The sequence below is a fragment of the Mustela nigripes genome, chromosome 1, assembly GCF_022355385.1.
Source record: "Mustela nigripes isolate SB6536 chromosome 1, MUSNIG.SB6536, whole genome shotgun sequence".
NCBI lineage: Eukaryota > Metazoa > Chordata > Mammalia > Carnivora > Mustelidae > Mustela > Mustela nigripes.
This window is the reverse complement of record NC_081557.1, coordinates 153473217-153535372: the sequence shown is the minus strand read 5'-3', so window position 1 is coordinate 153535372 and position 62156 is coordinate 153473217. Positions and strand designations below refer to the sequence as shown.

Genomic DNA, 62156 nt, shown 5'->3' with positions numbered 1-62156 from the left:
CTTGGTGAGTGCTGTGAAGTGTGTAAACCTGGTGATTCACAGACCTGTACCCCTGGGGATAAAAATATATGTTTATAAAAAATAAAAAATTAAAAAAAAAAAAAAGAAATATTTTATGCAATATAAAATTCCAGGACAGGGACAGAAGACCCTAGTTCATGAGAGAAATTAGAAATATTAAGCATCAAAATCTTCAAATTTCTTTTTGAAGCCAGAGCAAGCATAAAAGGAAAATGGGTGTTTCTAGGAAGAAGTTGCTGCAGCTGGGGTCGAAGAGGTTGCTGCCTATTCTCTTCTCAAGGATTTTGATGGATTCCTTTCTCACATTGAAGTCTTTCATCCATTTTGAGCCTATTTTTGTGTGTGGTGTGAGGAAATGGTCCAGTTTCATTTTTCTGCATGTGGCTGTCCAATTTTCCCAACACCATTTGTTGAAGAGACTGTCTCTTTTCCATGGGACATTCTTTCCTGCTTGGTGAAGATTAGTTGACCATAGAGTTAAAGGTCTATTTCTGGGCTCTCTATTCTGTTCCACTGATCTACGTGTCTGTTTTTGTGTCAGTACCAAACTGTCTTGATGATGACAGCTTTGTAATAGAGCTTGAAGTCTGGAATTGTGATGCCACCAACTTTGGCTTTCTTTGTCAATATTCCTCTGGCTATTCGAGGTCTTTTCTGGTTCCATAAACTTTAGGATTATTTGTTCCATTCTTTGAACAATGTTGGTGTATTTTGATAGGAATTGCATTAAATGTGTAGATTGCTTTAGGTAGCATAGACATTTTCACAATATTTGTTCTTCCAATCCTTGAGCATGGAAAATTTTTCTATTTCTTTCTGTCTTCCTCAATTTCTTTCATGATTACTTTATAGTTTTGTGAGTACAGATTCTTTGCCTCTTTGGTTAGGTTTATTCCTAGGTATCTTATGGTTTTGGGTGCAGTTGTAAATGGGACTGACTCCTTAAATTTTCTTTCTTCTACCTTGTAGTTGGTGTATAGAAATGCAACTGATTTCTGTCCATTGATTTTATTTCCTGACACTTTACTGAATTCCTGTATGAGTTCTAGCAGTTTTGGAGTGGAGTCTTTTGGGTTTTCCACATAAAGTATCATTATCATCTGCAAAGAGTGATAGTTTGACCTCTTCTTTGCCAGCTTAGGTACTTTAATTTCTTTTTGTTGTCTAATTGCTGAGGATGGGACTTCTAGTACTATGCTGAATAGCAGTGGTGATAATGGACATCCCTGCTGTGTTCCTGACAAGGACAAAAATGAACTATTGGGATTGCATCAAGATCAAAAGCTTTTACACAACAAAGGAAACAGTCAATAAAACAGAAAGACACCTGATAGAATGGGAGAAGATATTCACAAATGACATATCAGATAAAGGGCTAGAATCCAAAATCTATAAAGAACTTATCAAACTCAACACCCAAAGAACAAATAATCCAATCAAGAAATGGGCAGAAGACATGAACAGACATTTCTGCAAAGAAGACATCCAGATGGCCACATGAAAAAGTGCTCCACATCACTTGGCATTAGGGAAATACAAATCATAACTACAATGAGATACCACCTCACGCCAATCAGAATGGCTAAAATTAACAAGTCGGGAAATGACAGATGCTGGCGAGGATGCAAAGAAAGGGGAACCCTCCTACACTGTTGGTAGGAATGCAAGCTGGTGCAACCACTCTGGAAAACAGCATGGAGTTTCCTCAAAAAGTTGAAAATAGAGCTACCCTATGGCCCAGCGATGGCACTACTGGGTATTTACCCTAAAGATACAAATATGGTGATCCGAAGGGGCATATGCACCCAAATGTTTATAGCAGCAATGTCCACGATAGCCAAACTATGGAAAGAACCTAAATGTCCATCAACAGATGAATGGGTAAAGAAGATGTAGTATTACAATGGAATAGTATGCGGCCATCAAAAGAAATGAAATCTTGTCACTTGCGATGATGTAGATGGAACTAGAGGATATTATGCTGAGTAAAATAAGTCAATAAGAGAAAGACAATTGTTGTATGATCTCTCTGATATGATGAAGTTCAGAGGCAAAGTGGAGGGCTTGTGGGAGTAGGGAAGGAAAAAATGAAACAAGATGGGATTGGGAGGGAGACAAACGATAAGAAACTCTTAATCTCACAAAATAAAATGAGGGTTGCCAGGGGGAGGGGGTTGAGGAGAGAGTAGTTGGGTTATGGACATTGGGGAAGGTATGTGCTATGGTGAGTGCTGTGAGGTGTGTAAACTGGCTATTCACAGATCTGTACCCCTGGGACTAATAATACATTTTATGTTATTAAAAATTAAATTTTTTTTTAAAAAAAGAAGAAGAAGAAGAAGGGAAAGAAAATGGGTGGGGCACCTGGGTGGCTCAGTCATTAAGACTCTGCCTTTGGCCCATGTCATGATCCCAGGGTCCTGGGATCTGGCCCTACCTTGGTCTCCCTGCTCAGCGGGAAGCCCGCTTCTCCCTCTCCCACTCCCCTTGCTTCTGTTCCCTCTCTCATTGTGACTCTGTCAAAAAAATAAATGAAATCTTAAAAAAAAATGGGTTATAGTTTTCATTGTATCCTAAAACACAGTTTCTCCTTTATATGGAAAACCTCAAAGAAACACTTTGTATGCCATACTTTTATTTACAAAGACACCATTCTCAATGAATTCAACATCAGCACTATAGAAAATGCAATTACTTCTCACTATTGTCATATTTATGTGAAATCTCTATATAAGTTCAGAGAAACTATTAATAACCATCCATCTGACTTTTGGATTATCAGTCCAGAAATAAATTATGGTTTGGATTTTTTCAAATAACAGAATAAAAGAAATTATTTTACTACCAGTAATTGTTATATGAAGAAACAACTCATCAGATTTTCATTTCTCACATTTCTTTTCTTCTAAAAAAGTTTTTTGAGTTAACCTGACTTAAACAAAAGATCAAAGAACCATATCTACCTTTTTGGTTAGGATTGGCAATAGCTCCTAATGGTTTCAATTTTTCTGGACAATATGGCATTGGATGACAGATTGGTCATATTCTAGTTCCCTCATGCGCTATAAATAGCCATGGAGGACATAAGAGAGAGAAGCTATTTATACGTTGAGAAAGGAGGGCCTCCTGGTTGCCATGACTGTCCTCTCTCAGGATATGTTTACCCTTGGCTAAAAAAGCATTTGGTTTCAGCTCAGTCTGTAGAAAAATATGTCCTCTAACAAAAGATTCTGATTCGAGGTAGGTCTGAGAGGAAAGTAACTATACGGTACTGAATTGGAGTATTTAATAATGGAAGGGCTTTTGATATAAGCTCTTTTTATTTTTTGGCTTCATGACTACTCTAATCTTATAATCACTATGAATATGTAAGTATGAGGAAAAAACCCCAACTCAGGGTTTGTGAATCTTTTCAGTTGAACAGATTTTCTACTCCTATTCTAAACAGACAGAGAGAGAGATAGAGAGCCAAAAGAATATCTAAGAGTTGGGAGAAGGCCAGAGTTCAGGTGTAATTGAATAGCTAATGAGGAGTTTGGGTTATAGGCCAAAAATATAAAATGAAAAGAGCTTCCCATGCTTCTAAAAGGTCTGACGATCCAAAATGCATTGATACCCTAAATGATGTCTTCTTCTGGATCATGCAAAATTTTAGTCAACTACAGTTTAGCCTTCTCTACCCAGTTAACTTACCTCTGGAAGTCTTCTTTTCCAGTATTGATATGAAAGAGAACACACTTTATCTTTAGATGTTTTGTTCCAATATTATACAACAAAGAGATGAAAAAAATGCCTTGTCATGTCTGGTTTTTTTTCCAGTATTCCTATTTAACAACCCTCCTAGACTATTTTTGTACCTCGGCAAAGCCCCCAGTTAGTAGATTGTACTACTTTTTCACCATTACTCCTATCATGAGCTCAAGTCCCCCTCAGCTAGAGTTTGGATTTCATGGTCCATCATTAAAATAATTTATTGCTAAAATATTAATGATTTCTCCCATTTCTCTCAGCAACATAGTCTCCTGGCAAAATCCCAGTCTTAATTACATTCAACTAATATACTTAGTCTCAGTCTGCAACCAAGCAGTCTTTCTTGGGAAAAAACATACTCTTGCTGACTTTGAATGCATTGTGTGGTCATAAAACTCAAGGGGGTATACAACACTTCTCAGAAATGCTGTTTAAAGTATGACCCTTCAAAATGACTATTTCCTCCATCGCTATCTTCAATCCTCCTCTATCTCCTCTAGCTTTCCCTCAGTTGGCAACCTTGCCTCATAATTAGCTAGAAATTAGAACTATCAGGCAATATCTCATGCCACTTTACAATGTGAAATAACCAGTCTACCCATATCTGTACCCCCCCATGAATATGCATGAAGCGTCACTCAGGCTATCCAAGACCAACTCTTGCACTTGCACTCCAGAGCTTTCTCCTTGTGCTTTCAAGGACTCTGTTACTGCAATTACTTCCCCTTCATCCTGCATTGATTTCTGCTTCTCTAATGAATTATTGCCATTTATATAAAACACGTTGAGTATTTCCTCTCTTAAAAAAATATATCCTTGGGGCGCCTGGGTGGCTCAGTGGGTTAAGCCGCTGCCTTCGGCTCAGGTCATGATCTCAGGGTCCTGGGATCGAGTCCCACATTGGGCTCTCTGCTCAGCAGGGAGCCTGCTTCCTCCTCTCTCTCTCTGCCTACTTGTGATCTCTCTCTGTCAAATAAATAAATAAAATTTAAAAAAAAAAATATATATATATATATCCTTTCTTGAAGCCCTTCCTACTCCAGCTTCCATCCTCTTTCTCAGCTCCCACTCACAGCACAGCTTCTTCCTTAAAAGGGTGTTCCATAACTGCTCCCTTCCACCTCTGCGCTTCTTTGTTTCAGTTTTTCTGTCCCATCAGTTCACTATACCTGCTCTAACCAAGGTTTCTAATGACTTCCATATTGTCACATCCAGGGGTTACTTGTTGTTCTTATCAGATCTTCTCATCAGCATTTGGTACCTTGACCATTCTCTTACTTTCCTGGTTTTCTTCCCACCTCACAGCTCACTCCTTCTAAGTCTCCCCACCCCCTTTAAAAAAAAAAAAATTATGCCCTGATAAGCTTCAGATGTTGATAATACACAAAACTGTATCCAGATCCCCTTCTTTTCTCTATCTAAATATTCTCCCTTGGTGTGTTCCCTCAAACCCAGTACTTTAGATCCCATCTATTTGTCACAATTCCTAAAATTAGTTCTCTGGCCTTCGTCTTTTTCTGGAACAAAGATTTGTATATCCAACTCCTACTCAGTATCTCCATGAGATTTTCTAATAAATATCTCAAAACCGACATAGCCAAAATAGAGCAATCCTGTTGTTTTTCACAAACTTGCTTCACTCCCAATTTTCCCCAGTAAATGATATAACCATTGACCCAGTTGCTTAAGTCAAAAATCTAGGCATTGGGGAGGGTATGTGCTTTGGTGAGTGCTGTGAAGTGTGTAAACCTGGTGATTCACAGACCTGTACCCCTGGGAATAAAAATATATGTTTATAAAAAATAAAAAATTATATTAAAAAAAATCTAGGCATTATCCTATATAATCTACATTTAATCCATTAAATCTTATTAACTCCACCTCCATGGCCTATCTCAAGCCATCCAGTTCTTTCCATATTCGTTATTATCATCCTATATCCTCCTAACCAGTCCCGTGCTTTTTCTCTTTACTCCTCTACAACTCCTCTAAAATACTTTACACAATGGTCAGAAGGCATTTGAAATATTCAAATCATGCCACTCCCTTCCTTTAAAATCTCTAGTGGCTCCCCATCATTCTAAAGTAACACCAAACTCCTCAGTCACCTTTAAGTAACCGACCCCTGCATACTCCTGCAACCTCTCAGACTCCACTCTCCTTCACTAACTGCACCTACCAACACTAGCCTTTCTTAAACACTTAATGCACTTTCTTTCAGTGCATTTCTAGCCATAGGACATTTGTACTTATTTCCTTTAAGTGGAAAGCTTTTTCTCTGATCTTTTCATACTTATCTTTTTTCTTTTTCTTTCAGATGTTGTAACTCCTTTAGAGCCCTTCTGACTACTATTTACTCAAAAGTTGTCACCTAGTCAGCTTATTTTAATTTCTTGCATTATGCTTATTCTTATTTTAATCTTCCTTCCTTCCTTCTTTTCTTCCTTCCTTCCTTTCTTTCCTTAATACATTTATCTTCTTTTCTATTAGCTGCCTTCCCACTACCACCAATAGGATCTCAGTGTCACAAATGGAAGAAGCTTACCTTTCTTTCTCAGCTCTATCCTTAGCAATAATAACAGTCCCCATTTAGCACAAAGTATATGCTCCATAAATATTTTTAATGTATGAGGCACCTGGGTGGCTCAGTGGGTTAAAGCCTCTGCCTTCAGCTCAGGTCATGATCCCAGGGTCCTGGGATCGAGCCCCGCATCGGGCTCTCTGCTCGGCGGGGAGCCTGCTTCCCCCTCTCTCTCTGCCTGCCTTTCTGCCTACTTGTGATTTCTGTCTGCCAAATAAATAAATAAAATCTTTAAAAAATATTTTTTTAATGTATGAATGATTGAATATTTCAGGTTCATGCATGTTTGGATTAAAATTAGTCAACCAATTTAGATGTAGATTATTTCATTATAGTTTTAAAAAGAAAAATTTTCTTTTTTTGATCTCAAAAATTAACATCAGAAGTTAATAATTGGTCAGTTTTATTGTTGAGAAGGATGAGAAGAGCAGGCTTGAGTTTGTAAGTCAGCCTTATAACATTCTATGGAATAGTTTCTAGGATCAGCTTATAATACAAGATTTGGATATATCAGGGAAATGTAAATCCATTACAGCCGAAAGAAGTCAAATTTAGCATCTGTCTAGTAGCTATGGTGAAGAGAAACTAACTTGGATAATGTCCACCATTGGCCCACTTGGAGTAACATGGCCCAGATTTATCTTTCCATCAGAATCAACATTAAAGAACAGCCAAAGTATATAAAACAGTGTTTAAATAGACATAGGAGATCAAGAAGTTCAGGATAATGATTCCTGAGAGACAGAAAATACAGTAGCTGGGCACCTGGGTAGCTCAGTCAGTTGGGTGTCCCAGGATCGAGTACCACATCCTGCTTAGCAGGGAGACTGCTTCTCCCTCTGCCCTTCATCCCACTCTCTCTTGCTCTCTCTCAAATAAAGAAAATAAAATATTAAAAAAAAAGAAAGAAAGAAAGAAAAGAAAATTGCTTTAGCTGATAGCCTAGAGGTATTTTTAGCCTGTGGCATAGGGAAACAAAGTTTAAGTAAAGCTCAGTGGTCTCCCTTGAGTTGAGTAGATGGACTCAAGTATCAGAGGAGATCGTGGTGACTAGCATATACAGAGCAAAAGTACAAAGATATTGGTGCCCAGAGAGAGGAAGAGAAACAGAAAGACTGAAAGAAAGAGGTATATAGATAAATAATAAGTAGGTAGGTAGATAGATAGATAGATAATAGATGGATAAAGGGAGAAAGAAAAAGAGCTCTAGATATCTGTTAAGGGTTCTGCTCATCTTAGGCTAAGTACTGATCAATACCTGTGTGTGAGGAAAGCTGGGGAAATTATCATAAGAAAGGAGCAGAGGGACAATCCTGAGATTCACTCAGGGCTGTACACAATTTGTGTTTGCACTGAGTCACAGCTGAGGTCAGATAGTGCAGAGTCATCACCAAAAGAGAGACCATAGCAGCATCGGGTAATACAAAGAGCTGATTTACATCAAGGGCTTCCCATGTGTTGGTTGTATTATTACTTAAAATTTTTTATTTCTTGGTTGTTTTCTTTTTAATCTTCAAAATAGTCCTATGAACTGTTATTATAGCCTCATTTTATAGAGGAAGAAAATGAATCACGAAGATGTTAATAGATTGCCCAAGGTCACAGCGCTAACAACAAGTGGAACTAAGATTCAAAATCATGTACATCTGGGATCAGAGCCTAGGCCTCAAGACAACAGACTATATTATCTCTTGCTAGAAGAAACCATTGTCATAGGAATTTAAATGATGAACAGGCTAGAATGATGGACTAAGCTGAACAGAAGGGTTCTTGGGGCAAAGTCCTAGGAACATATCTTCCTCTCCTGCTGCATATGGTTTAAAGCAACTATATTTACATATCATTACCTGACAAAGCAACACAAATCAACCTACCTCCTGAACCTACTTTTCCTAGAGTATCATGTAGTAATTAAGACAATGTAGCTCTTACTTTTCAGTAAGGCTTAGTCAATAAATCAGTGACACTTCATGATAATAATAGTACCTCCTATTTTATTGAGAATTTATTACATGCCAAGAAATGTGATTCACTTATACAAAATCGGCTAAAATTCTATGCCATATCTCAGGAATGTGTGTGTGTGTGTGTGTGTGTGTGTGTGTGTTTATATGCATCTCCAATGACATGGTTGAATTTTCAGAGTTAATTAAAATAGTTCTTCCTTATGGCCAGTGGAAAATTACTGCCAGCACAAATTACACACTAAAATCAATGCATGCAAAATCATAATTTTCAACATTACATCATAGGTTTATAAATTTACCAAGGATAATGCAATTACACTCTTTACAAGAAGCATGGCTTCTGAACTAGAATTTGGGATATTTACCTCTATGATGCAGCATTCTACTGGATGGTAGAAATGTAGAAAGAAAAAAAAAAGGGAAGGAAGAATTTTTTAGTCTTTAGACTCAACATATTTTAATGATATATAATTTTATATATAAGATTTCCTTATACTCATAAATTGATAGAAATCAATTTTGTGATAGGTTAAGTCCACAAAATGTTTGAAATAAAATAATATGTTTAGAAGTCAAAGTGCCACCATTTTCACAGGAGTAGAAGATGCTATAGTTTCCAGCCTGCCTACCTCTTACTGTCATTTCTTTCCAAGTTCTCTGTTCTCCATCAAGTCATTGCCTGTCAAACCTACAGCCATTTTTTTCCTATCCTGTCCAGAGGCTGTCAGGGATTGATGTGAATGTCTTTGGTGTCTATGTGGTAGCCATTGTTTCCATATTTTTGCTCAAAAGGCCAAGAAAATTTCTCTTTTACATCACCCCTTTTACCTGGCCCCAAGAGTGTTGCCTTGTTTTCTCTTTGTCTCAGAGACATGAAGGAAATAGTTGTCATGTTTCGTTTTTCCCATTGAGCTTCAGTGTTAGGACTCACGTAGTATGAATCCCTGGGTTTGTGTTGGAGGATCAAGAGATGTGTGCAACACACAGGACAAGAACAGAGGACCATATTAAGCTGTACACACTCAGAATGATTCTACTTTTTCCATACCAGCCCATGAATTTGAAGATCTGTTAAGAATTCAACATCTTCTTCAGTTTAAGTTTCTTTCTAGGAGTCTTCTCACACTCACGGAACTAACTTCTGGCATGTCTGTCCCCACCCCCACCAGACACTGCCTACATCTGCCTAAATTCTAAATGAGTCTACATCATCTGGAAACAAAGATATGCCACTTATCTGCATTTAATCACAAAGCATTTACCTAGAGCTGTTATGTTTTTAACTAGTTCAAAGAATCATGGAACCTATAAACAGAAAATAAAAATATATATGCTAGATATTGTCTCCTCCAACTGAGGCCAAGGAAGATTAAATATCTATATTGTTTTATGACTTTTCTACAATACACTGGTATAGCTAAAAAGTGAAGACAAACATCATATTTTCCAAATCAAGACTAAACTGATGTTCATTACAGTCTTTCCTAGGGGCTGTCCATGTTTTTCTGTCAGCCTATGACTTAAGTCAAGTCTTGACAATCAAACTTCCGAACTTCCCTGACTGAGTCAGTAACCCTGTCAGTATCTCAGGTTACTATCCCGAGTCTGGGTGAATATTCCCATTCAGTTTATTTTTTCCCTTCTCCAATTAGTAGTTAAATTCTATAGATTCTCCCTTGTTTCTGTCTTTGTCCTTTATTCTCAGTTCACTTGTTCTCAACAGCAAGCTTTCTTTTACTGTCTCCAAAACAAATGTTCTAATGCCCTCCCTCACCCTCTCATCCACCTGATAGTCAACTGCCAAGTCTGTCTTCCTGAAATCTACTTTCCCTACACCATTCCTGAGAAGGGGAAGAGAGGAAACTAGTTTTATTGAGCAGCTAACTACGATGGGGGCACTTTATATATGTTACCTCCTCAATTCCTCTCACCCTATATCAAGTGGCAGGTATTAGAGTTTGTATTTTGGGACGATGGGAGTGAGGGTCAAAAGAGTTAACAACCTGCTCAAGAACACCCACAACTAACCATCAGTGGAACTGATCGATGAGCCTGTGTTATCTCAATTCCACCCTGTTGACTCTATAACTTTCAATTGTTCGTTACTATCTAGCACACTCCTCATTGAATCTTTATGCTCTGAGCATCTACAGTGTATGAGGAACTGCATGGAAAACAAAGATCAGCAAGAGAGATTCTTCCTTCGGGAGTTTATAGTCTAGGAGGAAAGAACATATAAAAGTAATTAATTGAAGGAATTTTCTCTTTTGTTCCCTGTTGTATCTCCAGCATCCAAAATAGTTTTCTATTGCTAGGGACGGCATAACACCTTGCCACTAATGAGGTGTTTAAAACAACCAAAACTTATTCTTTTTCTGTTCTGGAGGCCAGAAGTCCAACATCAAGATGTCAGCAGGGCAGGTTCCTTCTGGAGGTTCTAAGAAATAATCTGTTGAATGCATCTCTCCTAGCTTCTGGCATTGCTTAGTTTGTAGCTGCAATACTCCAATCTCTGTATCTCTCTCTATGTTCCTATATTCCACCCTCCTTATAAGGACACCTGTCATTGGATTTAGGGTTCTATCCTAACCCAGTATGACTCCATCTTTGCACTTGCAAAGACCCTATTTCCAAATAGGTCATATTCACAGGTTATAGGCAAAACAGGAATTTTGAGGAGACACTATTCAGCTAACCTATTACAATGTCTAACACAGGGTAGCTACTCAAATATTTTTTGAATAAAGAAATAGTACAGAATATGAAGTGTTATAAGAGAGGCAGGAATATTTAAAAATCACATTGGTATAAAATCTGACTAGTTTTTAAAGTTCTCTATAATTTTTTGACCCATAAATTCAATATTATCTCTTACCACACTCCATCAAAAAACTTATTTGTGAATTTTCCTAATTTCCTCCCTGACCTTCATGGTCTCATTCCCAATCCCCTGATTGCATAATATGCATGTCTTATTCTTGCTTATTCAAGTTCATTTGTTTACGCTCTTCTTTAGCCTAGATACTGACTTCTTCCTCTCTAGCTATTACCTTCCTATTCAGTTTTGAATACTAAGGTCTGAATGTGTCCCTCCAAAGTTTCTATGTTGAACCTAATCTTCAAAGCTGAAGTAGTAGGAGGTAGATCTTTGGGAATGAGTAGGTCCTGAAGGTGAGGTCCTCATGAATTTGTGTAGTGCCTTATAGAAGAGGTTCCAGAAAGATCCCTAGCCCTTTCCACCACATGAGGATACAGCAAAAGGTGCCAGTTATAACCCAGGAAGAAGACCTTCACTTGACCATGCTGGCACCTTGCTGTTGGACTTCCCTGCCTCCAGAACTGTGAGAAATGCATTTCTGTTGTCTATGAGGCATCCAATCTCTGATATTGTGTTATAGTAGCCCCCAAAATTAACACCTTTTCCAAGGCCTCTTAAAATGTCACATCTTTCAAGAAGCCTTTACTGATTACACATCCCCCTACCTCCTTTCTTAAATTTCTAAAAAGCAGTTGCATTTTGCTGTACATCACTTGGAGTTTCAGTTACCTAATGACATTTAATAAACTACTCCTAAACTTGGTGTCTTCCAACAGCATCACGTTGCTCTTTGTTATGGTTTTTATGGGTTAACTGGGCAGTTTCTCAGCTTGTCTCACTTGGGCTCACTCATGTGGTACGTCAACTTGAGTGTCATTGGGTGGGGAGGTCCAAGAAGTCCTCACCTACTGGTCTGACAGGTGGTGCTGGTGTTGGTTGGGGAACCTCTGTTTCACCACGGGCTCTCATCCTCTAGTCAGCTAATTTCCTTCCTTCTGCAATAGTCCTAGGGCAGAGTTCCAACTAAGCTATCGTGGAAGCTGCAATGTTTCTCAAGACATAAACTCCAGAACTCAAATAGGGTCTTTGCAAATGCAAAGATAATAATAATGTCACTTCTGCTACCTTCTATTGGTCAAAACAAGTCACAAACCCAACCCAGATGCAAGGATAAGGGAAATTGTCTCCATCTCCTGGTGGAATAAGCAGCAAAGTCATATTGCAGAAGAGAATAGGCAAAGATCACGTGAACATGGGATTATAGATTATATATATGGTTGCTCAATGGTCATGCTCCATCTGTCCTCAAGAATAGTCATGTGTTCTTTCCCTTTTCACCAACATGTGTATAATTTCAACCCCTATGATTATTTAAAAAAAAAAAAAAACAACATTATTCTCTCCCATCTCCTTGTTTGGCTACTTCTCCAATAAACTCTTTTCCTGTTGTACACCTGTCTGTGATTAGTTTTGCTATGCATCAGTCAGACAGAGTTGGGTTAGTTATCAGACAATTTTTAATACCTTCAAATACCAGGTATGGTGTTTATTAAAAACTTGAAGTGGCAAAGACCTGAGTTTGAGTGAATCCAGAAAATGTAATACTTCTGAATTTTCTTCCTTCTTCCTTCTTTTGTAGGTATTCAATATAACGTGTTTTTCTCGAGAAAAAATAGTCTTGACTTATTCAGTATTTTTCTAATAGATAACCTATTTTTTCTATTGTTTCCAGAAAACTGTGAGGTCCCTGAGGTAGTTTTCCTTAGGATTTTCTACCTATAAGCAAAAGTACATGTAGTAATAAAATCTAGGTAATTTAAGATTTTTGGTGCATGACATAAGGTACTGGGAATATAGACATGGTCTATTTGATGATGTTTTAAACCATAGAGTAATTAAGCAGACAAAATCCCTTGACAAAATAACAGCAGAAATTGAGAGAGGCTTTAGAATCCATGGTAAAAGTTGGGTCAATCTCTCTAAGTCAGGCATGGACAAAGATGTTGTCTACTCTCTTGGCATAGTATAGGTGATGTTCTCAACAAAATCAAAGGATTTTCTCATACTATAGTTGTTTGGGCTTGAATTTTGATCCCCCAAAAGATGTTGAAGCCTTAACCCCCACACCTGTGAATGTGACCTTATCTGCAGGTGATCAAATTAAGATGAGGTTTTTAGGGTAGACCCTAATCCAATAAGACTTATTAAAAGGATAAATTTGGGTACAAAGACATGCAGAGAGGGAAGATGACATGGATACAGAAGGAGAAGGTGGCCATCTAAACCATGGAGCCCCGAAGAGTACCAACAAACCCCTAGATGCTGGTAGAGGAGGATGGGGTTGATTCTCCTTGGGGCAACCCTCAGAAAAAAACAAGTCTATTGATACCTTAACTGTGGACTTCTAGCTTCCAGAACAATATTTGTGTAGTTTAAGCCACCTAGTTTGTTGTACTTTATTATGGAAGCCCCAGGAAACTAATACAATAGACTCATACACTGAGTTACTTCAGGCCCTAAGTGGTTAGAGCTACTAGAGATAAGTTCTGGCACCAATGATCGGACACACACTATTTAGAAAACAAAGAGACTATTTACCACAGGAAGAAACATGATTTTCTTAACCTTATGGTCATGCAAGTCATGGCTCTGCCCCCAATTTCAGGAGGGAGAACAATTTTCCATGATTATCATTTAATGAACACATATCTTCATTTAATACTTATCATATATCCCATATGCACCTAATAAAGACATTTAAAAAAGAGAATAAAATCCTGTCTTTAAGGAGTTTATAATTAGTTGGGGATAGACAAAATACCAAGCAAATTAAAAATCAATCAAAGGCAATGTCTAATAGATTTCTAAATTAAACAGCATAAGAGCCCTGTAAATTCAATGCTAGTATAAAAATTCCACAGGAAAAATATCTTTTTAGATTTTATATTTAATATGTACAAACATAATATATGCTACTTCAACAGAGAAATAAACTTTTAAAATCAACTTTATTTTGAAGGTTTTACTTACTTAATCTCTCCACTCTCAACAGCCAGCTTCCAGATTATGATTGTGATTTAGTGTTCACATAATCTAAATATCTACAAACAGGACCTAGATAGGTATCCAGACCCTGGGCTTAATCCAGTGAATATGAAGGCTTAAATGAAAACAACTAAAACTATGATGTGTAATCCAGTTGATTTATTATATTATATATTATTATATAGTAATTACTATACTGTACATATTAAAGCACAAATAATATATTCACTATATGTTCTTTAAAGGCAGAGGATCTGTCTTGTTCCCATTTAGGATCTAAAGCTTTCAAAAACATTGGTTGAATAAACAAACAAAAGAATAAATGGGCTTTTGATACTAACTCCTCACCAAGATACATATTTACACTCCTAACTACTTGTTCTGGGGAAATACACTTTTCCTTCTTCTTGTGTTGATTAATTTCTATTGATCCTCTGGTCTATGGCCCACACGGCTCTTGTCTCACACCCTTCAGAGCTGGGTTATTGATTCCCTGCACCAGGACTCTTATAACTATTTGCAGAACGTTCTAAGTCTTCGCTGATGGGCCTGTTCAAAGTTCACTTTATGTGCAGAATTACTATTAATTATATTGTGAAGAAAGCTCTGTTATTTTTCAGTATGATCTACATCAAAGTTTGCTTTTGTTGTTTTGGGTTTTGTTTTGTTTTAACTCCAAGTTAATTCCCATCAGAGGGTCAAGAAATTAACCCAGTGGGTTGAGATTAGCTATTTTTTTTAAGATTTTATTTATTTATTTGACAGAGAGAGAGAGATCACAAGTAGGCAGAGAGAGGGGGGGGAAGCGGGCTCCCCGCTGAGCAGGGAGCCAGATGCAGGACTCAATTCCAGGACCCTGAGACCATGACCAGAGTTGAAGGCAGAGGCTTAATCCGCTGAGCCACCCAGGCACCCCAAACCCAGCTATTTTTTTAAAAAGATTTTATTTACTTATTTGAGAGAGAGAGAGCAAGCATGAGCAGGGGGAGAGGGTGGAAAAGCAGACTCCCAGTGAGCAAGGAGCAGGATGCAGGGCTCAATCCAGGACACCAGGATCATGACCTGAACCAAAGGCAGACACTTAACTGACTGAGCCACCCAGGTGCCCCAAGACCAGCTATCTTGGAAAGGAAATGGGGAAGGCAGAAAAAATGGAAAGGAAAGGAAGGGAAGGAAAAAGTATAGCTACAGTATGGGTATTACCTTATAGAACTTGTATTTCTTAGGACATAGTTTAAAAAAATTGTTTTTTCAAAGCTACTATCTATTGTCAATCATAATCAATAACTTTTGACAATGGAATATGTTCTTTTAATATTTGCATGACCTCATAACTTCAGCTTCTTTGAATTCATTGTGCTTATGTCCATCTTCTAAATTCTGCTCACTTTGTAGCAATGGCACTTACATACATGTCTATCGTTTTTGCTAAGAATGACTTTCAGAATATGATTACTTTTAGAACAATTTCCTAGGTTGAACAGGACATCAAGGTCAAGAAGCTCAGGTGATTGCTGTACAATTTTTAAGACATGAATAACACTAGCCCTGAACAGGGAACAGAGTAAACATACTGTGTTAGATTGTGTCTTCCCTTGAGCATAAACCTAAGCAGTCTCTGCTTGCTGTCAGTTGGGCTCAAAAGTCTGAGTATTTGAAGCATTCTATGCACTGAGAAGTCCCTACTGTTCAGAAAACTATTTTAGCATGTTGTGCCAAAACTCCACAAACTAAATTTTCTTAAATTTAGGATGTCCCTGCTAGGAAACAAACAACAAACAAACAAACAACAAAAACAATAAAACCAAGAGTCTTCTGAGCTCCCAACGGGAAAAAGGCCTCAAATTAGTTGGATGTGATCAGTTTATGTACTGAGATGCCCTAAAGATGTGACTCTTAAAGTTCCCAGTGGAAAGCTCAGGACTGGGGACTAATGATTGCTAGGATATCAAGGGCTTTGGCTCACAAACAGTATCTGATTCTGCAAAGGAAAAAGATACTTACTATTTTTGTTTGATAGTTTAGAGGGGCACCTTGGTTCCTGACATTGGAGACAATCCCTCCCATCGACTTAGCTCTGTGGAATATTGTTGCTTCTTAAATATTTTGAAAATAAAAATAATACTCTCAACCTATTTTTACTGATAACAAGATTTTATTAAATGAAACTAAAAGATTTAAATAAAAGGTCAATGTACCTTCTCTGCATGGTGAGTAGGCTCAGCATCGTTCTATTCCCATGCCTATTCAGAACTCATTGTTCCTTATTGCTCTCTTTCCCAAACATCACTTCAAAATAAATGCTCAAAGCACCGATGTGTGCACAGTGCTAGGCACTCTTATCTGACCTCAAGGGTTTTACTCTCTAGCATGGGATACAGATTTTAAATTGGTAAACTACTGATATATATACTATACATATATAATTATATATATTAATGTATATTTTTTAACTGCAAGTTAATTCCCATCAGAGGGTCAAGATATATATATATATATGTATGTATGTATCTCTATATAGAGAGTATATATAGAGATATATATACATATTTAAAAGATCACTCTTAATGCAGTGTGGTGAATGCATTGGATATAGGGAGAAATGACCAAGAAGGTGCACAGGGAGACCAGTTAGGGGCAATTTCAATATTCAGATGAAAGATGGTATGACTAGGACCAGAACTGTTGTTGAGGAAATAGGCAGATGACTTTGAAGTAGACTGACTAGACGCTGTGATGGATTATATTTAGAAGAAGAAAATGGTGGAGGGTTTAAGAATGACACCAAAGATTCTGATTTCAATATGTTGGTAGATAATTATTGGTGTTCAGTCAGATAAGAAAGCTTAGAGGCATAACAGGCTTTGGGGAGAAGATCAGGAGTTTTCTTTGGGACTGGCTAACTTGAGATGCCTTAGCAACTTCAAGTGAAAAGTTGAAGTTTTCCTACTGAAAAGTAGGCATTTTGACAGCAGGGAAGAAATTCTAGCAGGACCTCTGTTGTGATGGTTCTGATGTTTCTGCTTCCTCATTTAGCTGCTTAAAGCCCCAAATGCCCCCAAATAAGGAGATGTGGTCAGCTAAAGGAAACTCCATATTTTACTTCATCAAATCACATACACTCTCTTGCGTTTGACTTGGCAACTCCAAGGTGAATTGCTGCCAACTCAAATTTTTATCTAGAGAATGAGCTGGATTTATTGCTTCCACATCTGCTTCCTGCTTTGTTATAAGCAGGAAAGTTACCACAAGGTAGAACAATAGATATTACCCAAACCGGGAAGCAGCTGGTATTGGTTACTCCAATAGTGAGAATTATGAGATGTGAAAATGATATTAAAAGAGAGAGAGAAAGAGAAGACTAAGATGTAAGGTAAGGGTGGATCTCCCTGTTTTTTCGGGAGTTACCAGTCAGCCAACATTAAGAAGAAAGCTGAAGTTCTGAGTTGCGTGATTGGTAAGAGTTCAAGGCAATCAAGAACAGTGCCACCTGGTGCACTTCAGGACTCCCCACTGGGCCAGACTCACCTCCCTTATGTTAATATATCTAAGGGCAGCTCTTCTGGTCTCCCCAAAGCATAACGCATCTCTTTGTCAGTGGGGCAATAAAGCATCTGGACAAAGGATCAAAAGAGAGGCATCTTGGTGGTTTCAAACTTGCATTTGAGTTATAGCTGAGTAGAAACAGTCAATATATGCTCTACTTAAGTTTTGCCATGACCCTATATTTGTCATCCCCATTTCAAGCACCGATACACTGAGGCTCAGGTTGAGAGATGTTCAGAAGTTACACATCTAGTGAAGAACAGAGGTAGAATCTAATACAGCTTGAACAGATTTTCACTCCACAGTGATACTAATGAGAATGTGCTTCAAAGAAATGAGCCGAGTAGAAAAACTGAAGAATAAGAATTCATCAATGATTTTACTGTGGTTTATCATTTTAGTAGCTGCTTACATAACTTTGTTTTAATATTAATAATTCCTGCTTTCTATGTATTAAAAAATATACTACACATATTATTTTTAAATTCACAAAGTTTGAATACATGAAAAAATTATATCCAATCCTCAAAATATAAAGATTAAGGGAATATATAAATAGAAGATGTACTTTAAATTAGGTGGTAGCTATGTCTTTGACATCTACAGTGAAGAATAAAATGTGAAGTGAAGAATTTTTTTAAAAGCTACTTTTTTTAAGGACTATAGGAAATTTAACACTTTTTTTCCCAATAAACAAAAATTTCATGAAGATAGAATTGAAGAAATTTCAAGATTATACCTCCAGTTTATATTTCAGTCCAGTTGTTCCATTTACCGTATTTTAAATTCACAATATACTTGAATGTATTTGCTTTTACTCAAGCTATTTCTTCTCCCTGTAAGGCCCATGGTCTTCTTTTACTTTATAACTCCAGGTACCAAAATCTCGCCCATCCACTGCAACTGTTCAAATGCAACTTCTCCCATGAACATTTTTACTAATAACAGAAATAGAATAATAATAACTAATAACTAATAACAGAAATAGAACAACATTTCTAAAAAAAAATTTCTGCTTTTTTTTTTTCCACTTTCCCATCATACCTTGTATTATTTTTGTCTTGACTGTTCTAATTGGAAGTCCCTTGGGAGCAGAAGTGATATGTTATGCATCTTTGTGTCCTCCCCTTTTGCATAAATTGTAGGCATGCTTTACCACAGAGGTAGTTCAAAGAGTTCCATATATGAAATCATCTCATAAGAACTTGAAACACTCTAAAATTTAGGATAAACAGCAGGATTTTTCCAAAAATACTCTCAGAATCTCATTGGAACTAGTATCATTGCTCTCCTGTGGAAGTAATATAGACTTGCGTCTTCTAAATTATCCCAACCTACGTGTAACTTGCTCTGTCATTATTTCTTAGATCAAGGACTCAGAGAATCTCCTTTAGGATTATAGAAAGACCTCTAAAGAAATAACCAGAAAACAAAAGGCATCCAGTTTCCACTGTTTATCTTCAGAACTATTCCTCTTCCTTGTTTTTCTTATTCCCTTTTAAAGAAAAAAATCAAAGGCAAAATAAACTGGCAGATTCCTCATTAAAACAGATGTAAAACAGTAAAAAAATAATAGCCCTAGCAACGACCAGTCCAACTTGATAAACAAAACCACAACTGAGAATCTGACAAAATTCTTTACATGAATCATAAATAATTAAATAAAATGGACCATATTTTGAGTGGCAAATGAAATTTAGTTCAAGATTTATTCATGAGAGAGTGTCACAGGTAAAGATCTCTGAAGGCTAACATCCTTGGTCAGAAAGATACTGGGAGCAGAGTCCTATCCCTAGAGACTTGCATATCTAGTGGAAACAGCACACCCAGAATTGGTGAGCACCTTGGTACTTCACAACATGGCCAATGGAGAGGAAACTAGGTGGAGAGTGGTGATGGAAAGAACTAGAAGCCTTTGGGACAACAGTTAGCATTAAGATGCCATGAGTACTTACTAAGTTCCATGCGCTGGGTTTTATTTGCATCATTTCATTTAATTCGCACAAACACATCACAAGGGAGGTCCTATTTTCATTCCCCTTCCACAAGTAAGGAGAATGAAGTTTAGAGAGGTTATGTGTCTCTCATAAGGTCAGCATCTAGCAAGTGGTGGCACCTAAACTAACACAGCAACGGGCCCCGTGCACAAGGAAGCTGGACTGCAATTAAAACCATTATGTACTAGTCAGGATCCATTATGATGGCAAATACCTTAAGTTAGTTTCTCCACAGGAGCAATCCTCACACTGCAACAGGGTCATCCCTCGCAGTGGATCTGTCTGGTACAGAACCCAGTTTTCTGAGAATGCAAATACTTGGTGGGTTTCCAAGGAGCAAGCTGAGCAGTCCAAGGTTCCTGGGCAGGTTCAATTTCTAACATGGAATTGGAGGTAGAGCAAAAGCTTTTGTTCCTCGTGCCTCATCCTTTTGTCCCACCTACCTCAGTGTAGCTGAGATGACTAATCCTTGTGCCTGCTGCCAGCATCTCCCCTCGTGTGCCCACTGCCTCTTTGTCTTGCCATTTGCTGCCCCTGGGCTTTCCTGAAAGCCTCAGGAGCTTACTCAGCCTGCTCAGAGTAGCTTAGAAGTGTATAGAGTTGCTGTCTCCAGGAATTGTCCCCAGTTCAGTTAGGACAGAGACTGCCCCAACCTCCTCTTTTTTTTTTTTTTTAAAGATTTTATTTATTTATTTGACAGACAGAGATCACAAGTAGGCAAAAAGGCAGGCAGAGAGAGAGAAAGGAGGAAGCAGGCTCCCTGCTGAGCAGAGAGCCCGACGTGGGGCTCAATCCCAGGACCCTGGGATCATGACCTGAGCCGAAGGTAGAGGCTTTAACCCACTGAGCCACCCAGGCGCCCTTCCAACCTCCTCTTATAAGGAGCTGCAATCCTGAAGCTAATTCCCCAGGTCCCTCAGAGGCCCCAGAGACCTTGAGCCCCAGTAGCTCATAGCAGTAACAAGATCAATGGTACAGCCTGTAATGCTTGTGCTTTCTAACCTGTCCGCTCCCTTGTGCCTCGTTCCTACCTCCTAGGATCACTTTTGGTGCAATGACTACACAAAAGTTCTTAACAGGATCAGCTTGAGGGGAAACCAAAACCAAGACAGAGGGCCAACTAGACAACCAGTAGACAACATATGCCTTGAACTCTGGGCGAACATGACCAACAGTGGGGAAACAGTTGCAGCATGGCGGGTGGTGCCGTTTGCAGTCCAACCTACTACCACCTCTCCCTTGAACTCTAACAGCTGCTGTCTAAATTGTCTCTCTGTTTTTACTTTTTCCCGCTGACAATGTAGTCTCCTCCCGGAAGCCTGAGTGACCCCTTAAAATGTAATGTGAATTTATCATCTCCTCAAAATCCTCCCAAATCTTCCAATCTAATCCCATGTGGAATAAAATCTTTACCATGGCCAGCAGGCATGTATGATCTGGCTCATAGACGCTTCCAAGTTCACCTTCTGCTACTGCTCCTGAATTTTGCAAGATCGGAGAGATTTTCCCCTTTGTCCTCTGTAGATTAACAATTTTAGTCTCGTCATATCCATCCCTCTCTATCCTTCCACTCTACCTAGCATTTATGACTTCCTGACTTTATATTATGTGCAGCCAATTCTTGCTATTTAAGGCAGATATGCTCTATAAAGTCACCGTGAATACTGAATAAGGGAATACTGAACCACTGCTCCTAAAGGAAATGCATAGTCAGGTTCCTGAAAACCTCCACGCACATTGTCAACACCTAATCAACATATAACCATGTTTAATGTATGTTTCTGTTTAAAAACACCTTATTCAATATATATTGTTGATTCATTAACATTGAACTCTCAGCCAGTGGGCATATAACTCACGCCTGAACAAAGCTTATTAAATACACATATTTTCTCTGTACAATATATCATGAGTTTAGGAAAACTGGACAGTCCATCAGCACTACCCTGGGGGGCCATTGGAAACAGCAAAACCATCTAAGAAAACCTCATGCAAAAATGTAAAAAACACAACATGAGATAGACCACAAAAGGACACTTGTTTACAGTTTGGGAGGAAAGCAAGAAGAGCTTGACCTTTTTTGACTCCAGCTGGGCATGTGTACATAAGGTAACTCAAATTTTTTGCCACTCTGCACATGTCTGTGAATGACTGCAAAGGTGCCACAGTATTGATTTGGGGAGTTACAAATATATTTTTATATTTGTGGGCAAATTCACAAATATGGAACTGCAAAGAATGAGGATGGACTGTATTTATTCATGTCGTATTATTTTATCGATCTCTTCTTAATATGTAAGCTCTAAAGTAAAGAAGACTTTTGGGTTTTTTTTCTTTTTTTTCTTTTTCACTTTTTCTTCAGTATCTAAACCAATACTGTCCACTAGAAATGTAATGTGAGTCACAAATGTGAACTACATAGGTAATTATACATGTTTCAGTAGCCGTATTTTTAAAAAGAAATATATAGTGGTACCTGGGTGGCTCGGTCGGTTAATTGCCTTTGGCTGAGGTCATGATCTTGGGATCCTGAGATTGAGCCCCATGTTGGGTTCTCTGCTCAGCAGGCAGTCTGCTTCTCCCTCCTCTTCTCTCCCTCTTTCTCTGCCCCCCCACCCTGCTTGTGCTTTGTCTTTCTCTCTCTCTCAAGTAAATAAATAGGATCTTAAAAAAAAAAAGAAACATGTACAATTAATTTTTATAATGTATCAATTTTTTTATAACAAAACCAAATAAGTCTTTGTTTTATTTTTTTTAATTTTTTATTTTTTATAAACATATATTTTTATCCCCAGGGGTACAGGTCTGTGAATCGCCAGGTTTACACACTTCACAGCACTCACCAAAGCACATACCCTCCCCAATGTCCATAACCCCACCCCCCTTCTCCCCACACCCCTCCCCCCAGCAACCCTCAGTTTGTTTTGTGAGATTAAGAGTCACTTGTGGCTTGTCTCTCTCCCAATCCCATCTTGTTTCATTTATTCTTGCAACATGGGGGCTTAAGTGGGTAGGAGAAGTATAATGTATCAATTTACCATAATATATCTAAAATATTATTTCTACATCTAATCAATAGAAGAACACTAATATGATGTTTTACACTCTTTTATTTGTCCCCAATCTTTGTAATCCAACATACATTTTATATTTACAGCATACTTCAATTGTGATTACCCATATTTCAAGAACTCGATGGCCAGTGGCTGCCATATTAGAACAAGGATGGGCACATAGTAAGTTCCCAAAAAACATTGTGGGGTGAATTCATGAATTCATTGCTTTCCATATCTCAGGCACAGTACCAAGGAGCTTACACACTTTAATCACTTAATTCACACAACTGCCCATTTGTTAAGGTGTTCGACTGTGAGAGAAACCACATAGGTCTAAAAGCATTTCCGATTTGGCTAAATATAGCTTGCATGTTTTACATTTTTGAGTCCCAGGTAATGCTAATTAATACAGTTCTTATATGCGTCAGTGACTAAGCACACTGTCACCCAAGAGCCTGTCTGTTAGCTGTTCTAATAACTTGCCAGAGACTCCATAGGAAGGCTGGTGGTACCACCGGCGAGGCCTTGGAGCGTGAAGCATCACTCATCTTGCTATTGTGACTGACAGTCTGAGAAGTTTGGCACCATTGCTGGGAGCAGCATCGAAAAAGGCTTTGTTATCCTGTGAAACCATGGCTCCCTTCATTTTCCTATTGTGAGAAAGAAATTTTGCTATTTTTTCTTATCTGTGAGGCAAATATGACTATGTTCTTACATGAACTTATACAGCAAAAAATACTGCATGACACCTTTTGAATAGCAATGTAATAATCAATTCATAATAGTTACCTTCCTGTGATCCCAAGAAAGGACTTAGGGTGGCTTACTCAATTAGTAAGAACAACTCATGACTGATTAGTGCAAACAATTTATTTCTTCTGCCCATATAAAAATCTGCTAGATTAATCAGAGATAATTTGCTAAAGTGTAAAAAATGGAGACGAGAGAAGGACAATCAGAGCAGTTGTGGAATAATAAAGCTTATTTCGGCTGTGCAAAAGTTGAAGAGCCCTCGGTATCAGAGTATAAATTGCAAATCATGTTTTCAGTGTTCTTAAAGCCAGTTTCTGATTACACCCAATATTGCACTATGGTATCCCCTCAGCCTGCAGTGTTTTGCCCACACACTTATACAGAAAGTAATCCGCACATCCCCACACATGAAGAGGGCATCAGAAGTCGGACCTCTGCGAGGCAGGCCACTAGAGATCAGTAAACTTGCACCCTACATCACTTAGACCTGCAGTGCTAGAGCTTTTAAAGAAAAAATAATCAGCACTCTTCTTCTAACCCACCTATTGTCTCTGGGCTTTCTTTATTCTTTGGTCTCTGAATGCATAATTTCCAAGAAATAAGCCATCCATGGGCCTCATATATCGTCCCAGATTAACTACAGCTAAGCCACATATTGCCATTAGGGTTTAAAATACTCTAATGTGATGAGAGAAAATGTCTGGGGTGGTAATGTTTGAGGGAAATTCATAAGAAAAAAAAAAAGACTAGGGTGGCTTCTCGCTCAATGCAAATGTGAGAGGCAGGCATGAGGAGCAGTGGTGTTGAGAACAAGAACCTATCCAATAACAATTGCATTTTGATCCTTTGGATTTTGAGAAGTTCTCAGTATCAAAATAAAGAATAGACATCATGAAAGTTGTTTTAAAAATTGGAATTTGTATTGGGGTAGCAAACTAGATGGTATAACATGACCGGCAGTTGAACTGACACTTTTAGTCAGGAGACAGCAAGTAGAACAGAGTCCCAAAAGGACGACGAAGCTGAATGGAAAGCAAGGATGGACTAGCAGAGCCAAGAAGGGAAATGAAAATGAGCAGCCCTGGACGATCCACTTTGAAATCTGCAGCAGCTTTGGCTGCAGAGGGTGGCTGGCTATATTGGCTACTTGACAGAATGCCCAGCCTGTATTCCCTGATACGAAATTATGTCGGTGACATTCCTCACTTGGTTATTCGTGCTCTGATATTTCTCACCTCAAAAGGCTTTCTCTAATATCGTCCCTCAGTCCTATCTGTCAAATTTATTATGCTTACTTTTGTGTCAACCCAACCAGGCAAAGGCATGGCCCAATAGCCAGTATAACGTAAATTCGGGGTGTGTCTGTGATTTCATCGGAATATATCAGTATTTGAATCCAGAGACTGAGTAAAGTTTGTCCTCATGGATGTGATTGGGTATCATCCAATCCACTGAGGTCCTAAATAGAACTAAAAGAACAGGAAGGTTGAATTTGCTCTCTCTGCTTGAGCCAGGGCTCTCTGCCCTCAGACCTCTGCATGCTTCGTTCTTGGGCTTCCAGTAGCAAACCAGGGCTTTTATCACCAGTGCCCCCAGTCCTCAGGCCTTCAGAATTAGACTGAACCACATCTTGGCTTTCCTACTTGGCCAGCTTGCAGACAGCAGAATGTGGGACTTAGTCTCTATAACCACATAAGTCAATTCTAAAAATAAATCTCCTGTACCTATTTATCTCTATATATCCTATTGGTTCTGTTGCTCTGGAGAACTCTGACCAATACAGTCATCACGCACATAGTTAAGATTAGAGAAGATAAGCTGTGAATATAAAATACAGATCCTTCACAGAAAGACTTCCATTCATGCATTCACTCACTCCTTTACTGAACACATATTTATTTAAATGCTCTCTATGTGCCAGGCACTATTCTAAGGTCCACCATACAGTAATTTATGAATCTAACAAAGCTCTTGACATCCTGGAACTTTATGTCTCATTGAGAAAGATAAATATTAAATAAAACAACATGTAACTAATATAATTTCAGACCATGAAAAAGCAGGATAAAGACTTGAGTCAGATGGGGAAGACTTGGTGCAGAGAGAATGGCTAACATTATTTTGCATTCTCTAGAACCTTGAGGTCTCTCACCTTGCTGTAGCATGGATTAGGACTCATCTGGTCTAACTAGGACATGAATATCCTGAATGTCCGTTTCAAGGCCAAAAAAAAAAAAAAAAAAATGGAGACACAAAACAGCAGTAAGATGTAGGACAAAATGGATGCATGGCAGCAGTATCTGGGAGTGGGGCCAGAAATCAACTGTGGTGGTTGTATTCTAATCAAGGAAGTCATGGAAGTTTTCTGAAGTATCAGGACTTGAGCAGAAGCCTTATGGTGCAAAGCTATGGAGGAAAAGTATTCTAAGAAGAAGGAAGAATCTGAATCCACATAGAGTTCCTGGTGTTCAAGGCACTGTAAGAAAGTCAGTGTGTTTAGAATATGGTGAGCAAGGGCAATCAATCAAGGAGATGAGGTCAGAAGGTTGGCAGAAGCAGATCACATGGGATCTTTCAGATCATGGTAAGAAGTTAGAGGGTTATTTTAAATGAAGTGGAATGTCATTGGAGGGTGTTAAACTAGGAGTAAGCTGATGTGATTCAAAATTGTTGAACTTTTCAGAGGAAGACAACACAAAATCAATCATCAGTTCTGTTTCAGGTTGACACAGTCCTTGAAAGGAGAGAAAATTAAAATGGGGAGGCAGGTGTATAAAACAAGAGTAGAAAGGATTTAAGGATTTTCTGAAACAGATGTCCCAGGGCAAGTGAACATGCTTGCATGCATGCATGTCTGCCTGAAACAGACATGCTTATGCAAGAATGGGTAGGCCTCAGGGAAGATGATGGATTATCAACATGATAGAGCCTGAGGGAGCCCTGTCAAACCTACAGACCATTACTCTTGCCACTTCATGTGGGGAAAAATGATGCCTCCAGAAGAGACTTAGAGAAATATTTTTAGTAACTATGGTTGATAGCTTGGGTTCAGACTAGAATGTCTAAGTGAAAATTATTGATTTTTTTTTCCTCCTCTGCAGCAGCCATGGTGGCATTTTCTTGGGTCTTCCTTCAGCGGAGCCCTTGGCAAGTTTCTGTCCTGCTTGCGTGCCTTCAGGGTCGACTGCAGAGGCCACCCTCCCCCCAAGTGACTGCTAGACAATGGCATGCTTACTGGGGGCCCTTGGGCATAGAAGTTTCTACCCAGTGTGGAAGTTCTCTCACAACAACCTCCACTGAACTGGCAGAGACCTGCTCTGACCCGCACCTCCAGTGGAACCTCTTTCTACCCTATCCTCTCCTTTCACAGCATCTAAACCTGGCTTGCCATCTGACGTAATCACTCCTGCCCCCTCTCCTCTTAACCTTGCACAGGCATTACCTACACTAAATCTTTATATTCTTACCTCCATCTTGGCATCTGCTTCCCAAAGGACCTGAACTGGCCCAGAAACTGAAAAGGTTTCTCTAAAAGCAGGAAATGGAAAAGAGTGGAAAAGAAAGACAAACATGTTTCCCATGAGCAGAAATGTGGTCTCATGGCACAAAGGCTACATGCCCTGTCTTCAATACCGGTATTTTGTTCCCTTTGGCACAGTTATACACATTAACAGGACAGAAGCACAAAGCCAAAGGTATAGTGAGATCCAATAGTTTTTAGATAACATGTTTAAAGCATTCAGGACCATAGGAGAAGGCAGGAGCTCTGATGGAAGGAAGAAGGAATTTATAGTGAGAAAAAGACTTAAAATGAAGACAATGATGAAAGTAACTAAATTAAAATGAGAAAATAATTTTTTTTAATCCCCAAATACAATAGGAAATTTAAAATCTGCACTGGCGGCAATCGGAAAATAACGTTAAATGTGGCTAATTGAATAAATGATGCTAAAAACCAACTTAATAGAGAAAATAAGATGATAAGAGGGAAAACTAGAGATATGGAGAGCCAACCTACAAAGTCTGGGTGTTACTGAAGAACAAATATGAACAAATAGAAGTGTAACAATAATAGAAATTTTGCTGAATCAAACAAAAGCCTAAGAAGGTACAATGAAAAGTTTGACTGTGTTTGATGAAAACGTAATTTTAAAATAGATTCATTATAGCAATTATAATTACATGGATAAAGAAAAAAGTTAACCACCTAACCAAAGGGGAAAAGTGTGTACCTACCAAAGCACAAAACTGAGGCTGGCTTCAGCCTACTCATTTGCAACATTGAGGACAATGAAGAAATACCATACTGTTTCCATCATTCCACAGTGTCTTTCTCAGTTGCTTTTCTCAGTCTCCAGCTTGTTGGTCATATTCAAGTAAGTGTAATGCTCTAATTTACCATGCTCAGGCCACTAACCAAAACCACTTGGGGCCCCCCAATCCACAGTGCTCCCTGCAGTTCTTATCATAATTGTCACATTATGAGACCCCTCAGTGTCCCCAGGGATTCACATGACCTGCAGCCCTTGAGCAGCCCTATTTTTACCAAAGGTCATTGTCAAGCCACAAACTACTTCTGTCAACCAAACATACCAGAAATAAGACATCAACAGGAAAATCATCTCCTATTCCTATATAAGAAAAATAAGAATAGTATATTTAACAGAACTCCAAATTCAAAAGAATGACCAAAGAAGGAAATGACATAACTAATACATATATACATATATATATATATATATATATACACACACATACACATCTAGTAGCTAGCCAACTGTTGCATAAAATATTATTACTCTTACTAGTAATTAAATAAACAAATAAACTTACATCAAGTGGAAATCATGTGTCTTTCTGTAATTTTAATGATGGAAAGAAATATGTTATGTATTCTCAAAACTGTTCTTGGAAGTAGATTTTGTGCCAAATTTTTAAATAATTTGATTCATTCATCAACATTTCACTTAATAATTCTACTCTTAGCAATCACATCCATGAAATAATGTGAAATACAAGCCAATATTTAGTCATAAAGATGCTTATTATTAAGTTGTCATTTAAAAAATGGAACCATGTCATCATCCAAAATAAAGAAAACTTTAACTAAATAATTATTTTATTGTTACAAAGAATAATGAATTTAAAATAATATTCATGAGAAATTTAAATAACAAGGAGATGTTTTAATATCATAATCTTATTTTAAGAGAGATACCAGGACATAAAGCTATTAGGCTACCCATCCATATGTAGGTATGTGTGTGTGTATATGAATATATATATATATATGCATTGTATCAATGATCATTAGTCTTAATTATAGAAAAAATTCACCAGAACGTTATGTAAGAGTAGGAACACAACAGTCTTTTTTGTTTCCAAATGTTTACACTTTTCTGTACTTTCAAACTATTTTAAAAAGAGGAATGTGCTCATTTGCTCATTCCATAATCAAAAGTTTTAAATTTCCACTTACTCATTTTGTAAGGTTCTTGGATATTTCTATAAGGATAACACCGAGAAACTACCTACCAACTGGAGGTGCCCAACTGTTACCAGTGAGTCAGATTTGGACTACAGATCTGTTTTTGTTTGGTCCATTATGTGTTTTTGCACATTACTTTGCTGCCAGCATTGAAATGTAGGGAAATTCTATATAAAAATCCAGACATCTGGCCTACTAGGAAAATCAGAATCTCTCCTAATTCTGGACCCACATTCCCATGGAGCAACAATGGCTGGAGGAAAGCAGCAGCTGGCTTTTTTTAGGTGAAGCATGAGCTTGCCTCACCTGGCCTGCTATCTCCTATTCACGTTACTTGCCCTGATCCTCTAGGAGTACTTTAGAAATGTAAAACTTTATTAATATCACATTATTCTGTGTAGTGAATGCCACCTCCCCACCAGAGACCACTGGGCTCAGCTGTTTGGCAGCCTGGAGTGGAACACATTAAGGCCCACAAAGGCTTTGCAGTGGAACAGGTGCGCTCTCCCCATCTCAAGACTTCCAAGCTGCTCTGCCGTCTGTCTCTCCTCTCCACTATCTGCTCTGGTTACACACCATCCCCACAGCCCATTCTAATCTGTTCCTGAGTCACTACCATCATGGCTGACTTCTGCCACTCTTTGCTTCTTCTCTCTCTTTATGTTCTTCATTTTCCTATTTCTTAAGCTTCCAGTGTCTCCTGAAATGGAAGACATGAAGATTTTACATGAACAGACTCTTATATATTTATATTTTTATGTAAACAAGCTTTTATAGATGTTCCGAGCCCATTAAAAGTACTTTTTCCTTCCTACAAGACTGTTTAATTACGGTTTGTTTATTCCCTCATTCAACAAATAGAAATAATAGTGCTAGGAAATAGCCGAGATCAGACAGACAAGCCCCCAGCATTCCCACCTCTGGTGCAGTTATATGTTAGAGAGAGATAGGCAGACAACTAAGAAGTGAACAAATACGATCACTTCAGAGAGTGGTACATGTTATAAAAACAAAACAAATGGTGATATGTTAACAACTAAAGGGCTATTTTATATTGATTAGATAAGGAAGGTCTCTGAGACAGTGACTTCTGAGCCGAGGTCAATAAGCAGTGAGTCAGGAGTGCCTGGATGGCACAGTCAGTTAAGCGTCAGACTCCTGGTTTCTGTTTCAGGTCGTGATCTCACAGTTGTGGGATCGAGCCAAACATTGGGCTCCATGATCAGTGAGGAATCTGCTTGAGATTCTCTCTCCCTCTCCTTCTAGCCCTCCAGCTCAGGTGTGCATTCTTGCCCGCTCTCTCTCTCTTTAAAGAAAAAAAAAGGAACCAGTAAGTCAGAAGAACTGGGAGGAGGGTATTGCAGAATGTGAGAGGAACGATTGTGCAGGCAATAAATTGGGAAAGGCAGAGCAGCAGAAAGGCAAAGTGGCAAAGCCAGTAAAGTTCAAGAAGGTAGAGCCTTGGAGGCACCACTAAAGAATCTAGATTTTCTTCTAAACAAAATCGTAAGCTCCTAAAGGGTGTGCAGGGAGGCCACTGAGGAAGGAGACTATTGCAACAGTTCCAGAGGAGATGATGGTGGTTTGGACCAGAGTACTAGCAATGAGATTCATAAAGTTATCTTCAGATTTTTCACAAATAGAGTCATTTTTCCCTGGGTCCTTTGTGGCTGTTTAGTAGCTGTAGGAGAGATTATTTTCCTAGTTATGGAGAAATAAGTGTAGAATTAGTCTGGAAGTCAGGAAGTTATGGGAGGCTGGATTTGGAATAGCTCATGTTTCACTGTATTTGAGGGAATAAATTACCACATTTTCTTGACTCTAATATGTCATTTATTGGAGATGCATCATTATGTATGGATGTCATGTACCACTAACAAGAAAATGTTCCCAAGTAAACTATGACACATAGGTTTCTTGCCAGGTAGAAATTTTGTTTCACAGATTTTGAAAGGGTCCTTCAAAAGTATTTAGACATAAATTTCTTCAAGTTGTTTTTACTTTTCTGTATATGCAATAAATATTCATTGAAAAGTTAAATTATATTACATTATTTTTAAAAGATGTTAAAAAACAATTAAAAGCAATAGTGTGATACCAAAAATGCACATAATTCAAATGAAGTGGCCACGACAATATGTAAAGCTATTTCCATATTCTTGTATTTAAAGGCAATGATAATCTTGTCCTAAGTGATTCCTGGACAACACCATAGTGAGAAGATAATATCATTTTTAAGACACATCCTGATTTTAGAGACACTAAAATGTAACTAAAATGTGCATCTTTTAGCTGAGGATGTAAAATAGTAATAGGAAATTCTCTTAGTAAGCAAAAATATAAATAGGGCCAGAGTTGAACCTCTTGATTTATTGCTGGTCTCTCTGCAATTTATCTTTCCATCGATCAGAAAACTTGCCTCTATCACAAATTTCACATATATGTGCACATGCACACACACACACACACACACACAGAAACTTATATATATGCCCATAAACACATATATTCGTATCATATTTTAAAGGCTTCTAAAAATGTGCTTTTAATTAAGAAATCAGCTTTTCTTCTTCTTCACTTAGTTCAATAGCTCACTGGGCCCCTAACTCAATGTTTCACCCTGCTGTTTCTCTTTGCATATCTCCTTTTGAAAGTTGTGCAGGCTTCTCAGCTAAGTTCTCCACTCTGTTTCCAAGTTCAGCAGGGAGAAGAGATGACCTCAAGGCAGAGTCTTGATGTGTCCCCTCTTTCGAATCACTCTTAAGTCTTCATCCTTGCAGGGAAAGGAGAGATTCTTGGTGTTATTGGTATAACAAAGTATCTTTATTGAGCCAGAACGGACACTACTTTCCTCAGATCTTCACTAACTTCTCTCCGGAAAAAACCTCCTTAATTTCTATTTTTTACTTTTTTATTTTTTATTTATTTGTTTGTTTTGAGAGAGTGTGTGGGGGGGGGGGGGGGGGGGGAGGGGGGAAGGAAGGGTTGTACAGAGGGAAGAACAGAATCCCAAGCAGGCTCCATGTCCAAGAGAAACACAGGAATTGCTGAAAGAAATCAGAAAAAGTACAAGGAAAGTTCAACATTGCAGCATGGAAATCAGGAGAAGATGATTTGGGGTGCTCATGACACACCCTACCTCTGGTTCCTGGGGCTGTCTGCTTGCTGGAAAGAAAAGATTATGGTTTTAAAAAAAATTAGAGAAGTAATTCTATGACTGGGAGCCCAAGTAAGGCTTCTGTTTGTTTGTTTATTTGTTTGCCTATTTATTTTGGTAAGGCTTCTAAAAGACTTAGACATAATGGCGAGGTTTGGGGTGGAGTTTTCTCTGCTTGTGAAAGAGAAGTTAGTTGAACAGAGGAGACACATAGGTGGTCAGCAAGAAGCTCTACAAAGACTCAGTGCTTCTGGAAACACTGGTGTGTGCTGTGGGTCGAATTGTGTCCTCTTTTAAAGATATGTTTAAGTCCTAACCATCCGTACCCATGATGGTGACCTTATTTGGAAATTGAGTCTTTGAAGATATAATCAAGTTGAGATCTTATTGGATTAGGATGGGTTCTAACCCAATGACTGGTATCTTTTTAAGAAGAGGACAATTTGGGCACAGACACAGAGAGAACATCATGTGACCACAGAGACAGAGATAGGAGGGTTATTTCCATAAATTGAGGAAGCCCAAGGATTCCTGGCAACCACCAGAAGCTAGGAGTCAAGGATGGATTTTTCCCTAGAGCCTTCGGGAAAACAAAGCCTTACTGACACTTTGATTTTTGAACTTCAAGCCTCCAGAATTGTGAGATAATTTCTGTTGTTTTAAGCCATCTGAATTTGTAGTAATTGGCAACTCTAGGCAACTAATATTTACTAATAGAGAATATAGAGAAAGTTCTTGGCTCCAGGGTAGGAAGCCCCACTGGAGCATGGGCGTACCTCACACTGCAGATCACCTGAACAAGGCAGCAGCTCTTCCAGTATGGTCCAGAGGAGGTGCACAGCTGGTGTGGACAGCCACCCTAGTGGGGACAAAGCGACAACAAACATGAAGCAGAGGAGATGAAAGCAATAGAGGGCACTCTTAAATACACAGTCAATGGCTTGTTACTTCTCATCTCCCCAAAGAGAACTTTGTGGACCACCCAAAGTAATTTATACTCCTTCCTTTAGCCCCAGACTTTTTACTTAGCAAGCCCCAAACTGTAATATTTCTTTCTCTCTCTTCTTCTAACCATAAATTCTGTAAAGCAAATGTCACCTCCATCCTATTCGTTATTGATTTCCGACACACAGGAAAATTTTTGAAAATTAGTATGTGCTCAAAAGGTATTTCCTGAATAAATGAATACATGAATGAAGACATCTATCCTTTTAGGGGATCTAAGAAGGACAAAAGAAAGAACAGCACTTTTGTCCTATGACTTGGCAGCCAGAATTCTATTAGTTCACAACATAATGGAAGCTAGAAGATATTAGCTATTTCTGTTCAAATCCAGACTGCTCTTACCATTTCTGGAGCCTGAGTTAATCCGATGCCAGACTTTCAGAAGGATGTGTATAAATAGATCATAGTTCACAGTTAGTGCTAAGAGAGAATGATGCCATGGGATGTCACAAAGAAAAATATTTTGAGGAATAAGATGCTTGGGACTATGATAATTATCCCAAATGTCTGAAGACTTTTAATATGAAACATACAGTTGTTTGGTTTGGTTCGGTTTGGTTTGCATTGGGGAAGACATGACCACCAGGTCACTCATGAGCTAGCTGGACCTGGGCACTCAGAAGCTCCTTACCTCCACTCCTGTCCTTGGAATGTGGGCTTACCTTTCTTGCTCCCAGAGGTTGCTGTAAAAACAAAGCCTTGAGACAGTGATGTAATGTAGAGAACACCTGCACAGTACACTTAACTGAATCCAATTAAGGTCTCCTTATTAATTTTTAAGATTTGGTGGACACGCATAGGGATCCATTCATCTTGCTGCTGTCCAAGACAAGCCTTGTGTATAAGTTCTTCTGCTTATTAAACCTGCCACCTACCAAGATGGAGGTGCTTCCCTCTTTCATTTCTCCCTGCCCTCTGCATACAGGGCAGTGTCAGATAATACCTGGGAAGCTCCTGAGAGGGTGAAGAACCAACAGGGTTTTTTTTGTTTTTGTTTTTGTTTTTTGTATTGTTTTGTTTTCTGGTTTCCTTAGCATGCAAAATAAGTATCAATGAATAGAATTTATAAGGAAACAGACTTCGAAAGAATTTTCAAGCAACTAAAGGTAGTTAATGAAGTGTGTGTACCATTAGGGATATTTCAGTTGAAGCCAAATAATCTTTTGTTAAGCAAGTATCCAATAAGAGTGAAATGGAAATTGGATTAAATAGTTTCAGAAGTCCCTTCCAATCTTATGAATTTATGCTTCTGTAAAATTAGATATATAGATACAGTCTCTGAGTATAACTGGGTTATTTTATTAAAAAGTACAAATGGAACCTTGGTACTTTTTGTATTAACTTTCATCACATTTGTTTTTAAACCATTAGCATTTAGTATAAGTCAATACCATCTTTTTAGTACTTCTCTACTCCTACACTTATAAAAATTTGATTATTTTCCTCTAGTAATATAATGTTAATGGAGTTCTTTTGCACTGTGCTGTTTTATTGCTAAACATGTTATGAGGTACTTACAAAGCACAAAGTACTTCAGGTTTATTTTAGACAGGACACATTGAGGTCAGGAAGTAATCCATTTAATAAATGAAGCTACACTGTAGTTTAATGACTTACAAACATGGCTTAGCAAGTATTAACTGGGGTGGGAATTAGAATCCGCATCTGCACATCTACTATACATTGCCAGGATTCTTTGCTTGGAGAGAAGAGAGCTTGGTTTACTGACTTGCAAATCTCAAGGGCTCACCGAAAGATAAAGTCTCAGGAAAGAATGATAAGAAATTTTAATTCACCAATTTTAAGAGAGCATATCTGGAGGATCTTGAAACTAAACTTGTCACTTTGCAAAAAAAAATAACATCAAGATGTTCTGAGAAATGATGAAATTTCCTCTAACACAAACCAGAATAACAGAATAAAAATGATGGATGTCTTCATTATCTTGAAATGGAGTAAATAGTGCATTGTAAGAATATAATGAATTTAAGATACATTCTTAGTCTACATTCACATTTTAATTCTTGGATGAAGTACAGCTTACATAACCATGCAGTGCTTGCTGGAAAGTAAACTATACAAATAGGTACAATGTTACTTGGAAGTTTTGACATTTAAAACTAGCTGTTGTTGGGAGAATTTTTTTTTCCTTTACCCTTCATGATTCTTCTTGATCTAAGAATTAAAACGTCATGAGACAAATTAACAAGAGAAAATCAAACTTAAGTATGTACATATGAAGAATCCCCATAAACAGGAAAGATTCCAAAGACAGGTATATATGTCATCCTGAACTAAGAAGAAGAGGGTTGAGGTCTAGGACTTGAGAGGAAAGGAAAACAATTCACAGGAAGATGAAAAAGAGCAAATGTTTAGTAAATACATGTTTGCTAGACCATCTGAAACAACAGGACGTGGAGAACTTTGATCAAACAGGCCTTGCTAGCTTCCTCCTTGTCTACCATACCTAGTTCATATTATACAATCGTTATCTATGATGAGAGCTCCCTTCCTGGAGCAAGTCCTCTATCTAAATTCTTTAAGGCAGTTAGCAAGGAGGCAAAAAGAAAAACTTCCTGAGCCTTCTGTTTCTTAAAAATAATCAGCTTAAAATAATTCATATGCCAAAGAGTCACTCACATTTGGGGGCAGCACATATTGCTTCATTCCATTATAAACACAAATTGGGGGCCTGGGTGTCTCTGTCAATTAAGTGGCTGCCTTTGGCTCAGGTCATGATCCCGGGGTCCTGGGCTCAAGTCCCGTGTTGGGCTCCCTACTTGGTGGGGAGTCTGCCTCTCCCTCTGCCTCCGCCTGCTTGTGTTCCTGCTCTCTCACTCTTTCCCTCTCTCTCAAATAAATAAGTGAAATCTTTTAAAAAATAAACAGAAATCATCACTGAGCGTTCTCTATATGTTTCAGCTGCCATTTAGTTGGCAAGGGACTCAAATCTTCTTCGCTAAGATGCGCTTGCAATTGAACATATAAACAATTGTGTGGTAAAGATGCACAGTGCCTTCTTGATGGGTGATGGAAATAAAATATGTAAAAAGCCATCCACAGAGTTTACACTTGTAACAGTGTTGATTCATGAATCGTATCCTGGAGATCTCTTCACTTCAAACAAGTTATTTACTGATTCTGATATTTTTAAGTGCTGTTGGAGCAAATCATTTCCCTAATAGAGACACCCCTCTCAATGCTGCTTTTAATCGCCACCGTGAATTAATTGTGACGTCACTCCTACCTGAGTCAGCTAAGCCACTGCATCCATTATGTGATTAGTGCATTTCAAACAAAATGAAATCTTAGTAATTCAGGTGATTTATCCCATAGAAACAATGTGGAACATACATGAAGTACTCTCACTATCCAACAGCAGTGCAGGCTGCAGCAGTCACCACAGCTTTCTAGTAATAACTACAACCAGGCCCAGGTAACTGAGACGCAAAAGGTTATTTTGTTGTCGTCATTTCCTAAGTGAGTTCCTTAGCTACTTGTGATTCTCATAGGGCCACACAGTAAATCTTTGGGACTGGAACGATAACTGATAAGACTGCTGAGTCATATTTGTGCTTATTTCAAAAGCAATTATAGTGATTTATACTTAGGAAGAAAAATACATAATAAAGAGAAACTCTCTGTTTTCCATCCCCCACAACCATACATTTTAACTGCTTGTTATTATTTTGATTCAAAATGCAATGAAAGAATCTATCTTCTCAAAGCTCAGTATACACATCAAACTCTAAAGTTTCATGTTGAAATAGTCTCTGAGGCAGATCTCTGTTCTAAATACACAATTTTAAAATGTGATTAGATCAAGTTTATTAACTACCACAAGCTCAGAGGCAAGACATTTCATTTTCAATAATAGAGATTCTTTTAGTGTCAATACTGAGCTTCTAGATCTGTTTAAATTTTTGTTTGGATTGAAAATGATTTAAATTTTTGTTTGGATTGAAAACAAAAATTCCCTTTTGTTTGAGCTATTTATACTTGATGTAGCAGAGAAATATGTTTCATTCATTTAAAGAACATTATTAAACAACAACTATTTCTCAGAAATTGCTCTACTTACGGTTTTAAGGATAAAAACACAAGCACTCTTGAGGTACACACAAGTCTAAATACAAGAGAAATGAGAAATTCCAGAAGCACAAGCCTATAGGAACACAAAACTATAAATGAAGCAGAAGAGAATGTACTGAAGATAGGCTGAAAATGGAATTAATCAGTCCAAAGTCTCCATTCAAAGACTTCTACTTGAGGTGCCACTTTGGCAATCCTATTCCAGAAACTCTCAATGTTATTGGTGTCTTAATCAGATCAAGCTGCTGTAACAAAATACCATAAACTGTGTGGCTCAAACAACAGAAATCTATTTCTCACAGTTCCAGAGGCTGGGAAGTCCGAGAGCAAAGTGCTATCCAGGTTGGTTTCATTCTGAGGCTTCTTCTCTTGGCTTGTAGGCGGCTACCTTCTTGCTGTGTGCTCAAGTGGAAAGAGGAAGTTCTGTTATCTTTTCCTCCTCTTATAAAGACACTAATCCCATTATGCCTAACACTCACGATCTTATCTAAACTAATTACTTCCCCAAAGACTCTACCTCCTAATACCATCACACTGGGGATTAGGACTTCGTCATATGCATTTGGATGGGATACATTCGGTCCATAACATTTGGTCTAACACATAGGTGTTAGAAGCTAGAAAGAAGAAAGTAGCAAAAATGCTGCATTAAAATTTAAAAAGCTGAAATTATTTTCTTAGTTTTGTCTGGGAAATAAAGAGATGATATCTGGAATGTGGCACAAAATTAGTACAATTAGTAAACTTAAAATAGTAAGTGGACATTTTTGGAACATTTATCTAGATACTTCAGAAGAATAAATCTGATTTTGAGAAAGTGTTTTTAAGCATTCGACCATAAAAATACTTATTGTTCTGAGTTCTATGGAAAATATAGTTCAAGTATGTGACATGGTTTTTCGGTGCAGAGAACTTACTTTCTCCTTTGCTTCTAATCATAGCACACAACACAATATAAAAGATGTATTTCTCCATTCTAAATTTTTGACTCAACATTTCTGGTTCAAGATGCCTGTCTTTATCTTTCTTACTTCAAAAAATCCCATTGAAATAACATAAAAACAAATCCTCAGCAATCCTGTCCAGCCAGGAAATGTGTCATCAGCACAGCAGAACCAAAAAGCATTTTTATGAGACTAAACTGATGGAAAAATGCAACAGAGCTGAATCATGAAGACTAAGTTCAGAGGGAATGGGTCCCAGAAAAAGTGAGCCGGGTGTCGTTGGCTTTACTGATCTCATGTGCACAGAGTCTAACTCTGAGCAACTGCCTTCCACTGGTAAAGCCCTTCAAGATGGATTGGGATCTGCAGCATAGAGAAGCAGGACAGAGCTTCAAGTGATCCATTGCAGCCATAAAAGACACAAAGCCTCCACCCACAGAAGATATACAACTAGGGCTCCTGGGTGGATCCGCACGTTAAGCATCTGACTCTTGGTTTCCCTTCAGGAGGTAACCTCAGTGTCGCAAAGTGGAGTACTGCACTGGGCTCTGTGTCAAGCTTGAGATTCTCTCTCTCTCTCTCTCTCTCTCTCTCTCTGCACCCCAACAGCTCACCTGTATGCTCTTTCTAAAATAAATAAATAAAATCTTAAAAAGAAGAGGAAGAAGAAGATACAAGTAAGTATTCCCCAATAGAAAGCCAACCTAGGGCTGGTGTCTGGGTGGCTCAGTGGGTTAAGCCTCTGCCTTTGGCTCAGGTCGTGATCTCAAGGCCCTGGGATCTAGTCCCACATTGGGCTCTCTGCTGAGCGGGGAGCCTGCTTCCCCCTCTCTCTTTGCCTGCCTCTCTGCCTACTTGTGATTTCTCTGCCAAATAAATAAATAAAATCTTTAGAAAGAAAGAAAGAAAGAAGAAAGAAAGAAAGAAAGAGAGAAAGAAAGAAAGCCAACTTGGTCTCACTTTTGCTACTGTGGGCATGGGTGCACACACACACATGCACGTGCACTCACACATGCACGCGCACATACACAGGATTGAGTCTGCATCATCTGAATCTATATTCACTGCCAAGACAACATAAACTTTCATGTGAACACTGGAATATTCTCCTGCTGTCAAGAGCAATCTAAAATATCGACTATAGATCTAACAGACAATGAATCTTAAGCAACCATTTCAGGAAAATCAACAACATAAGGAAAAGCCAATAAAATCTATAAACAAAAGAAACAAATGACCCCAAGCAACCAAGGAGCATTTGAAAATAAGCACAACTAGTAACTTCTAAAAGATTCAAAAGGATAACTCATCCATTAAGAATGAGGCTGCTAAGAGAAAGAAATTACTAAAAGAATCAATAAGCAGGATGAATAGAAAGTGAAATGCAGCAAAAAATCAATCCTACATATTGCCCCAGAATACCATGCAAATAAGTAAAGAAATAAAAGAAAAATGATCAAAAGTAGGAAAGAAGAAGGGATAAGCCATGGAGTATAGATCTATAAATTCCAACATTCATTGACCAAGTGCTTCTCTGCAGAGGCACGGAAAGCAGAAAGAGACAGAGAAGAGGAAATAGGGAAAAATAAAAAGAAATGTTAAAATACCCTATTCTTCAAAAAATATTCCAGTTTATAGTTTGAATAGTCCCAACGATTCTGGTCAAAAAGTAAATCAGGCTGATCCCAAAAGGTGTATAAAAAAATAAAGGGCCGGGGCACCTGGGTGGCTTAGTCTGTTAAGCCGATGCCTTTGGCTTAGGCATCATCCCAGGGTCCTGGGATCAAGTCCTGCATGGGGCTCCTTGCTCAGCAGGGAGCCTGCTTCTCTTTCTGCCTCTGCTTGCCACTCTGCCTGCTTGTGCTCTCTCTCTCTCTCTTTCTCTCTCACACACTCTCTGACAAATAAATAAATACATAAATAAATAAAATCTTTTGAAAAATAAGATAAAATAAAGGGCTAAGACAATTAGGTAGATAAACAAAATAGGAGGGTTCTCTTTCCTAGAAAGCAGGACATAACCAGCCAGAGTGATTAGATAGTGTGGTCTAGGTCCTTACAGACAGTGCTATGGGACCAGGCAGCGAGCCCGGAAGCAGGGAGAGGCAGAGGAAAAGTTAGCATACGGCTAACGCAGTAACAATCAGTGAGGCCAATACGGACTATTTAGTGCTGGAGTACTAATTAGTAATATGGAAATCAGATCCTTGTCTCACTTCTTGCAAAGATAAAATCATTCCCATGAAAATTATAGACTTATATGTGAAAATCAAAATTTAAAACTTGTTTTAAAAAATGGAAAATGTGTGTTAATGAGGATATAAAAAAGTGGAAGGTCCAGGCAGTCATAATTTGAGTGGAGCTGGCTTTACCGCCTTGGAGAGCAATCTGGCCATATCTATTTAATACCTATTAATAACAACTGAAGCTGAAAATGTGTATATCCTAAAACCCAGAAATAGGTAGTCTTAAGTAGCAGAAAATAAAAAATAAAAATAAAATGAAATTGGAAAATGAAACATCAATTAATAGGAGAGTGAACAAATTGTGGTATATCCATAAATTTTGGGATAACCAATGAATATTACATAGTAAGCATAAAAACAAATCAGAGCTACTTGTATCAAGAAAAATAAATCTCAAAAAAAAAGCAAGCTGCAAAATTGTGTGTATGGTATGACACTACCAGTCTTGAGTGTAAAAAGATACAAACATCATATTTACCTGAGTGTGTATATTCACAATATTTGAAATTACGTGGGAATCATGCACATTGGGTCATGGGAGTGACAATAGTGAGGGAGGTAAGGTTAGGATCAGGGCCAGGTACACAGGAGGTTTCAACTCTGTCCACAACTTTTTTGTTGATGACAGTATGACAATGTGTCTTATGAAATGTCATAGAAATATGTCATAGAAAAAATGACAAAATAAGATTTGATAAAACTGGCAAACAGTCATCCAAGTTTATCTTTATTTTTGTCCACATTTTTGTATGTTTAACATGATTCATAAGTCAAATATTTTACAATTGATTCAATAAATATTAAGTATATTTTAAAAATAAATGGTGAACAAATGAATCAGTGAAACTTGTAATTAAATACAAGTAAGGGTCAGTGTGAGATATTAGAAGACTATTAATAATCTGACCAGTTTGAGTGGCTTTTCCAGTGTCACACAGCTAATAAAGGGCAGAGCCAAGATTTAAACTGAACCTTTATTGAGCACCTCACTCCTCTTCTTAAATTACCAGGATAAAATATAAGAGCTGATTTAAAAAAAATTTTTTTTAAATATTTTATTTATTTATTTGAAAGACAGAGATCGCAAGTAGGCAGAGAGGCAGGCAGAGGGAGAGAGAGGGAAGCAGGCTCCCCACTAAGCAGAGAGCCCGATGCGGGACTTGATCCCAGGACCCTGGGATCATGACCTGAGCCGAAGGCAGAGGCTTTAACCCACTGAGCCACCCAGGCGCCCCATAAGAGCTGATTTAGAATACTGATTTGGCTAAGACTTCCTAAATAAAACACAATACCCCAAAGTCATAAAAACCAACAATACCACCAACACAATTAAAATACAAATAAGTACTGGGGGAAAATATTTGCATCCTTTAAAAAGGATTAATATTCAAAATACAAAGAGTTTCAACTTTGAAAGAAAAAGATGACAAAGTAAGAACAAAAACATATGAAGAAGCAATTAATGGAAAAAGAAATATAGAGGGCCAAAAATAATATGAGAAAATGTTCCAAAATAAAACAGCATTAGATTAAAAGAATTTAAACAGCTCATCACAAGCACTGCAGGCCAGAGTGTGGAGAAACAGTTTTTCCTGTACCAGTTCTGGGACTCAAAAACTGGGTGTTAATTTAACAGTCTTTCAAAACTAAAACTGCACATATAGAACAGATTTCCCACATAAATGCAAAGCTATATATACATGATTATTTGAAATAAAGAAAAATTGGAGGTGTCCAAAATACCCAGCAATAGGAAAATGGCAAGACAGAATATAGAGTACAAATACATTATATATATTAAGTTATATATAAAACTATATGTTACATATAACAATAATAAGATAGGCACATGTGTACTGAAATGGAAAGGTTGTCAAGAAAAATCAAGTAGTGGAAAAAGCACATCAAAGAACAATTTACTTAGGTAAATTCTATTAACTAAAAAAAAAGGGGAGAACAAAATTCAATTATAAAAGTCACATAACTGTATAGTATAGTCAGGACATAGTGACATATATATAGATCTTATAATATTTTACCCACATGCGTAAAACTATGAAAGTTCTCTAGAGAAACATACTAAACTATGGCCACTGGAACTGCCCTGATTGAGAGGGGTGAAAGAGCAAATTTAAGTAAAAGGAACTTAAACATTTTACTCCATGTGCTTCTATTTTTTTAAATACAAATGTATGACTTTGAAGAACTTTCTAAATAAAAATTATGAAATGTTCAAAATATAAATATCATGTGTGGATTATTTATAACAAACAAATGCATATGTTATGGACTGAATCGTGTCTCCCCAAATTCAAAATTTTGAAGTCCTAACCCTCAGTACCTCGGAATGTAATCTTATTTGGTGATAAAATCTTTAAAGAGGTGATCAAGTTAATTGAGTTCATTAGGGTAGGGTTCTAATCCAAAATGGCTGGTGTTTTTATAAGGAGATGAAGAGACACCAGGGATGGACACACATGGAAGAAAGACTATCTGAGGTCACAGTGAAAAGGCAGCCACCAACAAGTCCAAAAGAGGGGCCTTAGAAGAAACAAATTCTGCTGACACCTTCATCTTCTTGGACCTCTAGCCTCCAGAGCTGTGAGAAAATTAATTTCTGTTGTCTAAATCATCCAGTCCATGGTATTTTGTTATGGTGGCCCTAGCAAACTAATACACACGTTTAGGATTTCATTCAGCTTGGCCTGTGCAGACATGAGCTTAGCAGATTAGTGGAAGAAGAGTATGTGGGAGAATTTCAATGAAGCGATGAGATTCAGTTTGGTTTGGTCCTGGGACCTCACTTTTTACTTTCCTTTCCTTGGACAGAGTTACCTGGGCAAATTAATGTCTTCCATGTCAATATCAATAAGTGCTAAATTGTACTTGCAATATACCAAGTGTAGTACATAATTATCTCATTTATTCCTTACAATAACCTCTGATAATAGACACAAACTTTAATCCCATTTTATAGACAAGAACACTAAGCTTAGACAGAGATTAGGTGAACTCAGAATTTAAACCCAGCGTTCTGGCTTTAAGACTTGGTTTTTTTTAACTACTTCCCTCTATGGCTCCCAGATTCCAAATCACATTTTTTTTTTTCCCATCTCTTCTGTATTGTGTTTGCTACTTTTGGAGCAGGGAGATATATTCCAGGTTAAAACAGTGTGTTATCAAATCACTTAAAACCTTAATAGACTCTAAGAAATTTCAAAATGAATTGGTCATGTACAATATTACTAATTTGCTCACTGTACCAGTAATAAATATTCCTTTGACTAGACTAGATGTTATTGAGTTAAAACACCCTGAAAATTGTTATTTTGGTATTCTTTTCTTTTATTGACTACTCCACAGCCAGGCTTCATTCAGAATGACAGTAAGTACTACCTTACTTGTCTCTTTTGTTACAGAGCATCAATATTGATCCTTTTTCTAGCTCAACAGTCTTAATGTGATTGAATACTTACTGCTAGTCTTGACTAAAAGTATAAATGATGATAAGATATCAAATTCTAGAAAGTCAGATTTTGGAAAAGGTAAAAAAATGTATTAGACTTCAAAGATGTTATTTGGAGGATTTTTTCTTTCCGTCCATTGGACCATGATCAGTCTCTCTCTCCCACCATTACCCTCCTCTACTTTAATAAAAGAAAGAAGGGGTCTGTTCTGAACCACTTGCTTCTGAACCATCTTTCTGTGAACCAACTTCTCATCAATATCATATGCTCCATATACCTCTTTTAGCTCTCCCAGGGCCACAGATCATTCGCTGATGGGCCTACTTTGAATTCTGTGCTATCATATGGATTAGACACGAGTAAAAAGATAAATATCAGATGTGCCTCTTTTTTAATTACTGACACACCTCTTTGTCCCCCACATCGTGATCAGAATTTTATTGTGTATCAGAACTTACTAGTTTGAATACAGAAAAGGAAAACTTTTTAATCTCATGTGAATTTACTTTTCTTTAGTAGCTTGAGAAATAGGCATCAAAATACCTTGTCGTGCTCCACTATTATCCTCAAGTTCACATTAGAAAGAGTATCAGATAACATGCAAGTCTGCCTGCCACCCATGGTGATGAAATTCAGTCCCTACCTCAAAACATGCTTTAAAACATGCTCCTACCATCAGACAATTCATGGAAAATAAATATCACCCAACAACACAGTTCCCAGCACTGTGATTATTTAGTCCAGACTAACCTCTGGCCTAAGAAGAGGAGATTCTTTTTAGACAGGCCAGAAGGCTTTGGTGCCCTTAAGTATAATATAAAGGTGGGAATCAAGGTTCTCCCTGGACTTCTAGACACATCAGTTTAATCAGACACAGCTCTCCTAAAGACAAGCATTCATTCTTATAGGGAGCACAGTCCAGGTCCATATTTTTGAAGAAAAGCAGTTTCCTAAATGCAACATGATCCACACAGATTCCTCACACAATAAATATCAGGCTATAAATTTATACTAGTTAAAAGAATGATGACAGTCCTATCAACCCCTCTCCTCGGCTTTTTGGGTTGTTTAGAAAATAGCACACCACAAAACCATCCAGCCACTGGTGCCTAGAAAAAGCAACATGGATATTTCCCACTATTCTATGCCTTAAGCCTGTTCATATTTTCATGCTATTCTCTGTACTGGAATGAAATCTTAATATTTATGAGTCTCCTGAGAACACCCAGGTAGACAAGAGGGGAATGGGTCTCTCTTCTAAACAGACAGATAAAGACAGCTTTAATCTGTCTCTCTGGTGTATAAAAAATGTGTGCTTTGGTTTGTTTTAAATGATTGCTTTTATCTCTATTTGGACACATTAACAAAATTAATGAATTTTTAATCTTGAATGATCTCATTTTTTTTTTACCAATTCTTCAGACTTATGTACAATATAGAATTAAGACAAATGTTCAAAAGATCATTTTATATACACAAATACCTCTCTATGAAGTACAGGTTAAATTATGAGTTTTGCTCATGTAATTTCCTTCCTTATATCACTGTTGAGCAGACTGGTATTATCAAAGAAAATAAATGATCTAGAAAAAGATCTAGAAAAAATAACCTAGTAACAGAATCACATCGATTTTCACAGAAAGATGTTTGTGGTTTCCTCTTTGAATAATCTTCATTCTGCACTCTTCCCTCTAAATTCATCTGCTTTCATAGCTTTATTGTTATACAGAGGACTTCCTGTTGAAAATGGTATTGCTATACATTCAATTTATAATGTGTATTTTTGGAGATGATTAGGAATGTGTGTTTCAGAAACACTTAATTGCATATTTAAGAAGAATTGAGGTGTCTCAGCATACCACTATTATTTTACAAATAAAAAAGATAATTCAGGATGGAGGATAAACTCTCCAGAACTTGAATATTCTCCTGATTGCACCAAATGACCTAGAGAGTACATAAGAATGTGAGTAAGCTCCATAAAGGCAGGAATCACTCTTTTGCTTACTGAAGAATTCCAAGTACCAGATTTAAAGTGAAGGGGTAGAAAACAATTTACCATGCTAATGGATATCAAAGAAAGCTGAAGTGGCAATCCTTAGATCAATTAGATTTTAAGCCAAAGACTATAATAAGATGAGGAAGGACACTATATCATACTCAAAGGGTCTGTCCAACAAGAAGATTTAACAATTATAATATCTATGCCCCTAACATGGGAGCAGCCAACTATATAAACCAATTAACAATAAAATCAAAGAAACACATCAACAATAATACAATAATAGTAGGGGACTTTAACACCCCCCTCACTGAAATGGACAGATCATCCAAGCAAAAGTTCAACAAGGAAATAAAGGCCTTAAATGACACACTGGACCAGATGGACATCACAGATATATTTAGAACATTCCATCCCAAAGCAACAGAATACACATTCTTCTCTAGCGCACATGGAACATTCTCCAGAACAGATCACATATGGGTCACAAATCAGGTCTCAACCAGTACCAAAAGCCTGGGATCATTCTCTGCATATTGTCAGACCACAATGCTCTGAAGCTAGAGCTCAATCATAAGAGGAAAGTTGGAAAGAACTCAAATGCATGGAGGCTAAAGAGCATCCTACTAAAGAATAAATGGGTCAATCAGAAACTTAAAGAAGAATCAAAAAAATTCATGGAAACAAATGATAATGAAAACACAACTGTTCAAAATCTATGGGACACAGCAAAGGCAGTCCTGAGAGAAAAACATATAGTGATACAAGCCTTTCTCAAGAAACAAGAAAGGTCTCAAATACACGACCTAACCCTACATCGAAAGGAGCTGGAGAAAGAGCAAAGAAAGCCTAAATCCACCAAGAGAAGAGAAATAATAAAGATCAGAGCAGAAATCAATGAAATAGAAACGAAAAAAAAAAAAAAACAGTAGAACAAATCAACAAAACTAGGAGCTTGTTCTTTGAAAGAGTTAATAAGATTGATAAACCCCAGCCAGACTTATCAAAAAGAAAAGAGAAAGGACCCAAATAAAGAAAATCATGATGAGAGAGGAGAGATTACAATCAACACCAAAGAAATACAAACAATTATAAGAACATATCATGAGGAACTATACGCCAACAAATTTGAAAATCTTGAAGAAATGGACGCATTCTTAGAGACATGTAAACTACCAAAACTGAACCAGAAAGAAATAGAAAACTAGAACAGACCTATAACCAGTAAGGAGATTGAAGCAGTCATCAAAAATCTCCCAACAAACAAGAGCCCAAGGCCAGATGGCTTCCCAGGGGATTTCTACCAAATATTTAAAGAAGAATTAATTCCTATTCTCCTGAAACTGTTCCAGAAAATAGAAATGGAAGGAAAACTTCCAAACTCATTTTATGAGGCCAGCATTACATTAATCCACAAACCAGACAAAGATCCCATCAAAAAAGAGAATTACAGACCAATATCCTTGATGAACACAGATGTGAAAATTCTCACCAAAATACTAGTCAGTAGGATCCAACAGCACATTAAAAGGATTAACCACCACAACTAAGTGGTATTTATTCCAGGGCTGCAAGGTTGGTTCAACATCTACAAGTCAATCAATATGATACAATACATTAATTAAAGAAAGGACAAAAACCATATGATATTCTCAATAGATGCTGAAAAAGCATTTGACAAAGTACAATATCCTCTCTTGATCAAAATTTTCATAGTGTATGGATAAAGGGTACATACTTCAATATCATCAAAGCCATCTATGAAAAACCCACAGCAAATATCATTCCAAAGGAGAAAAACTGAGAGCTTTTCCATTAAGGTCAGGAACACGGCAAGGATGTCCATTATCACCACTGCCATTCAGCATAGTACTAGAAGTCCCAGCCTCAGCACAGCCTCAGCAATCAGAAAACAAAAAGAAATTAAAGGCATCCACATCAGCAAAGAAGTCAAACTATCACTCTTTGCAGATTTTATGATACTTTATGTGGAAAACCTAAAAGACTCCACTCTAAAACTGCTAGAACTCATATAGGAATTCAGTAAAGTGTCAGGATATAAAATCAATGCACAGAAATCAGTTGCATTTCTATATACCAATTACAAGACAGAAGAAAAAGAAATTAAGGAGTTAATCCCATTTACAACTGTATCCAAAACCATAAGATACCTAGGAATAAACCTAACCAAAGAGGCAAAGAATCTGTACTCACAAAACTATAAAGTATTCATGAAAGAAATTGAAGAAGACACAAAGAAATGGAAAAATGTTCCATCCTCATGGATTGGAAGAACAAATATTGTGAAAATGTCTATGCTACCTAAAACAATCTACACATTTAATGCAATCCCTATCAAAATCCCATCCATTTTTTTCAAAGAAATGGAATAAATAATTCTAAAATTTGTATGGAACCAGAAAAGACCTTGAATAGTAGAGGAATGTTGAAAAAGAAAGCCAGAGTTGGTGGCATCACAATTCCAGACTTCAAGCTCTATTACAAAGCTGTCATCATCAAAACAGTAGAGTACTGGCACAAAAACAGACATCTAGATCAATGGAAAAGAATAGAGAGCCTAGAAATAGACCCTCAACTCTATGGCCAACTAATCTTTGACAAAGCAGGAAAGAATGTCCAATGGAAAAAAGACAGTCTCTTCAACAAACGGTGTTGCGAAAGTTGGACAGCCACATGCAGAAAAATGAAACTGGACCATTTCCTTACACCACACACAAAAATAGGCTCAAAATGGATGAAAGACCTCAATGTGGAATCCATTTTGAAAGGAATCCATCAAAATCCTTGAGGAGAACACAGGCAGCAACCTCTTTGACCTCAGCCACAGCAACCTTTTCCTAGAAACATCGCCAAAGGCAAAAATGAACTATTGAGACTTCATCAAGGTCAAAAGCGTTTGCACAACAAAGGAAACAGTCAACAATGACAGAATGGGAGAAGATATTTGCAAAAAACATATCAGATAAAGGGCTAGTATCCAAAATCTATAAAGAACTTATCAAACTCAACACCCAAAGAACAAATAATCCAATCAAGAAATGGGCAGAGGACATGAACAGACATTTCTGCAAAGAAGACATCCAGATGGCCAATAGACACATGAAAAAGTGGTCCACATCACTCTGCATCAGGGAAATACAAATCAAAACCACAATGAGATACGACTTCATGCCAGTCAGAATGGCTAAAATTAACAAGTCAGGAAACGACAGATGCTGGCAAGGATGCAGAGACAGGGGAACCCTCCTACATTGTTGGTAGGAATGCAAGCTGGTGCAGCCACTCTGGAAAACAGCATGAAGATTCCTCAAAAAGTTGAAAATAGAGCTACCCTATGGCCCAGCAATTGCACTACTAGGTATTTACCCTAAAGATACAAATGTAGTGATCCGAAGGGGCACATGAACCCAAATGTTTATAGCAGCAATGTCCACAATAGCCAAATATGGAAAGAACCTAGATTCCCATCAACAGATGAATGGATAAAGAAGTGGTATACATATACAATGGAATACTATGCACCCATCAAAAATGGAATCTTGCCATTTGCAATGACGTGGATAGAACTAGAGGGTATTATACTGAGCAAAATATGTCAATCAGAGAAAGACAATCATCATATGATCTGCCTGATATGAAGAATTTGAGAGGCAAAGTGGGGGGTTGGGGGTAGGGAAGGAAAAAATGAAACAAGATGGGATTGGGAGGGAGACAAACCATATTAGACTCTTAATCTCAGAAAACAAACTGAGGGTTGCCGGGGGTAGCAGGGTAGGGAAAGGGTGGTTGGGTTATGGACATTGGGGAAGGTATGTGCTATGGTGAGTGCTGTGAAGTGTGTAAGCCTGACAATTCACAGACCTGTACCCCTGGGGCTAATAATACATTATATGTTACTTTTTTAAAAAATAAATTAATTTTTTTAAAAAAGAAAAGAAATAATCTTGGGGCACCTGGGTGGCTCAGTGGGTTAAGCCTCTCCCTTTGGCTCAGGGTCCTGGGATCGAGTAGGTCCCTGCTCAGCAGGGAGCCTACTTCCCCCTCCCCCTCTGCCTGCCTCTCTGCCCACTTGTGATCTCTCTCTCTGTCAAATCAATAAATAAATAAATAAATAAAAATTTTTTTTAAAAAAGTAGGGAAGAAAGAAAGAAAGAATCTCGGCAGGTTCAAGGCCCAGATCCTATGCCAGCACAGCCAGAGGATAGCCAGCCAGGAGAGATGAAGTAGTAGGGGATGAGATCAGAAAAGAAGGGCACATAGCCATGGAGACATTGTATTCCTGGTTCATTGGGAACCCAGTGAACATTCTAAAGCAGGAAAGTAATACAGTGTGATGTTTTGAAGAAGAGCACATTGGTTGTTGTGTTTTGTTTTGTTTTACCTGTTGGTGCTTATCTTTAGCTCTAGAGGCATAAAGAGAAGAGGTCAAAGCCCAGAAGAAAAGAAACACTGAGAGAGGACACTCAGAGTTCTCTACTAGTTTAGAATTCTTAAAGGATCACCAAGAGTGTTTGTTTAAAACGCAGATTCCTAGAACCTACGCCTAAGAAATACTGACTCGGGGGGGTTTGAGTGGAACCAGGAGTTTGCCATTTAACAATTTCCCCCAGATGATTCAGGTTCAAGTGGCCTACAGATCACTTTGATTCAGTAATCATTTTGAGTGAAAAAGAAAAGAGTTAATGATTCTTTAAGGTGACCAACCCAGTTCATCATTAGAGGAAAAGAGCAGGAATCAGGTGAACGAAACCCATCCAGAAAACAGCTGGATCCTTGGCTAGAATTGGATTTCTGATGAAAGTTTTCTGATCTTCCTTTAAAAGAGAGAGACAGACAGAATGTAGGAACATGAAGGATATATGCTCAACAGTGCTTGGGTTCAGCTTGACCTGGTGCTTTGAGCAGGGCATCACATTAAAGCACCACATTTCATCAATAACTCAGTTTCCTAACCTACCCCCATGCCTTCCATACTTCAATCCTTGTCCTAAATCTCTTTACAGCTGTGATTACAGTCCTCGCTGCCCATTAAGCTCTTGCTTCTCCTTGAATCATGGCAAGTCTTGTCTCTCATGGTTACCGGTCTTTGATTCTGGCATTTGCATTTCTCTTTTGGCAACACACACAAAAAGCTGGAGTGGATAATGAGCAACCTGACTCTCGCTGGTTCATCCTTCTCATACAACACTTAAGCTGACTTTTCTGATCTGTCCATAATTGAGGGGAGACCCAAAAAAGACATTTTGCACGTACAGTAATGGATTGCTTTCCTCTAAAACTGTACCCATTTCATTCTGCAACTGTGGTGGTAAGAAATTCAACATGACTTTCTGTTTTCCCCCTAAAAATAAAGAGGACTGAACATATTCACTGCAGAATTCCACACACTCTCTCGTGAGATCTGATCTAAAAGAATATTGCCTGAGCATATGGCTTCAAGAGAAGTTGGCAAGTTTCCTGGATAGCAACGGCAGACAGCCAGGTCAAACTACGGCAAAGTATCCTTACCTGTAGGACAGACGGGGAAAGTACATATCTTAATGGCAGTCAAGTCAAGGGTCCAAGCAGCCCACCACCAAATTTAAAAAGAAGCTGGTGCAAATAGAGAAAATCGGTTGCCTACAGCCAGGAGAGCACAGGGCCTGAGAAGGGGTTGGGCTGGGGCCCAGAGAGGCTTCCATCCCCACTGGGTCTACTGGGGCCCTCCTCATATCTGAGTTGACAGCCCAGCCTTGACTAGAAAGAAGGAACTGTTCTTGCCCCTCGCTTTACTCCTTTACCCCTTCATCAGAGAGAGGGAATGAGAACAGTCGGTGCTGGTAGTCTGGAATTACTATACTTGAAGAATGACCCCAGGCTGCTGATTCAATAGGAGTGCTGAGACAGATTCTTAGACCCTCTTGTACATACTTTCCAACCTGGATATTTCACTTTTCTAGGTATAAATATAGTCATTTTCTTTATGTTCCCAGGCTACCCAACCTCTTTATCCTGACGAAGAGAACAAAGAGATTGGATAGAGCTGGGTTGGCCGTAACTATTAAAATTATTATTGTTACTGAAATCGCCATATGTTTTTTAATAGGAATTTTTTTTTCTTTTTTTTTTTTAAAGAGAGAGAGAGTGTGTGTGCGCGCATAAGCAGGGGGAGAGGCAGAGGAAGGGGAGAAGCAGGCTCCCTGCAGAGCAAAGGAAGCCAGATGTGGGACTCGATCCCAGGACCCTAGGATCATGACCTGAGCCGAAGGCAGTGGCTTAATCCACTGAGCCACCCAGGTGCCCCATTTTTTAATAGGAGTTTTAATGAAATTGTCTGCCTGTTAACTCGGGTTTCACCATCTGAAAGCTAATTCTCTTTTTTAAAAGCAAGTTCCTATGCCCCTTGCAGCATTTTATTGACAAAATTATACAACTTCTGTCCCACTCCACCTGCAGTCAGGCCTGAGGGGGTCCCACCTGTAAGAATGTTCCACACAATGCCTCATGCAGAGAAGGTACAAATGAATAGTTATTGTATAAATTTGAAGGAAGAATTTTTTCTTTGTAATTATGAGAAGAGAGGAATATTTTCCCCTTCCTAACAGGTATTTAGTGGTGATAGCCAAGCATGTACTATTCGAAATATCCATTTTCCCAACCTCTTCTTCCTTTGTGATTACTAGTGCCTAGTGGTCACACTGATTCTGATTTCTTCCTTCAGGTCTATTCTCCGAACTGCCAACAGGATGTTATTTCTACAATGTAAATTGAATCACACAATTATCTTCCTTATAATAGTTTCACCCTCTGCAGGAATAAAAGCCAAATTTCTTTGTTTCTGCACAGGTTCTTGGGGATCCTTCACTCACATTTTTCACACCACACCAAACTCCTGGCATTTTCAAGTTCAGCACTTCTTACTTTTGCACATGCTATTTGTCTTACCTGAGATATTTCTTTTGTGCCTAGACGACACCCCGTCTCCCTTCAAGGCTCCTGAAGTATCAGCTGTCCCCAGGAGATGTCCATGAACTTGTTTGCTCAGAAAAACTTAATCACTGACAACACAGCCTTGGCTCACTCCTTTGATGTGTTACTTCGTGCACAGTCGTTAGGAAGCCAGATGGAAAAGCAGACTGCTTGCCACAGAATTCCTAGTTACCGCTTACTGTGTAAGCTGTGTGACCCTGGGCAAGTTCCCTAACTGCTTAGTGTTCCCGTGTCCTCACTTATCAAACGAAGATAATATAATAACTATTGCAGAAAAGAGTTGGGAAGGTTAAATGAGCTAACACAGGCAAAGTGTCTGATACCTAAGATGTTTGGTAAATGATAATTATTATTACTAAGTACACTTTATATTGAGGCATAACAGGCCTGAAGTATACAATTCGTAAGTGTACAATTTGATGAATTTTCTCATAGTGAAACATACCTGTAAATCCACTCAGATAAAAAGTAACAGACAGAACTTCACCAGTACTCTAAAAACCTCCCTTGTAACCCCTCAGTCATTACCCATCCCTCCAAGGTCACAATTCTGACTTCCATCTGCTTAGGTTGGTTTTGTTTAATCGTACCTGTACAAACAGTATGATACGATATGTAATTTTGTGTCTGGCTTCATTCACTCAACATTGTATTTGTGTGGTCTGTCCATGTTGATATATACCATGTAGCAATAATCCATTCCTTTTCAGTACTATAGACCAGTGTATAAGATTCTGTTATCCAAATAGACCCTCAGCTTCATCGTTTATTCTAATGGAGTTTTGTGGCAGGGGTAAAAAAAAAAAAGCAAAACACATAACGTGAGATCCACCATTTTAACAGATTTTTAAGTATACAGTACATTATTGTTAACCTTAAGCACAATGTTGTACAAGCAGATCTCCAGAACTTTTTCAGCTTGTATAACTTAAATTTATACACATTGATCCACAACCCCCCACTTCCCTCAAACTTCAGTTCCTGGGAATTTACTTTTTGCTTCTATGAGTCTGACTTCTTCAGATATTTCACATAAATGAATTATGCAGTATTTGCCTTTCTGTGACTGATTTCATTTAGCATAATGTCCTGAAGATTCACTCATGTTGTCACATCTGACAGGAGTTCCTTCTTTTTTATTTTTTTTTAATTTTATTTATTTATTTGACAGAGAGAGACACAGCGAGAGAGGGAACGCAAGCATGGGGAGTGGGAGAGGGAGAAGCAGGCTTCTCGATGAGCAGAGAGCCTGATGTGTGGCTTGATCCCAAGACTGAGCCACCCAGGTGCTCTGGATTTCCTTCTTTTTAAAAACAAGTAATATTCCCTTGCGTGTATAAACTACATTTTCTTTACCCATTCATCTACTGATGGACTCTTAGGTTGCTTCCACATCTTGGCTATTGCTAATAGTGTGCAATAAACATGGCAGCATAATAAGCCTGGATAAGTACCAAGACGTGGGATTTCTGGATCTTATGGATGGCAGTTCTATTTTTTAACTTTTTGAGGAAACTTACTGTTTTTCATAGAGACCATTTTCCATTCTCAACAACAATGCACAAGAGTGTTAATTTCTCTACATCTTTGCCAACACTACCATTTTGTGTTTGTTTTTAATGATGGTCATCCGAACAAGCATGAGGTGATAGCTCACTGGGGTTTGGATTTGCATTTCCTCATGATTGCTGACACAGAGCAGCTTTTCATACACCTGCTGTCCTTTTGTAAGTCTTATGTGGAAAAATGTCTGTTTGGGACCTTTGTTCACTTTTTAATTGGGTTATTTGGTTTTTGCTATTAAGTTGTAGAATTTCCTTACATATTGTGGGTATTAAGACCTTATCATCAGATAAGTAGTTTGCAACTATTTTCTCTCTTTCTCTATGTCGTCTTTTAATTTTGTTGCTAGTTTCTTTTGCTGTGCAGAACTTTTTAGTTCATTTTACTTTTGTTGCTTGTGTTTTGGGAATCATATCCAGGGAATCATTGCCAACACTAATTTCATGAAGCCTTTCCCCTATGTTTTCTTCTGGTAAGTTTACAATTTCTTATATTTATAGGTCTTATATTTAATTCTTTAGTTCATTTTGAGTTGATTTTTGTATGTGGTCTAAGAGAGGTTTGATCTCTTTCTTTTCCATGTGGACATCCATTTGTCCAAGCACCACTTATTGAAGAGACTATCCTTTCCCCCTGCTGTATTCTTTATTCTACTATTGATGGACAATTGGCTCATTTCTAGTTGCTGTTTCTGTTTCTGTTTTGTTTTTACTGGTGGTGGTCATGGTTACAAAGAGTATTAATATTCTTGTACAAGTCTTTTGGTAAATCTGTATACATTTCTCTTGTCTAGAAATAGAATCGTAGGGTCTTTGGGCATTGTATGATCAATTGCAGTAACTGACAGTTTTCCAAACCATATCTTCACTGATACTTGGTATTTTCAGTTTTTAGTTTCAGTTTTCTTATATAGATATCTTACAGTTATTATAATTTGCATTTCCTTAGTGACTAATAATGCTGATTACCTTTGCAAATTTCTATTAATCATTTGGATATCTTTTTTGTGAACTGCCTATTCAAGTGTTTTGCCCATTTGTAATTATGTTTTCTGGAGTATTTTTCTTATCAATGTATAAGTCCTCTGAATATAATTCTTTTCCAGATATATGTATTACAAATATTTTCTCCTACTCTGTGGCTTGTTCCCTTACTGGTGAACAAGAGTTCTTAATTTTACTGAGCCAACTTATCAATCTTTTCCTTTTCAGCTATTGCTTTTTTTTTTTTTTAAGATTTTACTTTTATTTATTTGACAGATAGAGATCACAAGTAAGCAGAGAGGCAGGCAGAGAAAGAGGAGAAAGCAGGTTCCCCACTGAGCAGGGAGCCTGATACGGGGCTCAATCCCATGACTCTGGGATCATGACCTGAGCCAAAGGCAGAGACTTTAACCCACTGAGCCACCCAGGGGCCCCTCAGGTAATGCTTTTGATGTCTGCTTTATAAAACCATTTCTACCCAAACATAATGAAAATATTCTCCTATGTAATTTTCTAGAAGTTTTGCTTTAAATCCACAATCCATCTGGATTTTTTTTTAATATGTTGTGCAATGGTCAATTAGATAGCCACTAACCCAGCACCACTTTTTAAAAAAATCTTTCACCGCCATTACACTTCTATCACTATCATATCACAGTCACTCTCACTAGCATCATCATTATTACCGTTTGTATCTAAACCTGTCTTCTTACTAAACCATGAGCATCGTTGACCAAGATTGTTCTGTTGACTGTTTTTCTTCTATACCTAACTCTGCTGCCAGGTACAAGTTTATGTTCAATAGATGTTTATGGAATGATGATGTCATGCCCAGCTATATAACATGGGTAGAGATACTGTGAGAAATCACATGACGATTTTCAGAATTCAGGCATTCTGTCTCAGCATATCATCAGGAAAGGTGCTAACTGAATGTGGAGGGCAGTGAATCCGTATTGCAGATCCAGAGAGAGGGGCTGAAATACTGCCAGTAGGTTAATGTTCTTTTGATTTTTCTCTACATTCTGGTATGATTGGATTCTCAGAAATACCAGCAAATGGATTTAAGAACATATTTTGAAAAATAAGGTAAATAATCCTAAGAGCCAGTCATGACAGACTGAATTCAGTTGTTCTTCGGTAGCATATTTAGCTTTGGTAGAGTAGGAAAATGTAGTTTATGTATTTTAGAAATGCACTTGGTAAATCCTCTCATGATACCCCAGTGAATAAGAGCTGTGACTTCTAGACAGTAAGTTTCTCTGAGTGACTTTTTAACTATGTACTATGCTTGGCACCTAATACACCTAAATAAATCACTGTTAACAAGTGACTTATAATAGTTTGATGGATTTCTATAGAGCAGAGTTTCTCTGCTGAACATGAACTTGTACACAGAACTTGTACACTATTTAGTGACCTGATAGTTTAGTCTATTCCTATGATTCAACAATGCATAGGATTTTGCGGGGTGGGGGGTGGGCGCTGAAATAGAATAGAGAAGTTTGAAAGACTGAGAAGATGAGGAGAACAGGGCTCAGTATGCCAGGGGATGGCTTACATCTACTTCTTTCTGACTGAGGTCAGGATTTCAGTCCTGATGATGAGAGGGATTAAAGACAGAATTTTAGGAGATGTGTTTATAAAGGTCACTTGAAATCATGAGCACAAAGGTTACTGCTCTAGGTCCAGGTGAACATTTCTCCCCAACTTTGCCATGGACCACTGAGGGGCAGGCAGCCCATGAGCCCAACAGAACCACCTTGGGGCAGTCTCACAGAGAACACAGGCAGCAGAGGTTGTGGTGATGTGACTCAAAGCCTGGAAGCAAGTGACACACCACGACATCCCACAGAAATTAGTTCAGGTGGTTTTGACAGGGAACTGAAGAAGTCCTTCCGTATCAAAGATAGAGCCTAAGTCACTGTAATTCGGAAGTTAAGACTTCATTTTAACACGCTGGTGAGGCCTGTGGAATTCTAGAACACACAACTAAATGTCCATGCATAAAACTGCAATTTGAAATTCTAATCAATCCCAAAATCTTTGTATACAATGTTTTATTTAAACTTTTTAATAATCCAACTAAGTTTCATTAGCAATAAATTTAGTTCTTTTTGTCTATTTTTCCAGAAAAATCTTGGAAATATATGTGTCAACTGTACTTCAATCAAAACCTTAGAAACATTTGTAAAGTTGTTGACTCTTCAATCTTTTTGAATTTTCATTAGAATTACTTTTGCATTTGTATTTGAAAGAAAATATTATCATGATACTCATAATTTCATCATAATTAGAGCAAAAAAATGTGTTTCCAAGTATTCCAAAGTCATATCATCTGTTTATTTAAAAAAAAAAAAAAAAGTAGTTCACTTCATGTAATCCCTGCAATTCTTGATAAGGTTATTTCTAACTTATTTTGTGTATCTTGCTAATACCATAAGTGAACTCTTCTTTCATTATATTTTCTAAATGAGAATTGCTGGAACAAAAGACAGTTACTATTAAATGTTTTTCATATATGCCATTTCACTGAACTTTTAAAACTTACAATGCTTTTTTATTTAGTCACATACATTTTCAGGTGTATCTTCACCTATGCAAATAATAGTGTTGCCTTCACTTTTCCAAAATGTATGTCCAATTTATTTCTAGTTCAATCTTATTACATTAACCAGAACTTACAGAACATTGTTACATGATAATGTGATTGTGGGCAGAATCGTCTATTTTTAAACCCTTCCATTTGGCAAAATGGAAATAATTTAAACAGTTCCTAACTCACTTATAAATTGAATCGAAAACGAGAAGAGAAATAACCCCAAGGGAAGAATGGACGGTGGGAAGGAAACAAGCGTATTCACACATCTGCATCTGGGAAACCGAGAATGAAGGTACAGGGGAAAGACTGGGATCTGGTAATGTTCTCATGAAGTGAGTACACCAGACCCTTCCCCGAACTCAGATCTTGAGAGAGAGAAGTAAAGAAGGAATGAGAACATTAGACCCAGTGTTGTGAATGGGATGTGAAGGCAAGGCAGCAGGTGCCAAGAAAGGAGACGGTGGATTACATGAAACAAATTTTGTCTTCCTCATGAATTCACTTGGGATCAAGCTTGAAAACACCGTATGACCTACCGTATGAGGCTAATTTTTAGTTTAGCCCAAGCCATGGGTTCCCATATTTGATCTCTCTATATCGCTTTTGAAGTAAGAGCCAAATTTTATTGTCACCATCTTAGCCATGATTCATAATTCATTCTGGGAATGGGATGGACAGTTTTTCTGAGCAATCTGCCATAAGAATAAAGGTAATGTTTGGAGTCCAAGTGACAAACAATTGAGAAGATGGAATGAGGGTCTCCCACAAGGACAGCTTGAATTTTTTTAAATAGAATCAATGTATTGGCGGAATTTACTGGAAGAAGAGAGTTCATTCGAATTGAGTACATGATCACACTGACATATACTTTCATAATAGATGTCGAGCTTGCAGATAGAATCTGTACCCTAGATTTCTCTAAGATGCTCCCACAATTGACACGCCTCTGGCTCAGGATGGAAACCTCCTCTTTACATAAAAGTATTCTTTTCTAGTCAGAGGTTTTCCTTTCAAAGAATTAAATTTTAGGAAACGGGGGGTGGGGTGGGCTGTCAAGACCAATTGGAGGAAGAGTAAGTCTTTTGGAAGTGAACATGGCCTACCCCTTATTATATCTAATAGGCTGGACAAGTAACTTGAAATTCTGCAAACCTCAGAAATAAAACTTTCCACATAACAGAGTAGTATAAAGGTTAAACCATATATATAAATTTCATGACTTGATACCTGACGCCCTTAAAGGAAATCAAAAGTGTTGGTTCTCTTTTATCGCTATTAATGTAGCATTTTGAAATATGCTATTTTAATATTTGTATTTTTTAAAAAAATCTTTGTTCACTATCTTCTCCTTATTAGCTAGAAGTATCTATTGTCTCAGAGAAGTTTAATGTCTTTATATCTGGGATACAAGCATAAACAAAAAACTCATGTCCATTTCTGGACTTGCAAAATAGTCACTTAAGTCCATCTCTGGACTTTCCATTATAACTTTTGACCCCTTTTTTTTTTTTTAAGTGTAGGCTCCATGCCTAATGTGGGGCTTGAATCCATGACCCCGAGATTAAGAGTCACGTGCTCTACCCACTAAGCCAGCCAGGCACCCCTGGGCCTTTTTTGTGGGTGGGTGTTATAAATCCCAAAAGCCTCTCTTTAAATATCAAGGAACAAAAGCTTGGAGACTAGAGCACAGTGTTTTTAATATAAACCACAGATCAGGAAAGACACAGGACACAACTCAAGCACATACCCTGCAGTGAGGAGATTTTAATAGCTGAAACATATGCATTTTGTATTCTAAGTACTTTAGATATGTTAGGTCCCTCATCCTCACAAAAACCTTTTGTATGGATAAGACAACTGATGCTCAGAGAGGTTAAATAACTTATCCAAGTTTATAGAGCTTGTAACTGATGGCTCTGGAATTTGACCCTACCGTGACCTGGCTCCATCTGTGCTTTTATCTGTTGCATCATGGTGCTGTGCTATCCTACCAGCCTACACCGAAAACCACAAGGTGATGGCCTCTGGTGCCAGGGAAGGGGCCTGCGGCTGGATCCCATCAGCTTGTATGCCCTTCCCGGGACCCCAGTCCTCACTGGCAGGGCTCAGTCCACTGCCGCCCCCCAAAAGCAGTGGCTTTCCTAGAGGAAGGAAGGAAGGAAGGAAGGAAGGAAGGAAGGAAGGAAGGAAAAGAAAAGGAAACAAAAGAGAGAAAGAAACAGAGAAAGAAAGAAAAGAGGGAGAAGGAGGGAGGAAAGGAAGAAAAGGAAACAAAAGAAAAAAGAAAGGAAAAGGGGAGAGAGAGAAATAGAGATAGAAAGAAAAGATGGAGAAGGAGGGAGGGAGGGAGGAAGGAAGGAAGGATGGATTGCAGTAGCATGCGGGACACTTGTGCTTCCTACATCCTAAATGCCCCTGCATGTCAGTGGGGCATCAGGTGCTCCTGGAATTCAGAAACGGAGGAAGTGTGCTGAAATGTTCATGCTCAGGAAACACTGGTCTGTAGAGAGCTGGGGTCTGGGCAAAGAGAATGCGGAGTTGCTGTCCTGGGTCCCTATCAGGTTGGCATACTTCATACAATGTTCACCATTTCAAGGGGCATAAGGACAACCAGATAAGGTTTACAGGGAACCCTGAAGCTTGTAGGATCTGGGGGGTCCTTGAGAGAAAACAATACAAGATGATAAATATAATGTTAGGAATGAAAGTGAATTTTTTTTTAAATATTTGGGAAAAGAAAACAAGTGTATGAAAGCTAACAAATACAAGTACCATAAAATCTAGATAATAACAACTTTTAAAAATTACTTGTTAATATCTCAGTAAGACATTCCACATAAATTATTTGGTGCATACTCTGGCCATTTCTTCATATGATAATTATTTTACAATATTTTCTATAGAGGGAATGAAAAACTAGATATCCTTCATTAAGGATAGTTGATTGACTTTTATTTTATTTTATTTATTTATTTGACAGAGAGAAAGAAAAAACACAAGAAAGGGGAGCCGCAGGCAGAGAGAGAAATAGGCTCCCCGCTGGGCAAGGAGGAGACCCAGGACTCAACCCCAGGATCCTGGGATGATGAACTGAGCCAAAGGCAGAACCCAACCGACTGAGCCACCCAGGTGCCCCAATTGGCATTTTTTTTATAACTGATAGTTGGAAAGCATGAATCATGTGGCCACACACACAGTTGTACATCCTGTTTGTGTCTGTACCTTACAAACACAGGAATTTTAAGTTCTATTCTGTATTATTTCCATCATAAAATAATATTTATATATCATAATTATCACTGTATATGCTGCATTACTGAGTGTATTTCTGACCTGGAAAATGTCTATGTTGAGTTATCAACAAGAATTAAATCCTCTGTTTACCATTCTACCCCTCTTGTAACTGGAAGGCTTCTTCCCAAGGCATTTTCTCTTCCACGCCCCATTTACTTCTAGTGCCAGGCATCACAGGCACTATATCCTGATACCACTCCAGCCCTGCGAGATTTTGTCTTGGTGCAGCAGATGTTAGGGATATTTCTGGAGACCATTCCTACCCCAGGTTGACCAGCATACAATTTAACTATTCATAGAAGTCACTATAAGCCACATGAATACATCACACTAAATACAAACTGAATGTATCCTCATCTTGACTTTCCCTTAGTTAGAGCCCCCAAATTCCTATCACCACTCCAAAGTCCCTTTATATGAGGGAAAGTTTGCTGGAGTGGAAATCAAGTGGCAAGCAACAGTGATCTTCCTGTTAAAATATTTTAATTTTGAAAGTGTTACAAAATCAAAGACCATGCGAACCCCTCACTGCATCCTCTTCTGAGGGCTCAGAAGAATTTCTGTGAATGAGAAGCCCTGAAGTTTAAGCTTCATGTACTGTATTGTATATTCAACACCTCAGGCGACACCAAGGGAGACAGGATGTCTTAACAGGAACCCGTGGTTTTCCCTGGGGATCTGCATCCCATGCTGAGGGCAGGGAAGGGAGCCGCAACACTGACTTACCCTGGAAAAGAGGAAAATTTGAACTGAGAGTGACTAAGAAAATAAGACAGGGCAACTTAAAGT

The 62156-nt window shown here is 38.1% G+C and overlaps 1 long non-coding RNA gene across 1 annotated transcript; it reads right to left on the bottom strand.

Annotated features, from left to right (window-relative positions):
* Positions 1–31214: 31214 nt before the first annotated feature.
* Positions 31215–37687, bottom strand: LOC132014009 (uncharacterized). The gene is made up of 3 exons (XR_009403182.1): positions 37577–37687; positions 32956–33038; positions 31215–31795 (listed from the first exon to the last, which is right to left on the bottom strand). It is a non-coding gene; the product is annotated as an uncharacterized LOC132014009 (long non-coding RNA).
* Positions 37688–62156: the final 24469 nt, after the last annotated feature.